General features: G+C 50.1%; 6 protein-coding genes across 12 annotated transcripts in view; 2 read left to right on the plus strand and 4 right to left on the minus strand.

Annotated features, from left to right (window-relative positions):
- LOC311633493 (kallikrein-7-like) overlaps positions 1-2623 on the minus strand; it is a 4549-nt gene extending 1926 nt beyond the window's left edge. Inside the window, exons 1-4 of the mRNA XM_084906254.1 lie at positions 2425-2623; positions 1706-1833; positions 1111-1264; positions 454-701 (exon numbers count right to left, since the gene is read on the minus strand). Coding sequence (XP_084762380.1) covers positions 454-701; positions 1111-1264; positions 1706-1778 — 475 coding nt within the window. The 5' untranslated portion in view covers positions 1779-1833; positions 2425-2623. The remainder of the gene's footprint in view (positions 1-453; positions 702-1110; positions 1265-1705; positions 1834-2424) is intronic.
- Positions 2624-4894: 2271 nt separating this feature from the next.
- Positions 4895-9566, minus strand: LOC311633489 (kallikrein-7-like). Of its 2 annotated transcripts, none has more exons than XM_084906243.1 (6): positions 9527-9566; positions 8922-9049; positions 8331-8484; positions 7630-7880; positions 6551-6687; positions 4895-5441 (listed from the first exon to the last, which is right to left on the minus strand). In XM_084906243.1, exons 2-6 carry the CDS (start codon positions 8992-8994, stop codon positions 5286-5288), a joined length of 771 nt encoding a protein of 256 aa, XP_084762369.1. In that variant the 5' UTR covers positions 8995-9049; positions 9527-9566; the 3' UTR covers positions 4895-5285. The 2 variants fall into 2 exon arrangements, with proteins under 2 accessions (XP_084762369.1, XP_084762370.1); XM_084906244.1 differs by lacking the exon at positions 9527-9566 and adding an exon at positions 9409-9522 and having other exon boundaries at positions 4928-5441.
- A 14340-nt stretch (positions 9567-23906) lies between these two features.
- LOC311610014 (kallikrein-7-like) lies at positions 23907-29808 on the plus strand. 6 transcript variants are annotated; one of them, XM_084860823.1, is made up of 8 exons: positions 23907-23973; positions 24042-24096; positions 24394-24521; positions 25043-25196; positions 25425-25675; positions 27245-27381; positions 28619-28684; positions 29579-29801. In XM_084860823.1, exons 2-8 carry the CDS (start codon positions 24083-24085, stop codon positions 29726-29728), a joined length of 900 nt encoding a protein of 299 aa, XP_084716949.1. In that variant the 5' UTR covers positions 23907-23973; positions 24042-24082; the 3' UTR covers positions 29729-29801. The 6 variants fall into 6 exon arrangements, with proteins under 6 accessions (XP_084716949.1, XP_084716950.1, XP_084716951.1 ...); XM_084860824.1 differs by lacking the exon at positions 28619-28684 and having other exon boundaries at positions 29579-29808; XM_084860825.1 differs by lacking the exon at positions 24042-24096 and having other exon boundaries at positions 23913-23973.
- A 1593-nt stretch (positions 29809-31401) lies between these two features.
- On the plus strand, positions 31402-37119 carry LOC311610287 (kallikrein-7-like). The gene is made up of 6 exons (XM_084861347.1): positions 31402-31644; positions 32302-32429; positions 32880-33033; positions 33680-33927; positions 34886-35025; positions 36898-37119. The coding sequence occupies exons 2-6, from the start codon at positions 32357-32359 to the stop codon at positions 37051-37053; spliced, it is 771 nt and encodes a 256-aa protein (XP_084717473.1). The 5' UTR covers positions 31402-31644; positions 32302-32356; the 3' UTR covers positions 37054-37119.
- A 12589-nt stretch (positions 37120-49708) lies between these two features.
- On the minus strand, positions 49709-52351 carry LOC311632948 (kallikrein-7-like). Its single transcript, XM_084905011.1, has 5 exons — positions 52230-52351; positions 51637-51790; positions 51144-51391; positions 50230-50369; positions 49709-49942 (listed from the first exon to the last, which is right to left on the minus strand). Exons 1-5 carry the CDS (start codon positions 52300-52302, stop codon positions 49787-49789), a joined length of 771 nt encoding a protein of 256 aa, XP_084761137.1. The 5' UTR covers positions 52303-52351; the 3' UTR covers positions 49709-49786.
- Positions 52319-57641, minus strand: LOC311633895 (kallikrein-7-like; the record flags this gene model as incomplete). The annotated part of the gene is made up of 5 exons (XM_084906901.1): positions 52319-52357; positions 55443-55582; positions 56425-56672; positions 56967-57018; positions 57569-57641. The coding sequence occupies 5 exons, from the start codon at positions 57639-57641 to the stop codon at positions 52319-52321; spliced, it is 552 nt and encodes a 183-aa protein (XP_084763027.1).
- Between the last annotated feature and the right edge of the window lie 10948 nt (positions 57642-68589).

Below are 68589 nucleotides of genomic sequence, written 5' to 3' on the forward strand. Positions count from 1 at the left end.
CCTGTGGACTGAAAGGTCCCAGGTTCAATTCTATTTAAGGGCATGTACCTTGGTTTCAGGCACATCCCCAGTAGGGTGTGTGCAGGAGGCAGCTGATCAATGTTTCTCTCTCATTGATGTTTCCAACTCTCTATCCCTCTCCCTTCCTCTCTAGAACAAATCAATAAAATATATTAAAAAGATAAAAAGAACTGACTGTTGTTCTTGGACCCCTGAGTCCAGAAGATGGAGGTTTGGGATTCAGGGATTAAGTGTTAAGGGAAAGAGGGTCTACACTAGAATCCCCAGTCTACTGGGAACAGGCCTGGTTACTTGGACTACAGGGTCTGGCTGAGGGAGAAGGGGCGAGTGGGTCAGGGATCTTGGGTTTGTTACCTGTGTTCTGTGTCCTAGATAAAAAAAAAAAAGGGAGCTGGAAACTGGGGTATGCCTGGCTCTCAGGGGCAGCCTTACCTACATGTGTGGTGGTGGTGCCCCAGCCTGAGACAGTACAACTGGTCCCAGCTGGTTTGCAGCTGGAGGGCACATCGATTGTCCTCACAGTGGACGAGAGCATGGCTGGGCTGCTCAGCTTCACAAGCATGATGTCATGGACTTGCCTGGCAAAGTCAAACTGGGGGTGGATGAAGGTCTGTGTGGCTCTGATCCTCTGGGCGTTTGGGTCAACCAGAAGGTCACTGCCCATTTGCACCATGTATTCACTTGGAGGGGAAAAAAAAAGCAGCTTTTAGACCCTGTGACTGGGTATGGCAGTGGTCAGCAAACTCATTAGTCAACAGAGTCAAATGTCAACAGGACACCGATGGAAATTTCTTTGAAAGCTAATTTAAAAAAACCCCAAAAAACTAAAGCTTCTTCTAATGCCACTTCTTCAAAATAGACTCCCCTGGGCCATGGTGTTTTGTGGAAGAGCCACACTCAAGGAGCCAAGGAGCCTCATGTGGCTCGCGAGCCACGGTTTGCCCACCCTTGGGGTAGGGGAAACACAGACCCAGAATGAGGGGGACAGAGACCTAGAGGCTGAAGGAGAGACACATAGAGACAAACGAAGACCTAGAGAGAGAGACACCCAGAGTGTGAAACAGTCCCCTTTGCCCCCCTGCCGCTTACCTCTCGTGGCAGTGGGCGACGGTGAGCACCCAGCTCCTGTGGATCAGCACCCCTGCACACTCGATCCCATGGTCCATGAACAGGGCCACCTGCCAAGGTTGGGCTCCTCTTGGGCATAGAACTCCACTAATGATCCTTTCCCCGTTGCCGTGGGCTGAATGGAGATATGGAGGAAGCATGGGCAGCAGGCATCAGGCGATGGATGCCCAGAGACAGTGCTGGGGAGAGACAGACAGACAGACAGACAGAGCGGCGTGCAGAAGGGCAGAGGCAAGCACGGAGCACAGAGCTGAGACAGCTGCAGATGGAGATGGAGAGCAACGGGGGGAGCCTGCTCAGAATCCCAGGGCAGGGCAGTTTCTGATGAGAGAGACATGGAGGGTGGGGAGCAGCCTGGAGGGCACCCAGAGCCCAGGAGTCAGGAGGGAACAGGATGGAAGGGGCCACAGCCCAGGGGTGGAGTCTCCATGGGAGGAGGCTGCTTCTGGGGAGGGTCCAGATTCAGGGGCTCCTTGGAGAAGAGGGGGCTCTGCAGATGAAAGTGGCAGACTGTGAGGTCCAGGGGCAAGGTCAGGACTTTCAGGCTGGTCCTCACCTGCTTCTGCAGCAGATCCCAGGGCTAAGGACAGCAGTAGGAGCAGCAGGGGCTGGAGCAGGGGACCTGCCATGTGTCCTGTCTGAGCCTCTCTGACTGCCACAGAGGAAGGGCCTCTTCTGCTGGGGCTGGAAAGACAGAGAGTTCAGGAAGCAGGAACATTGTAAATTACTTTGTTTGTCCATGACTATAAATAAGACATCAGCTTTGCAGTCTGGACCATTCTGTGGCCTCAGCCAGGCACAGAAGATGCATCTAGACACAGCTTATTCTCTTTGTCTGTCTTTTCTTCATCCTTCACCAGCCCTCAGTCAGGCTTGCCAAACCCTTGGCTGTGCTGACATGACTTAGGCTGAAACCAAATTCAGGTCGCCAGGAGGCTATTAATGATATAAGCTTCCTCCTCCCCCCGCCCCTGCCTGCACCTAGGCAAGAATCCCACATCCTAGCCATGCCTTGCCCTTGGGTTTAGCCCCAAGACCCATTCCTAAAAGCCCCCTCCCATCTCAACTCTATTCCCCATGCCCTCAGACTTACCTCCTGGACCTATGCCTGGTGACTCATTGGTAACTCCTGTTCTCTCTCACCTTAGAAATGGCACCTGACTGTGCTGCCAGCTGTGTTTGCCCCGGCGGGTCCCAAACACTGATCTCCAACCTTCTTGTTTAGCACCTTTGTGTTCTGACGGCCTATATTTTCTGATTCCTGGATTCACTTACCCCTTCTCCAAGGACAGCTCTCTACTTCTTGGAAAGCTGTCTTGGTTGGATTCCTTATCACGTCCCGTGTGGTTCAGGGATCCTGTTCAGTGTCTGGTTTCTGGAGGAGGCCGCACACAAATGAATAGAGACTGGAAAAGAGTTAATTTAGGAAAATGGGGGGCCAGGCGGGAGTCCACCTCTCTGGGGAGGACTGCCCACTGCTCTGGCCTTTGCTATCCCTTTTTATTGAGGCTATGGGAAACACCCATATCCTTTAGGCAGGAAATTCCAATAGTAGACAATCAGCAAGAATTCACAGATGATTAACAGGTGGAGGTTGTTTTAACTACCAAAGTGTCAACTAAACAATGAGTGATTAGCTCCGACCATTTGGAGCAGTTAAGGTTGGCCAGCCTCCCTGATTCCCTTTTCACATTTCACTACTAGTGACAATTAGGCTTCTATAGACGCTCTCACCCATTGGGATGGATGCATGACCCAGGCTAAGGTGTGGCCTCTGCCCTGGAAATGGTGATGGAATCGAGGGAGGGAGCTCTGTTCAAGCTGGAGGCTAGAAGAACATCTTTCTATGGAAGGTAGAATGAGATCCACCAGAGAAGGAGAGATATTCTGAGCCGCGAGATGAAACAGCTGACACATGTGGGAGAGAGACAGACACACACACACACACACACACAGAGTGACACACACACACAGAGTGACACACACACACACACACACACACACACACACACACACACAGAGTGTCTCAGGAGAAAGAAATAGATTGGACTAGCTTCTCTGGGATCCATGCCACCTCCTCTGACGCCATGCAGTGGTGGGGAAACTGCGGCTCTTTAGCCACATGCGGCTCTTTGGCCCCTTGAGTGTGGCTCTTCCACAAAATACCACAGCCTGGGCGAGTCTATGTTTAAGAAGTGGCGTTAGAAGAAGCTTCAGTTTAAAAAATGTGGCTCTCAAAAGAAATTCCAATCATTGTCCTGCTGGCATTTGGCTCTGTGGACTAATGAGTTTGCCAACCACTGCCCTAATGAACTGTGATAGGGCCATGCCTGACACTGGTGAGTTCTGTGTCTCTGTCCCCACTTTAACTGTGCCAAGGCTGGGTGTCAGAGAAGTGATAATTCTTCTTTTTTGATAGATCCTCCCTTCCTCCAACTGATGGACGGAGAATGAGTTAAACTCCACCTGCAGCCGGATGTTCCTGAGCCCTGAACCACCAATCAGCACCTGTCAAATACCCTAATCCCTGATTCCTAAGTCCCTAGGTCCCTAATCATGTTCTTTACAAGAAACCACCAATCAATGTGTGCTGAGTGCCCTAAGCCCTGTCCCCTCTTTTCCCTCCCCTTAAAAGGTGCTTGTACCCCTGCCCTTGCTCTCTTTTCACATCCCATTTGCTCTCTGATAAAGAAGGCATTTACCTCCTCTCTCCATTCTCTCTCTCTCTCTCTCTCTCTCTCTCTCTCTCTCTCTCTCTCTCTCTCTCTCTCTCTCATTTTACAAACGGGGAATGTTAAGGAGAAACACAGATCAATTGGGGCCAGGAAACAGGCTGAGGCTCAGCATCAGATGCTTTTTCCTTTCCCACCTTCCTCTCTGAAGTTCTCCTCTCCCAACCTTAGCTCTCCAGCGGTCCCCACCCATATTTTTCAGACCATAGAAGTGCGCAGGCACAGAGAGGGGAACAGAAGGCAGGAGGCACCCAGGACTCCATTCACAGGCAGTCTAGTACCTGCTCTTCCTTCAGTGCACATTTCCTTGTACACCGGGAGAATCATATGCCTAGACTACATTTTGTTTTTGTTTCTTTTTTCATTCAACACATTCCTGCATGACAACTTTGCGTAATCCTTATCCCGAACAGTTTCATGAGTGTCCTCACCTCCACCCGTTTATTGTTTAACACAAACAACCCAATCATTTGGGACATGGTCAGTGTTGTCTCTCTCTTGCTCTGACAAATAGTGTTGTGATGCAGTCCAACCTCGCCCACCCATGTTTCGGCTTTACTAGAACAACTAGATGGAAAGTGATGCAGAAATCTCTTTAAAAAAATATTTTATTGATTTTTTACAGAGAGGAAGGGAGAGAAATAGAGAGGTAGCAACACTGATGAAAGGGAAACATGGACCAGCTGCCTCTTGCACACTCCTTACTGGCAATGTGCCTGAAACCAAGGTACAAGCCCTTGACCTGAATCGAATCTGGGACCGTTGAGTCCAAAGGCCGATGCTCTATCCACTGAGCCAAACAGGTTCGGGCTGCAAAAATCTCTGGATGAACCTCCCTTTCACAAAACATGTAGCAACCCACAGTTCCAGTGATGGAAACTGTGGGTCTTACCACTTTATTATTTATTTATTTATTTATTTATTTATTTATTTATTTATTTATTTATTTTACCAGTCCCGGGGTTTTCAGGTTCTGTGTTCTGCTTATAGATTTTTGATAATTGTAGTGTTCAGTTAGAATATTGTTGACATTTTATTTATTTTTTAAAAATATATACTTTATTGATGTTTTACAGAGTGGAAGGGAGAGAGAGGGAGAGAGAGTTGGAAACATCGATGAGAGAGAAACATCCATCAGCTGCCTCCTGCACACCCCCCTACTGCGGATGTGCCCACAATCAAGGTACATGCCCTTGACCAGAATTAAACCTGGGACCTTTCAGTCTGTAGGCCTATGCTCTGTCCACTAAGCCGAACTGGTTGGGGCTATTGTTGACATTTTATTATGACTTTGATAGACAGTCAAGTCACACGTGTCTGTAAGTCATGGATGCCTTTATTTAATTTTTTTTTTAAAGTAACTGTTCTGGGGCATAGGGATGGAGAGATGGCAGTATAGAGGGATTAGGAATGCGTTTTCATGGTATCGCTAATCCATTGGTGGTACGCGCATATACGCGTGTAGAAGTTTGGGACGAAGGGCGGTCGACAAGGGACATTTCCAGTGGACACTAGGCCTTGCAGGGAACCTTCGCACATCAGTGGGCTCCCCGAGTCACCCTGGAGGGGAGAGAGCAGGTGAGCTTCCGCCTCAGAGCAGCCATCCCTGAGGTCTCTTAACCCTTGTGGTGATCCAGTCTCTGTCCTGCCAGAAGCAGCCTTCCACCCTGGCCAATGAGAAGAGACGCATGGTCTCTGAAGACCAATGGCAGAGCAGGAATGGATGCTATCATGGAGATGACCAATCAGGATTTCTGAAGACATGGGCTTGAGTCCTGGCCAATCAGAGGAAGGGGGCGGGGCTTGCAGGGTGTCAGAGCCCCATTTAGTTCCCATGGGAAGGGAAACAAAATGAAGTGAGGTGTTAAGAGGGATGAGGGGAGATAATTTTTCAGATACAAGAGGGAGTTACAGAGACGTGGAAGGGGAGACAAAGAGGAGAAGTAGGCTCCTTCTTTCCCCAGAGCCAGGACCAGGAACAAAGACATATAAGCAAGCCAGACACTAGCTCTGGGCACAACATCTCATTGAGTATTTTAATGCAATGCCTTAGAAATCAAATTTACTAGGGAAAAAAATTGATTCTTATAAGTATGTTTCCAGTAGGACATGATCTCACTCATCTAGGGGAAATGGTGAGCAACATAGATTGATGAACAAGAACAGACCCAGAGATAAGGAGCCAGAGATATGGGTCAGAGGGTTAGACCTCCAAGGGAGGGTGGGGAATAAAAGGGAGAGATCTACCAAAGAACTTGTGTGCACACATATGAGCCTAACCAGTGGTCAAGGACAATAGGGGGTTGGAGGCATGAGTGGGGGGAGGGGAGTGGGGGATTGGAATGGGAGGTTGAGGACAAATAGGTGATACCTTAATCAATAAAGAAATTAGTTTTAAAAAATGTTTGCTTGTAGTCAGAGTCTCACTGCCCTTGCCTTCATTTTAGCCCCCCTCTTTTTCCAACTCACATTAGGGTCTTTGAGCCCACCCCAAGGCCACTCTGGCCCCCGTGGGCTCCCACCCTGACCCAGGCAGAGAATGGAGGAGAGAGAGCCTGGTGAGGGGTGAGGGAAGGCTCAGCACCAGGGTCAGTCCCCCTTGTCCCCCTTCCCACCAGACACGGGATGGAGGGGAAGCAGGACCCAGGGCAGGGGAAGAGGGGACTCACTTTACAGACGGAGGACCTTCTGTCAGGAGGAGCAGCACAGAGCATGAACCTCCTCCGCATGTTCGGCAAAAGCTTCCTGCATTCCTTGTTGGAGAGGATGCTGGCTTGGGTGCACATGAGCTGCGTAGTGTTTCTCACTGTTGGGGAAGTTAGGGGATCGGTCAGAGGCTGGGGTGGCTGGACCCCTGGGTGCTAGTACAAGAGTGGGGGAGCGAGAGGTTCTGGATGACGAATAAAGAGAATCCAGGTGACTCCATGCTCTGGTCATGAACTAGGCCCCAGCGATGGAACTCCTGGATTGGAGCGAATAGGGCCTGGGGGGCCAAGCCTTAGGGGCCTGAGGGTGAAGGAGGCCGGGGCTCTTGTTTCTATAGATTTTAGAAGGAGGTGGCTGGGAGCCAGAGGTTGTGTGTGTGAGAGCCCGGAGGGTGCTGGGGGCCTGGATCTTTGGGTCTGAGGAAGTGCCTGTGTGCAGGGACTCTTGTGTCTGATGGAGGCAGGGGCTGGGTCCTGGACATTAAAAATCTGGAGATGCAACTGAGAAACAGCCATACTGGGTGAAGAGGTGACTGGGGCCCTGACCGGTTTGGCTCAGTGGATAGAGTGTCGGCCTGTGGACTCAGTGGTCCCAGGTTTGATTCCAGTCAAGGGCATTTACCTAGGTTGCAGGCACATCCTCAGTAGGGCTAGTGCAGGAGGCAGCTGATTGATTTTTCTCTCTCATTGATGTTTCTAACTCTTTATCCCTCTCCCTTCCTCTCTGTAACAAATCAATAAAATATATTAAACACAAAACAAAACAAAAGATAGAGGTAACTGGGGTTCTTGGACCCCTGGCTCCAGAAGATGGAGGTTTGGGATCAGGGATTATGGGTAAAGGGAAAGAGGGTCTATGGTAGAGTCCTCAGTCTGCTGGGAACAGGCCTTGTGACTTGGACTCCTGGGTCTGGCTCAGTTCTGGCTGAGGGAGGTGGGGCGTGTGGGTCTGGGATCTTGGGTTTGTTACGTGTGTCCTGTGTCTTAGGAAAAAAAAGGGAGCTGTGGGCTGGGGTATTCCTGGCTCATGGGGGCAGCCTTACCCACTTGTGTGGTGGTGGTGGTGCCCCAGCCCGAGACGGTACAGCTGGTCCCGGCTGTTTGGCACCTGGAGGGCAGGTCAATTGTCCTCACGGTGGACGAGAGTGTGGCCGGGCTGCTCAGCTTCACGAGCATGATGTCATGGATTTGCCAGATTTTGTCAAAGTGGGGGTGGACGAAGGTCTGTGTGGCCCTGATCCTCTGGGCTTTTGGATCAGCCAGAAGGTCACTGCCCATTTGCACGGTGTATTCACTTTGGGGGGGGGGAAAGAAAAAACAGCAGCATTGAGACCCTGTGACTGAGTTCAGCAGTAGTCATCAAACCCATTAGTCACCAGAGCCAAATGTCAACAGGACGATTGAAATTTCTTTGGAGAGCCACATTTTTTAAACTGAAGCTTCTTCTAATACCACTTCTTCGACATAGACTCGCCCGGTCCGTGGTGTTTTGTGGAAGAGCCACACTCAAGGGGCCAAAGAGCCACATGTGGCTTCTGAGCCACCGTTTGCCAACCATTGGGGTAGGGGAACACAGACCCAGAAAGAGGAGGACAGAGCACGGGAGTGGGGTTGACAGTAACCTAGAGGGTGAAGGAGAGACACATAGAGACAAACAAAGACCAAGAGAGAGAGAAAGAGAGAGAGAGAAAGGCAGGGACAGACAGAGAAACGGAGTTCCTGTGGTCCCCCCCCTGCCACGTACCTCTTGTGGCAGTGGGCGACGGTGAGCACCCAGCTTCTGTGGATCAGCACCCCTGCACACTGGATCCCATCGTCCGTGAACAGGGCCACCTGCCAGGGATGGGCACCTCTTGGACATACAGCTCCATTAATAATCCTTTCCTCATTGCCCTGGGCTGGATGGAGACAAGGAGAAAGCATGGGCAGCAGGCATCAAGGGATGGATGCCCAGAGACAGGCAGACAGAGCGGCGTGGAGAAGGACAGAGGCAGGCACGGAGCACAGGGCAGATACAGTTGCAGATGAAGATGGAGGGAGACTGGGGGGTCCTGCTCAGAAACCCAGGGCAGCCGCTGGTCTGGAGGCAATCCCAGCTTCTGATGAGAGAGACACGGAAGGCGGGGAGCAGCTTGGAGGGCACCCAGAGCCCGGGAGTCAGGAGGGAGCAGGAAGAAAGGGGCCACAGCCCAGGGGTGGAGTCTCCATTGGACGAGGCTGCTGCAGGGGAGGGTCCTGACTTGGGGGATCCTTGGAGAAGAGGGGGCTCTGGAGAGGGGAGGTGGGGGACTGTGAGGCTCGGGGTCAGGGTCAGGACTCCCAGGCCAGTCCTCACCTGCTTGTCCAGCAGATCCCAGGGCTAAGGACAGCAGTAGGAGCAGCAGGGACCGGAGCAGAGGACTTGCCATGTGTCCTGTCTGAGCCTCTGTGGCTGCCACGGAGGAAGGGCCTCTTCTGCTGGGGCTGGAAAGACGGAGAGTTCCGGAAGCAGGACTCCTGGCCTCTGGGTCTTTTCTCTTCGCTCAGACTCAGCAGCCCCCACCTTCCCTTCAGACCCAGGAGTTCCCACCTCTTCCCTCAGACCCATCAGCCCCAGTCTGCACCCTCCTCCTCCCTCAGACCCAGGAGCCCCAGTCTGCACTCACCATCTCCCTCAGACCCAGGAGTCCCAGTCTGCACCCACCTCCTCCCTCAGACCCAGAAGCCCATTTTCTCAAATCCATCTCAGTTCCCAGATTTCGTTTCACTCTGAACCCAGAAATCTGAACCCCCCAATTCCTTATCACAATTTCTTTGTAGGTTAAAGACCAAAGAGTCCAGACCTCCAGCCCCTCCTTATCAGACCCAGAAGTGCAGGCCTCCGACCCTCCCTCACGTAGGAGCTAGAGCTCTCTGTCCAGCCAGACACAACTGCCTCCCCACAGAGGCAACTTTCCTCACCTGGGATGGGCTCCAGAGTGGGCTGGAAGTCAGCCGTGTCCAGCCCTGTGCAGAGTGGCCCTCTTATAGCACACCTGCCCCACCCCAACCCCCACGGGACCTGGAATTCAGATGCAATTAGTGTCCCTGGAATTCTGGGTTACACTTCTCCCTGCACTTGCTCCTTGGAATCCCAGAGGCAGCTATAGCCATCGGCCTGCACTGCCTCCACCCTCACTCCCCAGGATGGGGTGGGACTGTGCCCAGGGGTCTGGCCCCAGCACATTCTAGCGCCTCTGTTCTCAGTGGCAGGTGCCACAGGAGGGACCAGTGCTGTGCTGAGGGGCAGGAGTGGGCATCAAGGACCTGCACAGCTCAGAGTGGATTTTGTTCTGGGTCCTCCTCTGGGACCATCTTTCTTTCTTTCTTTCTTTCTTTCTTTCTTTCTTTCTTTCTTTCTTTCCTCCTTTCCTCCTTTCCTCCTTTCCTCCTTTCCTCCTTTTCTCTTTCCTTCCTCCCTCCCTCCCTCTTTTCCTTTCTCTCTCTCTCTCTCTCTCTCTCTCTCTCTCTCTCTCTCTCTCTCTCTCTCTCTCTCATTTTTCGTTGTTGTTGTTGTTAATCCTCACCCAAGGATATTTTTCCATCAGTGAGGATCTTTTTAGAGAGAGGGGAAGTCAGAGAGAAACATCGATGTGAGAGAAAGACATCAATTGGTTGCCTCCTGAACGTGCCTTGACCAGGGCCTGGGCCAGGGAGGAGCTTGCAACCAAGGTACGTGCTCTTGACCAGAATCAAACCTGGGGCCCTTTAGTCCATAGGCCAATGCTCAATACACTGAGCCAAACCCGCTAGGTTGTCTAGGATCATTTTTTTTCTCACTCTCATTCCCTCTCAGGGGGTGGCCTAGACCCTACACCCCTAACTCTGAGAATCCTGTGGAAACGCCCAAGCTGATTTCCAGAAAGGTCTTTGAGCTTGAACCCACACTCAACTGTAACATAGAGGTATGAATTAATAAAAGTAGACTTTCCTAATGCCACCAACTACATGTTTACTATTATCACTTAGTCTGTGTCTCATATTATATACTAGAGGCCTGGTGCAGGAATTTGTGCACCAGGTGGGGTCCCTCAGCCTGGCTTGCAGGGATTGGGCTGAAACCAGCAGTCTGACATCCCCTGAGGGATCTCAGATTGCGAAAGGGTGCAGGCAAGGCCAAGGAACCCCACTGGTGCACCAGTTCATGCACTGGGCCTCTAGTAGTGCTAGTTAAGACCACTAAAAAGACTCCAAGTGAAGAGGACATTGAAACCAAATCTTGATGAATTTGGTGGGTGACTGCACATAGCTCTTGGAGCAGTGAATTCTAGCAGAGCTACCAGGAAGGTGAGAAGCGAAGGGGCAACCTGGAATGTTCTAGCAAAGAATACTATTTGTTTGTTTGTTTTTTACTAGAACTGGATGAGCAAAAGGGAGAGGGACAGGCCAGGAGGTCAGAGACATCACAGGGATTGGTGACCAACATAGGAGTTTGGCTTTACTTTGAGCAAGATGGGGACCATAGTGAGATTATTATCAGACAGCTAATTTCTCAGAGTGAAATGGACCCCCACTTCTAAACCAGCCCCCGAAATGTGATTCACTCATCACTTGAGCCCAAATCTCATCTCAGTACTGACACCTAACCCCATTCTACCTCGGTCCCACAAGTTGACCCGTCGTAGACATGGTTGTTGCCTACCCAGCATGCACTCCTCCTGCCATTCTGTGTCAGAACCGTGATTTAGTCGGGACAGCCTGCTGTGGTCACGTGACCACAAATGAGCTTGACTGCAGGGAGCATGGGGGCCCATGTCTGCGGTCCAGGGATTGTTAAGAAAAGGACACGCGGTGCGGTTCTGGCCAATAAGGAGTGAGTGGAAGACCACTGGGCCACTTCCAGGATCTACTTTCTTCTTTCCAAAAGGAGACACGAGGGGGAGTTCTTTATTCTTTTAGATACCGCACTTTCTGGATGTAAATTCCGGAAGTGAGGCAACCTTCCTGGACCCACGGAAGAAAGTGGCAGGTCGCCAAAGCCATAGCTCTGAAGGTGGAAAAACCAAGAGATAATCAGTGTCTTTGATGAAGTTATTGAACTGTCAAATTACTGCACCATAGAGCCCCTTCATTTTATGTCATTTTTCAGGCTTCCTTCCTTCCTTCCTTTCTCCTTTCTCCTTCCTTCCTTCCTTCCTTCCTTTTTTTCCCACAGTCAAACTCCTCCTTACTGAGACCTCAATGTTGAGTCCAAATTTCACCTTACATCCCAAATCCAATCAGAAACCATGAATATAAATCTAATCCTAACTAGAGTCTCCAGGTGAAATCCAAATTAACCAAAAAACCAACCCTAGTCCCAGGAATAGCTTATTCTCCAGACCTCCTCTCAGACCCAATCCTTTATATACACCTATGAAATCCATATACCAGACTGGGATCGGTGCTGAGGATACAGGGGTGCTCAAACCAGCACACACCGAGTCCCTTCCTTCAAAATACAAACTGTCAACTGTAAAAGGAAAAATAATCAAATCACCATATACAAATGTAAATTTACAACTTTAATGTGTGCTCTGGAGTAAATGGGCACAGGAAAGCCTTCTGGGGGATTTTGAACCAAGAAGCAACAAATAGTGAGAGAGGGAAGAACAATAAGCATAAACTAGAAAAAAAAATGTGCAGGACTCGCAGGGCACATTGTGTAGAGAAAACAGCAGGTGCAAAGGTCCTGAGGTGGAGGGCCAGTGTGGATGGAACTCAGGGAACAAAGGACTGTGTGGGTCCTGGTGTGTTGGACTTCATCTCATAGACAATGATGGATCCCTTGGACTCTGTTCAGAGGAGTGACCTAAAACATTTGTATTTTCAAAATATCGACCTGTCGGCTCTATGAAAAATATTCAGTCATGAGGAGGCCATTGCTATGTGACAAATGAGAGATGATGGTGACTAAGATAAGGCCATTGGGGAGATGGAGGTGGCAATAAGTGGACTGATTTCAGGTGTATTTAGAAGGGAAAATCAAGAGGCCATAGCGATTATTGCTTGTCTCATTTTTTGATTCTTATAAGTATATTTCCAGTAGGACATGATCTCACTCATCTAGGGAAAATGGTGAACAACATAGACTGATGAACAAGAACAGACCCAGAGATGAGGAGCCGTGGGACCTCAAAGGGAGGGTGGGGATAAAAGGGAGAAATCAACCAAAGGACTTGTGTGCACACATATGAACCTAACCAGTGGTCAAGGACAATAGGGGGGTGGGGGCATGAGTGGGGAGGGGTGGGAGATTGGAATGGGAGTTGAGGACAAATGTGATACCTTAATCAATAAAGAAACTAATTTTTTTTTTTTTTTTAAAGAGGCCACAGCAAGGGGTTGGATGGAAGTTGTGGTGAGGGAGATGGAGATGGTGGGGCTTCAAGATCTCTTGTGGGACACAGATGATGCCATTCAAGGAGAAGGCAGGGTCAGATCTGATCAAGAGCTCATGGGAGAGAGAGAAGAAAGACCGCCGCCCATGATTTCAACTGTAATTCCAAATCCTGTCTTTTCTCTGACACAGCTCTCAACTCCAAACTTTACACAAGCCCGGGTCTTCACTTGCAACCTCAGTGGTGCCTAATCCTAACCCTCAGGACTTCTTTACCCTTGACCAAGTCCAATGTACGCCTCAACGTGGCACCAGCTTAGTTCAAGCTACCTTGCTCACATCAAGCAAACTTGATTATGACTCCTGACTGGAACCTTGAATCCCTGAACAGAAATCAAGCTCAACCTTGACCCAGACACTAGGTGTCGCTATATCCTGAATTCCAAAAGCCTGACCTCCGGCACAACTCAGACATTAGTTTTGCATTCCCGTCATATCCCAGGATGTTCATAAACCATCTCCATTTTACATCTGACTCCAATCCTAGCACTCTGACCCAAATTCAAGATCTGTTTTCATTCCAAACCGAATTTCTACTTGCAATCTCAACATCATCTTCATGCCCAGCTCTTACCCCACAGCCCTTCAACCCTTTCACAGAAATGCTAACATAACGTCTACAAACTAACAGCAATGCTAACGTTGTCCCTATCCTGACTACATAAATCCAAGCTAAATTCCCAAATATACTTCTCCAGGCAAATGTGAGGATTAAATACAAGGATGAAAGAGAAATGGGTGGCAGGCAAGAATTATACAACGGAACCACCCATGTATGCCTGAAAGCTATAAAATCATATTGACCAATATGACCCCAATAGATTTTCTTTTTAGGAAAAAAAAAAAGCCGAAACCAGTGTGGGTCGGTGGATAGAGTGTTGGCCTGCGGACGGAAGAGTCCTAGGTTCGATTCTGGTCAAGGGCATGAACCTTGGTTGGGCACATCCCCAGTAGGGGGTGTGCAGGAGGCAGCTGATGGATGTTTCTCTCACATCGATGTTTCTAACTCTCTCTCCCTCTCCCTTCCTCTCTGTAAAAAAATCAATAAAATATATTTAAAATAAATGAGCAGCCAGCAAGTTTGGAGTTTCTATTAGCTGCCCCACCACATCATCCAGAGAATAGAGCAGCTTCGGTTTCTTGTTGAGCGTTCTGTGTGATGTGTCAGCCACTTTCTGGACCCTGTCACTATTCCTCACACACATGCAAGTGTCGATTGTCTTCAGCATTTGTGTAGATGAGAAAACGGAGGTTTTAAAAAGGGGAGGTAACCTTAGCGAAGTCATTTAGCTCAGGAGTCAGAGGGGCCAACCTCGAAACAGTGGGGACTGCTCATTGGATCTCAGCCCATTTTCTGTGAAAGAAATTTCCCCGGGAAACCCTCCCACATGCTCAGAGTCTACTTTGGTCTGAAGACAAATTCAGAACCATAGGAGTCTACTAATGATGCTGAAAGGGATGCCAGGGTGGAATAAAAATATGCTTTTTCTGAGGAACAGAATAAATTGGTGCATATAATAGAATTAGGGCCATAGAAAGGGAGTGGACTGATAAGTCTCAGGGGGAAAAGGGTGTGGGGGGTCAGGAAGAGACTGGACAAAAATCGTACACCTATGGATGAGGACAGTGGTGGGGGGGAGGTAAGGGCAGAGGGTGGGGTGGGAACTGGGTGGAGGGGAGCTATTGGGAGGGTAGGAGAAAAAATTGTAATAATCTGAACAACAAAGATTTATTCAATTAAAAAATATGATTTTTAGCCGAAACTGGTTTGGCTCAGTGGATAGAGCATCGGTCTGCAAACTGAAAGGTCCCAGGTTCGATTCCGGTCAAGGGCATGTACCTTGGTTGTGGGCTCATCCCCAGTAGGGGATGTGCAAGAAGCAGCTGATCAATGTTTCTCTCTCATCGATGTTTCTAACTCTCTATCCCTCTCCCTTCCTCTCTGTAAAAAATCAATAAAATATATTTTAAAATATATATGATTTTTATTTTTTCCCCTCCTGTTCTCTTCCCTTCTCTGTTCTTTCCCTCCCTTGGACTAACCAAATATGTAACTGATTAATCAATGAGTATGTTTAACCTTATGTTTACGCTCGGATTTTGCTGCAGCTCCCAGTTCACCGGGCAAGAACAAAGAGACTCTGAACCCAGCGCTGAACGTGTTCACGCCTGGTCACCAGGCATGCGGAGACGGGTCGGTGAGGCACAAAATCACCGGGATGACGTGCTCCCGGTCACTGCCTGGCCGGTTCCGGAACGCTGACCATCCTTTTCCAGGCACCAGCAAGGAAAACATTCATCACGACCCGAGACCCCCACAGGGACTCAAGTTCCGAGACCGCAAACCACCAGAACCCCCCTTGCCCTCCCTCCCTCCCTTAAGCTTTCTCCTAGCAAGCTTAAGGGGCAGGGGGATGTTAGGATTTTTACTCATCATCTTTCCATATGTCTGATATTAAACACACATTTATAACCCAATCCCTGTTTCTGCTTCTTAGCGGGTGGTGATAGGCAACCTAAGTCCCAGACTCAGTTGACCTCCGGTTTCTTATTTATTTATTTATTTATTTATTTATTTATTTATTTATTTACTGGAGGCCCAGTGCAGGAAATTCATGCATGTGTGTGTGTGTCCCTCAGCCCAGCCTGCACCTTCTCTAATCTGGGACCCCTCTCACAATCCAGGACTGCTGGCTCCCAACTGCTCGCCTGCCTGTCTTCCTGATTGCCCCTAACTGCTTCTGCCTGCTAGCCTGATCACCCCCTATATATTAAAAAATGTCTATATAGAGGAGCTGACTCCTCTATATAGGTTATTTTCTGGTTATTTTAATTTTAAATATATTTTTATTGATTTCAGAGAGGAAGGGAGAGGAAGAGATAGAAACATCAATGAGGAGAGAGAATCAATGACTGGCTGCCTCCTGCATGCCCCACACTGGGGATCAAGCCCGCAACCCCAGGGCATGTGCCATGACCAGGAGTCGATGCTCAACCACCGAGCCAAGCAGGCCAGGCAGTTTTATTTATAAAGAATGCCATTGAAGAGGGCCTGGGACTGAGGCAGGTCTGACCTAAGATGGTCTGAACTGTGAGAGTCAGACAGGCAGAGACCTGAATCCTGGCTTTGGGGCTCTCTCGTGAATCACACCGTCTCTCTGAGGGGAACCCCAATTTCTTCACTGTGAAACAAGATGAGGGGCTACCTAGACTCTAGAGTCCCAGAAAGAGTGTGTTAATGAGTGCCTGGACGTTTTTTTCCAAAATGAGAAGGAGCTGGATTCTTGACTATGATCCTGGGACAGAAACCACCAGGGTCTGGACTCCTGGGTCTGAGGGATGGGGGTCTGGGAGACTTGGCTTCTCTCTATGTTTGATGGGAGTAGGTGTCTTCATCGTCTTTTTGCAAGAAATCCATTGCTGCAGAATTCTACAGGAAGAGAAGGGTGAGTAAAGTAGGCAACCCACTGAGTGGCCAGATTATGATGATCTCTGAACACGTAATAATCTGGCCACTCAGAGTATATCCTATATAATAAAATGCTAATATGCAAATTGCCCCCTTGACCAGTAGTTCGACCAGCAGGCAGGCCGGCCAACTGCCCATGTTCCCTCCCCTGGCCAGGCTGGCCGAACCCCCAAGCACGAATTCATGCACTGGGCCTCTAATACTGAATGGGCAGATTATTGTGTTCAGAGATCATAATAATCTGGCCACTCAGTGTAGACAAGAAGAAATGTGAACAAGAATGGCACTACCACCCTAACTGGTGTTGCTCAGTGGATAGAGCATGGTCTGAGGACTGAAGGGTCTCAGATTCAATTCCGGTCAAGGGCATATACCTCGGTTTTGGGCACATCCCCAGTAGGCAGCTGATGGATGTATCTCTCTCTTATTGATGTTTCTAACTCTCTATCCATCTCCCTTGCTCTCTGTAAAAAAATCAATAAAATATATTTAAAAAAAGAAAAAGAAAAAAAGAATGGCACTACCTGGTAAGACAAACTAGAAGTAATTACACAGGATGCTTGGATCATTAGGTTTCCTAACTGAGTGTGTTATAGCGGGAAGCCACGTCCCGAGCCCTGCGCGGTCAGTTGACTTTACCTCGAGGGAGCCCTGTCCATTGTTTTTGTGCATCTGGAGTAATCGGGTATTTTCGGTCGATCACGTCTCCACACCTGCAGGAGCAAATACCTGGATACCGGGAGGAAATGGCTCAGACATCCCTCATCATTCCCTTTTACCCAAGATACGTTGGTAAACTCTTTATGTGAGAGATTAACTCGCTCGTGTCACCTGTAAAAGACACACGTGTCCCTCCAGGGTCCTCTCTACCCAAATCCTAGAAATTTTCTTGATTTACTTTTTTTTTTTTTTTTTTTTTTTTGTGGGGAAGGGCAAGAGGGAGAAAAAGTAGTGTTATTTTTAATCTCGTGTTCTGAATTCATATATGCACATTAAGCATGAAAAGCCATGCCAGCATGGTTTTCAGGTTCACAGGCTTGGAGGAAGATACACAAGACAATAATTAATGCTGAAATTATGGGGGAGGCCAGGGAAAACTCAACTGTAGCAGTCAAGTTCCACTGAGTCTCTTCCCCCAGCTGCTTTTATTTACTAGAATACACAATTGAATTTTAGGAATGAAAACAGGCATATCAAGGGTGATGTTTATAGGAAACAGTCATGTTTGGGAGAGTTGGCTTTGAGCCATTGTGCCAGGAGTAGGCAATAAAATGTAGATATTCATCATTCATTCATGATGAGAGGGAATCAATGACCGGCTGCCTCCTGCATGCCCCACACTGGGGATGAAGCCCGCAACCCCAGGGCATATACCATGATCAGGAGTCTACGCTCAACCAGGGAGCCAAGTGAATATCAAAGGGGAGTTAAAACTCAGCCTTCTGGTGGACTCCTCGAATTTATATTAATCACTGTTGATCTTGGTTTCCAGCAATTAAGTACGATATAAACTTGTCTTTAGGATATCATTATTTGAGTTGTGATTCAACACAAAAGGGACACCAGAAATGAAAACAGCATAATACTGAAGGTAGATGGTAACAGCACAGCTGCCCGCGCTTATGACCGAATTCCCGGAAGAGCAATGTTCCCTTCCCACGGGGCAGGGAATGGATCCGTGCGCCTCTGTGCTCCTTCAGAGACGCCCCAGCCCCAACACAACTCCATCCTCTTCTATTATTGGTCAGGATTTCTCGCAGGACACTCGGACATCCTGTTCTTGTGTCTTTACACAGAGAGACTAATTTCTAATATTGAAAATTAGCATGGCAGATGTAAAAAGAAAACGGAAAATGGCTTATCCAAGGTGAAGGAGAACTTGTGGAGTCAGGCAGAGGCTCATAGCACAAGGTGTGAAAGAAAGCTGGACGGACCCACGTACACAGGGACCTCACCTCTGCCTCAGTCAGGGAGCTCTTGGGTACAGGTGTCAGAGCCCCATTCAAGCTGGAGGAAGCACTGAAGGGATGGGTTCACCTAAGACAGTGGTTGGCAAACCGTGGCTCACGAGCCACATACACCTCTTGGGCTCCTTGAGTTTTCAGCAAAGGCCAGCTAAGGAGTACCCTAATTACATTGAATAACAATGTACAGACTATGTAGTTTAAGTTTTAAAAAATTGGCTCTCAAAAGCAATTTCAACCGTTGTACTATTGATTGATATTTGACTCTGTTGACTAATGAGTTTGCCGACCGCTGACCTAAGAGGCTAGGAAGGTCTTCAGAGGTAGGTCTGGGAACTTAGCTTGGCTTTATTTAGTCAGTATCGGATCAACGTGAGGATGCTGTTAGTTCGTAGACTTTACGTTAGAGTTTTGAGGAAGTAGCATATAGAGGCGATGAACCGTTGGGGGCGGGTAAGAGCTGGGCATGAAAATGATGTGGAGATATCAGGTGGAAATTGAGTTTGCAGTGAGAACAGGTCTGGAATCTGGGCTAGAGATTTAGGATTGGTGTCCAATGTAAATTGGAGATGATTCTACTGGAAGGATGTCCACTTGGACTTCCTGGAACGTGAGGGAGTGCCAGCGATCAGATTTGGAATTGACACAATGGTGACACCTAGTGTTTGGGTCAAGGTTGAGTCTGACTTATGTTCAGGGGTTCAGGGTTCAAGTTCAAAAGTCATACTCAAGTTGCTTGATGTGAGCGATGGAGCGTGCGTTGACTTTTGGAGTCAGGAGCTTGGTCAGGAAGAAGGTGCCATGTTGAGGTGTAAATTGGACTCAGTCAAGGATAAAGAATTACTGAGGGTTAGGGCTGAGTAACCTGCAGGTTAAGACTCTGGCTTGTGTAAAAAAATGGAGTTGAGAGTTGTTTCTAAGTAAAGACTAAACTTGGAATTATGGTTGAAACCAGGGACTGCAGTGTTTCTCACCCTCTCATGAGCTCTGGCCATGAAATGGCGCCATGTCCACCAAGCAGGAGACCTTGAAGCCCTAACATCTCCAACTTTCTCATCACTGTTGGAGTAGGAATTTTTGAGCATGTTTCCAGAGAGGCCATGGACTGTGCCCCAGATAGAGTTGTCCGTGCTGACACCAAGCCAGGCCTTGCACGTAGGCACTCTCTCATAGACCACTGTCAGCTCTCTGAAGAACAAGATGACCCTGTGAACAACATGGTTGTCAATGGCATGATTCTGACATTGATTGGAGAAAACTGTTTTGTCTTAGGTTGCTTGCCCTGCAAAATAGGATGTGGTTAATGTAGTTAATGTGCTTAAAAGCGGTCCCACACAAAGGGTTGGGGCTGCTCTCTGTATTTCCTGCATGGAGAAAGGCAGAGCAGTCGCTGGCCGGCTAATAAAGGCTCCCAAATTTTAATTTGGTCTGGATCCCAGTGGTCCTTCACTCGTGTTTGCTCCACAACAACCACAACGTCCATTCAAAACATCACAGTGGCCTGTTGACTTTCCTTCCTGAATGCATCTTGAATTCATCTACTTATGAATTCTTATTACCATCTCCCTCTCCCAAATGGTCCTATCTTAGTCCCCACCATCTCTCATTTGTAAAATAGCAATGGTCCCTTTCTGACTCCACATCCACTTCTTATCTTCCTTCATAGATTGACATTTTGAAAAGACCAATGTTATATGTGACTCCTCTGAACCAAGTCCTCGTTGTCCATCATCGCCCACCACACAAAGTCCAACTCACCAGGACCTACAAGGTCCTTCATTCCCTGGTTCCGTACAACCTCTGATCTCTGAGCTTCGTCCGTGCTCGCCCTCCATCTCAGACCTTTGCACCTGCTGTTTTCTCTACACGGTGCCCTGCAAATTCTTTACATTTTTTTCTAGTTTATGATTATTGTTCTATCCACACTATTTGTTACTTCCTGTTCAAAACCCCTAGAAGTGCTTTCACAATCCTTTGCACATTTACTTCAGAGCACACATTAAAGTTATACATTTACCTTTGCATATCAGTGAATTGATTATTTTTCCTTTTACTAACTTGGCTGTTAGTTCCTTGAAGGAAGGAATTCTTTGTGTCCAGGACTGAGAACCACTATATCCTCAGCACCCAGCCCCTCCTGGTATATGGCTGGTCTCTATATGTATTTTCTAAGTGTATAAATGATTGGGTCTGAAAGAGGTTGTAGGGAAAGGGTTGGAGGAAGAGCTACCATGGGAAGTAGGGTTAGGTTTGCTGGTTAATTTGAATTCCACATAGGGATTCTAATTTGAATTAAATTGACATTCATAGTTTGGGATTGGATCTGGCATCTAACCCGAGACTTGGAGTAAACATTGAGCCCCAAGTAAGAAAGAGTTTGGTTGTAGAAACAAACAAACAAACATAACCCCTCCATGTCAGCTCGCCCAGTGTGGCTCTGTGCCTGAGCATTGACCTAAGACCCAGGAGGTCACAGCTGGATTTCCAGTCAGGGCACATGCCTAGGTTATGGGCTCAATCCCCAGTGGGGGGCATGCAGGAAGGAGGCAGCTGATCAATGATTCTCTCTCATCACTGTTTTTATTTTTTTCTTCATCTCCCTCCTCTCTGAAATCAATAAAAAAATATTGTTAAAAAACAACAACAACAACCCTTCAAACCAGAGGGAAACCTGAAAATGATATGAGATGAAGGGGCTCCAGTGAGCATTCATTCACCAGCTCAGCAACCTCATCAAAGACCCTATCTCGCCCTGACTGGTTTGGCTCAGTGAATAGAGGGTCCCAGGTTCAATTCCAGTCAAGGGCATGTACCTTGGTTGAGGGCATATCCCCAGCAGGGGGTGTGCAGGAGGCAACTGATGAATGTTTCTCTCTCATTGATGTTTCTAACTCTCTCTCCCTCTCCCTTCCTCTCTGTAAAAAAAACAAAAAAACAACTATCTCCATCTCTCCGTTTGTCCATCTACAGGGCTATGGCTTTGTCTAATGGCCACTTCTCCCCATGGTTCCAGAAGGGCACCTCATGTCCAGAATTTACATCCATGAGGGACACTGTCTAAGGGAGGGAAGGAGAACTCTTCTCATGTCTCGCTTTGAAAAGAAGATAGCTGATCCCAGAAGTAACCCTGTGGTCTCCCCCTCACTCTTCTTTGGCCAGAACGGTGCCCCGCGTCCATCTCTACACAATCCCTGGACCGCAGACACGCGGTCCCGTGCTTGGTGCCGGCAAGCTCCTTTGGGGTCACGTGAGGACTGCAGGCTCTCCAAACGAAATCAACGGCAGAAGGAGTGAATGCTAAGGTAGGCAACAACGATGTCTATTATGGGGCCAATTATGGGCCAGAGGTAGAACTGGGTTAGAGGTCAGGATTGGGCTCAGGTGATGAAAATGAGCCATATTTGGGGGACTGATTTAGAAGTGTGTGTGTGTGTGTGTGTGTGTGTGTGTGTGTGTGTGTGTGGTCAATTCCACTATTAGAAGAAGTTGGGCATCTGGTAATGATCCGACAATGGTTCACATCTTGCTCAAAGTCAAACCAATCTCCTCCCTTAGTCCTCAATCCTTATGTCTTTGAGTCGCATGATGTCGCTGACTCCATTGCCTGCCCTTCTCCCTTTGGCTCTTTCCATTCCAGTCAAAACGGCTTCCTGCTAGGGCAGGGGTCAGCAAACCTCGGCTCCGGAGCCACAGGTGGCTCTTTGGCCCCTTGCGTGTGGCTCTTCCACAAAATACCACAGCCCCAGGAGAGTCTATGTTGAAGAAGTGGCGTTAGAAGGAGTTTACGTTGAAAAAAATGTGGCTCTCCAAAGAAATTTTAATCGTTGTCCTGTTGATATTTGGCTCAGTGGACTAATGAGTTTTCCGACCGCTGCGCTAGGGCATACTGGGGTGCCTCGTGCCATCTCACCTGCATGCTCACGCTGGCGGGGACTCACTCAGAGCACCCAGGTAGCCACACGATAGATCCACCACATCCTTCAAGATCTTGCTCAAATGCCCTCTTCACATGGAGTCTCTAATGGTCTCACCTAACGCTGTAGCTTCAGGAGAGAGAGACCCAATACTTCCCTATCCCTCCTCCTCTTACTCTCCTCCACAACACGAACTGCCACCTAACAAACTGATTATTTTATTTTTAATTTTTTTAAAATATATTTTATTGATTTTTTACAGAGAGGAAGGGAGGGAGATAGAGAGCCAGAAACGTCGATGAGAGAGAAACATTGACCAGCCGCCTCCTGCACATCCCCTACCCGGGGATGTGCCCACAGCCAACATACATGCCCTTGACCGGAATAGAACCTGGGACCTTTCAGTCTGCAGACCGACGCTCTACCACGGAGCCAAACCAGTTTCAGCCAAACTGATTACTTTAAATTCTTATTTTTTTTTTTTTTCTGCTGAAGATCCCCAACCACTGGTATGAGAAATTCTGTGGAAAACAGGTCTGCTCTTTTGTGCCCTGAGGGGCCAGAATAGTTGCTGGCTCAGAGTCAGGGCTCGCTGGGTCCTGACCTTGGGTGAATGCAAGGGGCGGAGATGACCGTGCCGAGAAATGGTATAATGACAATTATAATGTATAACTAAAATTATAACGACCGCTATTCAAATGTACGTCAACGTGAAAGAAATCACACGCATCCTACTCGCGCCACAGTGAGAAGTGTGACACAACGGTATCAATAAAGAGGAAATAATGCAAATGTGGCCGGAGGAAAATGTGCAGGGTGTTTGATTGAGTAAATAACATGTAACATTAGAGAACACTTACCACAGTCATTTTTTGTTTTGTTTGTTTCTGTTACAGAGACATAGTATGTGTAGAAATCTACATGTAATAGGAGACAGAGTCAGAGATAACAGCAAGCATTTCATGAGTGAAGTTGGGGGGCGAGGGGGACCTTCTCCTTTTTATTCATACCCTTATATAAGGGTTGGGTTTCTTGGTTCAGATGCAAAGACACGTCTAGGATTCAGCCTGGGAAACTTCCCACCGGCTGCTTAGAGTTAGGGTGTAAGGTCCAGGCCACCCCTGAGACAGGGGTGGGGTAGGTGAAAGGGCAAGAAAATTGACCACAGAAGTGACCCCAGGGCGAATTCCAATTGTGAGCAGTGCAGGTCCTTGATTCCAGCTCTTCTGTCCCCTCAGGGCCAGCTCCTGGGAGCTGCTATTAGGAATGGTGGAGCCAGAAGGTGCTGGGCCAACCCTAGACTAGACGATGACGTGCCTCTACCTGTCCTAATGGTGCAGTCTGTAGAGTGGGGGTCGGCAGTGCAGGCGGAGGTCGAGTGCCGGCCTATTGTTCTGGCTGCTTGAGGAGTTTCAGATAAGAGCAGATGCCGGTAGGGGCATCTCTGAGGTGAGCGCACCTGCGCACTAGGACCCTGTGGATGGGGGCAGGATGGGGGAGGGGACGGAATGGGAGTGGGGGTGGGGTGGGGGGGAACTGGTGTGTTATAAAAGAGCCACCCTGCACCGAAGTGGATGAAGTGGATGCGGTTGGCTCCCAGCACAGCCTGAGCCCAGCTTGGACAGACAGACTGCAGGTGGCAGGTGAGGAGGCACCGCCTGTGAGGCAGGGCAGGGGAGCCTGGGCTGGCAGCTGACTCCTGCTCCTACAGAGAGAGGAGTAGAAGCCTGAACTCCTGGTGGTCACAGGTCGATGAGGGACTGGAGGTTGGAATTTATTTATTTTTTAAAATCTTCCCACCTAAAAGGAATTGGAGATGCTGAATTATGGGTGTGGAGGGATGGAAAGCCAGAATCCCCGGGTTTCTGAAAGCAAGGGTGTGTGGGGCCTGGACATCTGAGTGCGAGGAATGGGACTTTTTTTTTTTTTTTTTTTGTCTGAGGGAGGACTTGGGCACAGGCTAGGACTCCTGGGTCTGAGGAGGGAAGGGGTTAAGGGCCAGGGGTGCTGACCCATGAGCAGTGGGCGTTCCCCATCCTGCTTCCTGAACTCTGTCTCTCCAGCCCCAGCAGAAGAGGCCCTTTCTCTGTGGCAGCCACAGAGGCTCAGACAGGACACATGGCAGGTCCCCTGCTCCAGCCCCTGCTGCTCCTACTGCTGTCCTTTGCCCTGGGATCTGCTGCAGAAGCAGGTGAGGACCAGCCTGGGAGTCCTGACCTTGCCCCCAGCCTCACAGTCCCCCACTTCCCTCTTCAGAGCCCCCACTTCTCCAAGGAGCCCCCAAGTCAGGACCCTCCCCTGAAGCAGCCTCCTCCCATGGAGACTCCACCCCTGGGCGGTGGCCCCTTCCTTCCTGCTCCCTCCTGACCCCTGGGCTCTGGGTGCCCTCCAGGCTGCTCCCCACCCTCTGTGTCTCTCTCATCAGAAGCTGGGGTTGCCTCCAGACCAGCTGCTGCCCTGGGTTTCTGAGCAGGCTCCCCCCGTCGCTCTCCATCTCCATCTCCATCTCCATCTCCATCTCCATCTCCATCTCCATCTCCATCTCCATCTCCATCTCCATCTCCATCTGCAGCTGTCTCTGCCCTGTGCTCAATGCCTGCCTCTGCCCTTCTCCATACAGCTCTATCTGTCTGTCTGTCTGTCTCCATCAATGTCTCTGGCCATCCATCCCCTGATGCCTGCCAGCCATGCTTTCTCCCTGTCTCCATCCAGCCCACGGCAACGGGGAAAGGATTATCAATGGAGCTGCATGTCCACGAGGCTCCCACCCCTGGGAGGTGGCCCTGATGCGGGGCAGGGACACGCAGTGTGCAGGCGTGCTGATCCACCCGCAGTGGGTGCTCACCGTGGGCCACTGCCGGCAACTGTAGGTGCCCGGGGGGCCTGGGGATCTCATTCCTGCTTCTCCCTCCGTCTGTGTCTCCTCCTCCTCCTGGGCCCCTGCCCCTCTCCCCGTGTCTCCCCACCCCCCCCACACACACGATCTGGGTCTCTGTCCCCCTTTCACGTTGGGTCTCTGTGTGTCCCTGTCTTCCTGGGGCTGCCCCCCTCCCCGTTCCCCTCTGGGTCACAGCCTGTCTCTCTCTGGTCCCAGTGCCTACAACGTGCAGGTGGGCAGCCATGTGTTGAACGACCCCAAAGCCCAGGTGATCCGAGCCACGGAGTCCTTCGTCCACCCCCAGTATAACGACGCCAAAAAGCTGAATGACATCATGCTGGTGAAGCTGAGCCGCCCGGCCACGCTGTCTCCGACCGTGAGGACCATGGCCATTTCTTCCGAATGCGTGAGACCTGGGACTACGTGCGAGGTTTCTGGCTGGGGCAGCATCACCGGCCCCCCTTTCGGTGAGACAACCTGCCCGGGTTCCCGCAGCTCTGGCCCCGGCGTTCTCCTCCCTCAGACACGGGAGGCCTCCTGTCCCTCCTCCCATAGACCGAGGCGTCTAGACCCCCAACCCTGTCCTCCGTCATGGCCAGGGACCTGGAATCCAGCCCCCCTCCCCTACCTGAGACTCAGTCCTCCAGGCCCCAAGCCCTCTCCTTCACAGAACTGAGCCCAGAGGCCCCGGTGTCCTCCTCCCTCAGATCCAGGCACCCCGGCTGCTGGCGCCTCCTCCCCTCGATCTGGAAGCCAAGCCCCCCAGGCTTCCACCCCATCCTCCCAGGAGCCCAGGATCTTAGTGACCTCCTCACTCTGACCACAGACTTCTGTCCCACAGTTGGGTCTCCAGAGGCCTAGGTGTGTCCGGGTTCTAGCCTGTTCTCCCTCAGGCAGGGGAGTACCGCCACCTGCAGACCCAAGTGTCCAGGCCCCAAGCTGCCTTCGCCATCTGACAGAAGAGCTGAGACCTCCAGCCACCTTCATTCCTCAGACCGAGGACCCCGACGCCCAGCACCCTTCTTCCTCAAAGCCAGGATCATTGACCCCCCCTTCTCCTCCTCCTCCTCCTCCTTCTCCCTTTCCTCCCCTTCTCCCCTTCCTCCCCTCCTACCCCTCCTTGCCTCCTCCCCCTCCTCTTCTCCTCCTCTTCCTCCCCTCCTCCCCCTCCTTTCCTCCTCCCTCTCCTCTCTTCCTCCCCCTCCCCATCCTCCTCCTTCTTTTTTTTCTTTCTTCTCCTCCTCCTTCTTCCTCCTCCTCCTTCTCCTCCTCCTCCTCTTCTTCCTTCTCCTCCTCCTTCTTCTTCTCTTCACTCCTCCTCCCTTCCTCCCCCTCCTCCCCTCCTCCCCTTCCTCCCCTCCTCCTCCCCCTCCTCTCCTTCCTCCCCTCCTTCTCCCCCTCCTCCCCTTCCTCCCCTTCTCCCCTTCCTCCACTCCCCTCTCCCTCTTTTCCTTCTCCCCCTCCTTTCCTCCCCCTCCTCTTCGCCTTCCCTTCCTCCCCTCCTCCCCCTCCTTTCCTCCTCCCCCTCCTCTCTTCCTCCCCCTCTCCCTCCTCCTCCTCCTTCTTATTTCTTCTTCTCCTCCTTCTTCTTCCTCCTCCTTTTTCTTCCTCCTCTTCCTCCTCCTCCCCTTCCTCCCCTCCTCCTCCCCTTCCTCCCCTCCTACCCCTCTTTTCCTCCCCCTCCTCTTCTCCTCCCCCTCCTCTTCTCCTCCCCCTTCTCTTCTCCTCCCCATCCTTTCCTCCTCCCCCTCCTTTCCTCCTCCCCCTCCTCCTCCTCCTCCTTCTTTTTCTCCTCCTTTTTCTTCCTCCTCCTCCTCCTCCTCTTCTTCCTCTTCCTCCTCCTCTTCTTCCTCCTTTTTCTCCTCCTCCTCCTTCTTCAAACTCAGGAGTTCAGACACAAGATCCTTCCTTCCTTGGACCTAGAGTCAGAAGACGAAGTCCTTTTCACGGCCATGGCATTGAGTCCCTCCGAACCTCCTCTCTCAGGGTCCCATTAGCAGGCCAGGCCTCTGACTGTGCCCTCTATCCTGCTCCAGAGACCTATCCGTCGGAGCTCATGTGCACAAACATCACCGTCATCCGCCTGGAGGACTGCAGGAGGCACTTCCTGTATCTGAGGAGACCCTACATGTTCTGTGCGGGCACCCACAACAGCAACACCAACGCCCACTTGGTGAGAGCCAGCCCTGCCCTGTCCTGGCCCTGCTCCCTCTCAGCACAGAGACCCGTCTTCCCATCATCCAGAATCTGGGGGGCTGACCCTCATGCTGGGTTCTCCCTCGCACCCCCGCATGCCCCACTTTCCTTCTTTAAAAAAAACAAAAACACTTTTTTTTCTTCTTTCTCTTTATTGCCCTAGCCAGCTTGGCTCAGTGAATAGAGCCTTGGCTTGCGAACTAAAAGGTCACAGGTTCTATTCTGGCCAAGGGCACATGCCTGGGTTGTGGGCTCCATCCCCCCCCAGTAGGGGGCGTGCAGGAGGCAGCCAATCAATGATTCTCTCTCATCATTGATGTTTCTATCTCTCTAGCCCTCTCCCTTCCTCTCTTAAATCAATAACAATATTAAAAAAAGAATTATAATATATACAGTATATATATACTGAGTGACCAGATTATGATGATCTCTGAATGCATAATAATCTGGCCACTCAGTATATATCCTATATAATAAAAGAGTAATATACAAATTGTCCCCTCAATCAGGAGTTTGACTAGCAGGCAGGCAGGCCAACCATCCATGTCCCCTCCCTCTGGCCAGGCTGGCTGGACCCCACCCATGTACAAATTCATGCACTGGGCCTCTAATATATACATATATATACTGAATATATACTCAGTGTGTGTGTGTGTGTGTGTGTGTGTGTGTGTGTCTGTGTGTATCCTCCTCTCTGCCTCAGAATCACCTTCCCTCATCTCTCTCTCTCTTTTTAAATATATTTTATTGTTGTTGTTTTTTACAGAGAGGAGGGAGAGGGATAGAGAGCTAGAAACATAGATGAGAGGGAAACATCGATCAGCTGCCTCCTGCACACCCCCTACTGGGGATGTGCCCACAACCAAGGTGCATGCCCCTGACCGGAATCAAACCTGGGACCCTTCAGTCTGCAGGCCGACGCTCTATCCACTGAGCCAAACCGGTTTGGGCCCCTTGCCTCTCTTTACATCTCATTTCATTTCTCTCCCTCTCTCTCTCTCAACCTCTCTCTCTCTGTGTCCTCCTTCTCCCTCTCCCTCTCTCAGTGTTCTGCCTCTGTCATCTTACTTTCTCCATCTTTGCCTCTTTCTGCGTCCACAACGTTTCTGCCTCTCTGTCCCCTTCCTCTCCCCTTTCTTCTCTCTAGGCTATTCTCTACCTCTCTCTGTTTCTCTCCCCATCCCCAATCCCTCTGCTCATGTCTGCACTCTCAGCTTTCAACAGCAGGGGGATGGAGCATGTTTGAAGAGCGGCGTGGCCCTGGGCAGGTGCCTCAGCTGGTCGGAGCATTTTCTAGCTCAGCAAAAGGTTGAGGGTCCCATCGCCAGCCAGAGAACGTGTGGGAGGCAAACGATCAATGTGTTTCTCTCATATCGATGTTTCTCTCTCAAATCAGTACAAACATATTCTAGGATGAGGATTGGAGACACACACACACACACACACACACACAGAGAGAGAGAGAGAGAGAGAGAGAGAGAGAGAGAGAGAGAGAAAGAGAGAGAAGGGGGGGGTGATGGTACAGGACTGTGTGTCCTAAAGAACAGTAAGGGCGTTTCCCCCATGTCCCACAGTGAGGGCCTGATTCATGAATGTGCAAGATGTTCTGGGACACAGAGCCCCGCCCCACACCCAGGACAATCCCACGCTTGCCCTAACACACTCCCCTTGCTGTCTTGAAACTCATGCATTTGAAAGTGGGGGTTAGCATCTTCATTTTGCACTGGACCCTGTGAATTAGGTCACTGCTCCTGCCCCTGATTTCCAGGACTAACCCTCCCCGCCCCCCTCCCCCACCCCCCACCCCCGCCCACACACACACACACACACACACACACACACACACACACACACACTCCTGGGTAAGGGAGTGTACAGGTTCCTGGAGATAAAGCTCCCCTCCCTGGCTGGCTTGGCAAAGAGTCACTGAGGATGGAAAACAGATGGAGCTCTGACTTCTAGGAAGCCCCGCCCACTCCCTGTGATGGGTCTCCTTGGCTGGGGCTCCATGCATGCCTGCTCTCCCATTGGTCTACAGAGACAAGGAGTCTCCTCCCATTGGTCAGGGTGAAAGTCTGTGGTAGAACCAAGACCCCATCACCAGGGGGTGTATGAGACTTCGGTTCTGGTTGCTCTGAAGCCAAAAAAACGAATCCTCTCTCTCTCCGGCCCAGGGGGACTCCGGGGGACCACTGGTGTGCAACGGCGCCCTGCGAGGCCTTGTGTCCCGGGGGCCTTCGACTCCATCCCTGAACCCGGTCGTCTTCACCGCAGTATGCGGATTCGTCGAATGGATAGAGAACACAATAAAAAGTCATTCCTAATTACTCCCTATGCCCATCTCTCGCTTACTAGGCCCTGAACAAGAAATTCACAGAAATAAAGCATCAATTATATAAAATCATACTGGACTTTAGCATTTTCCTTTCCTTTTCTTTTCTTTTTATTTAAAAAAATTGGATTTATTGGGGGTGGCATTGGTTCACAAAACCATACAGGCTTCAAGTATACAACATCAATAAAACATCACTTGGCCCTAGCCGGTTTGGCTCAGTGGATGGAGCGTTGGCCTGCGGACTCAAGGGTCCCAGGTTCGATTCTGGTCAAGGGCATGTATGTATCTTGGTTGCGGACACATCTCCAGTAGGGGGTGTATAGGAGGCAGAAACATCCATGAGAGAGAAACATCGACCAACTGCCTCCTGCACACCCCCCACTGGGGATGTGCCCGCAACCAGGGTACAGGCCCTTGACCTGGAATCTAACCTGGGACCCTTCAGTGGATAGAGGCCAATGCTCTATCCACTGAGCCAAACCGGTTTCGGCTCCTACAAGATTTTATCCAAATGTCCTCTTCCCCTGGGGTCTTTCCAACCACCTTTCCCAATATTATAGCTGCAGGGGTTGCTGAGATCAAAGGGAACAGACAATTCCCTAGTCCTCCTCTGGGTTTATCTCCCCCCATAGCACTTACTGCCACGTAAACCCCCACAAATGTGAAGTTCTTGTTTCTTTACTCAATGGCTCCACCTGCTGGAATGAGAGAGAGAGAGCCTCTTTGAAGGAATTGCTCTGTTTTGTTGAGGTGGTGGGTGTCTCCCGAGAGGCCAGAACACATTCTGGCCCAGAGCATATGCTTAGTGGGATGAACATGGTGAGCCAAGATGAAAATACAAAGAAATGCATTCCATCATCATGATAATGAAAGAAATTCAGATGTACTTCAATGTGAAACAGAGGGCATATGTCAGAATAACACTACAGGTTAGAACCTTATACAACACGTATAAAAGCAAGGAGAAATGATCTAAATGAACAAAGAAGAACAATTGTTTCAGATATTCTATAGATGTACGGAATAAAAAGGTTCCAATTAGATAATGTTCAGTACAGACCTTTTTGTTACACACACACATATATAGTATGTATAGAAACAAAAGTATACTGCCCTAACCAGTTTGGCTCAGTGGATAGAGCGTCGGCCTGTGGATTCAAGGGTCCCGGGTTCAATTCCAGTCAAGGGCATGTACCTTGGTTGCGGGCACATCCGCAGTAGGAGGTGTGCAGGAGGCAGCTGATGGATGTTTCTCTCTCATTGATGTTTCTAACTCTCTATCCCTCTCCCTTCCTCTCTGTAAAAAAATCAATAAAATATATTATTAAAAAATAGAAATGAAAGTATAATATGAGACACAGACTAAGTGAAAAACAGTACATATATAGTCAGTGGAGTTAGAAAAGCCTTCTCTTGAGATTCATACCCCAATATGAGGGTCAAAGACACGTCCGGGATTCAGCCTGACAAGTTCCCACAAGTGGCTCACAGAGAGGGGCAGAGGGCAAGAACATTGGCCACAGAGAGGACCCAGGGCACAGTCCATCCTGAGCCCTGCAGGGAGGTCCATGACTCCTGGTCTTGCCCCTCAGCGCCAGTACCTGGTCACACCCTTCATAGCTGCCCCTGGGATGATACAGCAGGAATCTGCTGGGGCCAAGCATCTGACCTGGCCTCAGGAATGAGGATGGAGGTAGAGTGCGGGCATATGGCCTGATCTGCCTCCGGGGTTCCAGATAAGAACAAATGCAGGTAAGATAACCCCAGAGCTGGGGTCACCTGAATTGCAGGACCATGAGAGTTGGAGCGGGGCTGGTGTGCTATAAGAGGGCCACTCTGCACAGGGCTGGACACAGCTGGATTCCAACCCAAGCTGAAGACCAAACCAGACCAGAGCCACTGCAGGTGAGAGAAATCCCATTTGGGGTGGGGCAGGTGTGTCTGCATGGACAGCCCACTCTTGCTCTTGAGGACAGAGCAGTAGAGGCCCGATTTTTAGGTTGTGAGAAGGAGGGACTGCAGGGCTGGAGTTTTGGGTCATTTACCTAAATGGAACTTGGGACATGGAATTATACATGGGGAAGAACAGAAAGGCTTTTGATTATAAATGGGGAGGGACAGAAAGCCTGGCCCCTAGGTGCCTCTGCATAGAAGGGTGTCTCTGGCCTGGACTTCTGGGTCTAAGGGGGAGGTGGGTGCAGACTGGGGCTCCTGGGCCTGAGGGGGGAGGTGGATGCAGACTGGGACTCCTGGGTCTGAGTGGGGAGGTGGGTGTAGACTGGGACTCCTGGATCTGAGGGGAGAGGTGGGTGCAGACTGGGGCTGCTGGGGCTGAGGGGGGAGGTGGATGCTGCTGGGTCTGAGGGGGGAGGTGGGTGCAGACTGGGACTCCTGGGTCTGAGGGAGGAGGTGGGTGCAGACTGGGGCTGTTGGGTCTGAGGGGGGAGGTGGGTGCCGATGGGACTCCTGGGTCTGAGGGGGGAGGTGGGGGCTCCTGGTCTGAGCAAAGAGAAGGGACCTGGAGACCAGGAGTCCTGCTTCCGGAACTCTCTGTCTTTCCAGCCCCAGCAGAAGAGGCCCTTCCTCTGTGGCAGCCACAGAGGCTCAGACAGGACACATGGCAGGTCCCCTGCTCCAGCCCCTGCTGCTCCTACTGCTGTCCTTCACCCTGGGATCTGCTGCAGAAGCAGGTGAGGACCAGCCTGGGAGTCTTAACCTTGCCCCTCGTGCCTAACAGTCCCCCACTTCCCTCTATATACCCCCCTCTCTCCAATGAGCCCCCGAGTCAGGACCCTCCCCTGCAGCAGCCTGGTCCCATGGAGACTCCACCCCTGGGCTGTGGCCCCTTTCTTCCTGCTCCCTCCTGACTCCTGGGCTCTGGGTGCCCTCCAGGCTGCTTCCTGCCCTCAGTGTCTCTCTCATCAGAAGCTGGGGTTGCCTCCAGACCAGCAGGTGCCCTGGGTTTCTGAGCAGGCTCCCCCCGTCTCTCTCCATCTCTGTCTGCAGCTGTCTCTGCCCTGTGCTCCATGCCTGCCTCTGCCCTTCTCCACGCCTGTGTGTCTCTCTTCATCACTGTCTCTGGGAATTCATCTCCTCTGGACTGATGCCTGCTACCCACGATTTTCCGTGTCTCCCTCCAGCCCAGGACACCGGAGAAAGGATTATTAACGGAGTTGTATGTACAAGAGGCACTCACCCCTGGCAGGTGGCCCTGTATCACAACAATGTGTTCCAGTGTGCAGGCGTGCTGATCCACCCGCGGTGGGTGCTCACCGTTGCCCACTGCCGCAGGAGGTACAGAACGGGGGAGCCACAGGGAGGTCGGTCTCTCTCTCTCTCTCCCTCTATTTTTTTCCCCTGTAACCATCTTCTGACACTGTGATCTCATCCCCCCCCCTTTTTTAAATTTACTGATTAAGGTATCATATATTTGTCCTCAACCCCCCATTCCAATCCCCCACCCTCCCCACTCATGCCCCCACATCCTTATTGTCCTTGACCACTGGTTAGGCTCATATGTGTGCACATACGTTCTTTGGTAGATCTCTCCCTTTTATCCCCACCCTCCCTTTGAGGTCCAACCGTCTGACCCATGGCGCCTCATCTCTGGGTCTGTTCTTGTTCATCAGTCTATGTTGTTCACCATTCCCCCTAGATGAGTGAGATCATGTCCTACTGAAAATATAAGAATCGAAAATGAGACAAACAATAATCGTTATGCTGAAAGGCATACGAATCCGTCTGTAGTGAGTTTCCTTCTTGGCCAACAGTTCTTTTGAGACCCAATTCTCTCTCTCTCTCTCTCTCTCTCTCTCTCTCTCTCTCTCTCTCTCTCTCTCTCTCTCTCTCTCGGCTTCTGTCCCCCTAACTCTGGGTCTGTGTTCCCCCATCTCAACACAGCGTCTCCCACTCAACGTTGCCTTTTTTCTTTCTCTCCAAGTGAGTTCATGGTGCAAATGGGCACTGATCTTCTGGTTAATCCAAATGCCCAGAAGATCAGGGCCACCGAGACCTATGTCCACCCCCGGTATGACCTAACGACGGATGTCCACAACATCATGCTCGTGAAGCTGAGCAGCCCCGCCAAGCTCTCGCCCACTGTGATGACCATCAACGTGCCCACCACCTGCAGACTGCCCAGGAAGAGCTGTACTGTCTCCGGCTGGGGCAGTATCACCATGGATGTCTGTAAGGCTGCCTCTGAGGCCCAGGAATAGCCCAGCCCACAGCTCCTTTCTCCCTAACATACAGGATACAGGCAACAGCCGAAAGAGGTTCGGCTCAGCAGATAGAGTGTCGGCCTGCGGACTGAAATGGTCCTGGGTTCGATTCCAGTCAAGGGCGTGCACCTTGGTTGCGGGCACATCCCCAGTAGGGGGTGTGGAGGAGGCAGCTGATCGATGATTCTCTCTCATCGATGTTTCTAACACTCTACCCCTCTCTCTTCCTCTCTGTAAAAAGTCAAATATATATAGGTATAATTTTTTTTAAAGGGTATAGATAACAAACCCAAGATCCCAGACCCACATATCCCTCCTCCCTCAGCCAGACCCAGGAGCCCTGGCCTTTAGACACCCCTCCCCCAGTCCCATAAACCTCGGATCCCAGGCCTCTGTCCCTCAAGACCAAGGTTAGAGCCCCAGCCACGTCCCCATGCAGACCCAAGTGCCCAGGCCCTTAGCCCCCTCCACCATCAGACTCACCATTATTGGCCTACAGCCAGCCAATCACAGGGAGGGGGGCGGGGCTTCCAGGAAGTCAGAGCCCCATTTATTTGTCAAGATCCTGGGAGAGGAAGCATTACCTCTCTCAATCTCTCTCTCTCTCTCTCTCTCTCTCTCTCTCTCTCTCTCTCTCTCTCCTCTTCCCTCTTTGGACCCCCACTATCTTTGCTCACATGTAACGCCTCCTCCCTTAAACAGAGGAAGTTCTAGCCTCAGCACCCCCTCACCCTCAAACCCAGGAGTTCAGACACAAGTCCCCTCCTTGCTCAGGACCAGCAGTCCCACAGGACCCTTCCCAGGTCCGTCGTATTGAGTCACTCCAGCCCGTCCTCTTCCAATAGCCAGGGCCCCCATTCCTTTACGTACATCAGCGCCCGTGGGCCCACTGGGCCCAGCCCCTGACTTCCCGCTCACTTCCCCAGCTGTAGGACACCCAATCGCTCTCATGTGCTCGAACGTCAACCTCGTCCCATACAAGGAATGCAGGAAGGACTACCCGACGGTGCTGAAGAAATACACCATCTGCGCGGCCCCCGTGGACAGAAAGTCTTTCGCCTGCAAAGTGAGTCCCCTCCTCCCCCACCTGCCTGCCCTGGGTCCTGCTTCCTCTCAGGCCTGTCTCCCCCCTCTATCCGGTGTCCGGAGGGCCTGACCCTGGGGCTGAGCCTTCTCTCACTCCTTACCAGGCCCACTTCCCTGGCTCTCTCTCCTCAGTTCTCTGCCTGGGTCAGGGTGGGAGCCCACGGGGGCCGGCGTGGCATTGGGGGAGGGCACAAAGCTGAAGGATAGAACCTGGGGGTGGGAAATGGGGCCGGGACGATGGGGGGAGGGCAGTGAGGTATGGGCCACAAGGACAAGCTTTCAGGGCACACAGAAAGCTCCGTGACCAGGGTAGATCCTATTCCCATGACATATGTAAAACATAATCCACGGTGAGCCAAACATCAGAATGTTCAACAAAGAGCAACCAGAATGGAATTCATTTCCCGTTTGCTTCGGGCTTCTATGTGGTTCAGAACAGCACAAGGATGAGCCAGTCTTTATCTAAAACTGGAATACCGCCCTAGCCGGTTTGGTTCAGTGGGTCGAACCTAGGCTGAAGGGTCCTGGGTTGGATTCCAGTCAAGGGCACATGCCCAGGTTGCAGGCTCCACCCCCAGGAGGGCTCAAGCCAATGTCTTCTGAGAACCTGGCTACAAGGACCAGCTTTCAGGGCACACGGAAAGCTCCGTGACCAGGATAGATCCTATTCCCATGACATATGTAAAACATAACCCACGGTGAGCCAAACATCAGGATTTTCAACAACAAAAAAATAGGAACCAGATGGGCTGGGTTTCCTATTTGCTTTGGGCTCCTCTATGGTTCAGAGGAGCACCGTATCGGCCCAGTCTTTATCGAACACTGGAACACTGGAAAAAAATACGTGGATTTTTTTCCCCCCGTATTAAATTCGATTTGTATTGTAAAACACGCTTTAAAATGCAGTCGCTGACATGTGCCCGAGGCTCGTGCCCTGCTTCTACGTCTGTGTATCAGGTTCTAATTCTGAATTCTCTTCTCTCTCTCCCCACCCCCACTTCCTCATCTCTCCAACCTCCTCCCTGTCCCTCAGAATCAGCCAGCCTCACCTCCCCTCGCACCTCATTTCATTTCCTGGTTTCCTCTGTGTGTTCCCTCTCCTTCTCTCTCTCTCTCTCTCTCTCTCTCTCTCTCTCTCTCTCTCTCTCTCTCTCTCTCCTTCTTTAGACCCCCACTATCTTTGCCCCCATGTGCACTCTCAGCTTTCAGGGGTGGTGAAGCGGTGTGTGTTAGGAAGAGAGGTGATGGGACAGCGCTGTGTGTTCTTTAAAATGGCGGGGGGAGAGGGGGGAGAGTTTCCCCCTTGACCTCCCGCTGAGGGCCAGATTCACAACTCTGCAAACTGGGCAGGGACACAGAGTCTCAAACTCGCGACAGCCCTGCACTTTCGTTCAACGCACTCACTTTTCTTAAACTTCATCTACTTGAACCTGGCGGTCGGTACCTTTATTTTGCACTACATCCTGTAAATTAGGGCATTGGTCCCATCCCCAGTTTCCAGGACTACCCTGTCCCCATCCCTGGGTAAGGAAATGCATGGGATTCCCTGGAGGTAATGCTTAGTCTCCCAGGGGCTTGACAAATAAATGGGGCTCTGACACCCTGGAAGCCCCGCCCCCTTCCCTGTGATTGGCTGGGGCTCAAGCCAATGCCTTCTGAAAACCTGGTTGGACCTCTCCAAGATAGCATTCATTCCTGCTCTGCCATTGGTCCGCACAGACAATGAGTCTCTTCCCATTGGCCAGGGTGGAAGGCTGTGTTCTGGCAGGATCAAAGCTTGATAAGCATGGGTCTGTGGGACCTCCTTGCTGGTTATTTTGAAATCAAAGCTAATCTGCTCTCTCCTCTGCAGGGGGACGCGGGGAGCCCGCTGATCTGCCAAGGAACCCTGCAAGGCCTGGTGTCCTCCGATTATTTCCCGTGTCGCCCACCCTTCGACCCCATCATCTACATCCACGTGTGCAAGTACAGCAAGTGGATTTTTGAAACCATGATAAACAGTTGCTAATCTCTCCGTCCCTATGCCCTGAACAGGAAATTCATAGAAATAAAGACGCCCATGACTTGCAGCCATATTTGACTTCATCATTTCTCAAAGTTACATTTAAAAAAATGTCAACGATATCCTAATCAAATAATAAAATTATCAAAAATCTATGCACTAATCAGAAAAACGTTAGTGCTGGTGAAGATGCAGGGAGACCCGCAGTGTTCTCCAGTAGAACTGTAAACTGCTACCATTTTTAGGACAGAAGGTGAATCCAGAGTCTCATTCATCACTTTTTGAAAGATGAGACAGAGGCTGGAGACCAGGAGACCAGGACACAGGCTTTATTGGCGGAGAAGTGCCCTGCTGGGCTGCCTTCCAAGGAGAGAGAGCACATGTGCCGGGGTGAACACGCCTTTTGAGGGGAGGAAAGAGAAGGGATGGGGCTTAGGGCACTCAGCACACGCTGATTGTGGTTTCATGTAAGGCACATAGTTAGGGACCTATGAATCAGGGACTTAGGGTATTTGGCAGGTGCTGATTGGTGGTTCAATGTACAGTCCATAGAAGATGCCTGGTTAGGTGCTTAAGAAAGTCCGGCTGCAAGTGGAATTTACATCACACTCTGTCCACCAGTTGGGGGAAGGGAGGATCTATCACGTTGGACCTGGTAATTCTGGTAAATCCAAAATGTGGGCAAGGTTTGAATGCATCAAAACACTATTGGTCATAGCAAAGCCGTGGGAATGTGTCCCAAATTATTCAATGGTTTATGTCAGCAACAAGAGGATGTGGGTCAGGAGACACATGCAGCTGCTCGGGGTAATAATTATGCAGAACTGTTGGTGTCACACAATAAGGTGCATGCTCTCTGATGTTCAATGAAAACAGGGGAGATACTAAGTAATTGTATACTTAGTTGGGTCGGCAACTAAGTAATTGCGTATTTTTTAAAGAAAATCAAAGAATTTTTTCATGGAACTAAATAACTTTATTCTGTAATGTATTGCCCATTTTGATCAATGACCTTTTGCCATCTTTCAGGCAGCATCATAATCCCACGTTCAAAAAACTTCTGGTTTTTATTAGCAAAAAACTGAATTAGGTACGATTTGACATCATCATCATTATTGAAATTTTTACCATTCAAGGAGTTTTGTAAAGATCGAAACAAAAAGTAATCAGATGGTGCAAGGTCAGGACTATATGGTGGATGTGGCAAAACATCCCAACCAAGCTCCATTAATTTTTGCCGAGTGACCAAAGATGTGTGTGGTCTTGCATTGTCATGATGGAATACAACACCTTTTCGATTTGTCAATTCGGGCCGCTTTTCTTCAACTGCATTGTTTAATTTCATTAGTTGTTCAATGTAGACATCAGAATTGATCGTTCGGTTGGGTGGTAAGAGTTCAAAGTAGACAATTCCTTTGTAATCCCACCAAACTGATAACAAAACCTTCTTTTGATGAATATCAGCTTTTGATGTTGTTTGAGTTGGTTCACCTGGCCTGCTCCACGATCTTTTCCGCTTGATATTGTTGTAAACAACCCATTTTTCATCGCCAGTTATCAGTCGTTTTAAAAATGGATCATTTTCATTACGTTTCTTTAGCAAATCGCAGCTGCTAATGCGTTGCGTTAACTGTGATTCTTTCAGTTCGTGAGGAACCCATGTATCGAGTTTTCGAACATAGCCAAGTTGTTTTAAGTGATTTTCAATGCATGTATGTGATACATGAAGCTTCTCTGCAATCTCACGTGTTGTACTGTGACAGTCCGAATTGATTATTGCTTTGATTAGGGCGTCATCAACTTCAACTGGACGACCAGAGCGTTTTTCATCTTTGAGTGAAAAATCACCAGAACGAAATTTGGCAAACCAATTTTGACACTGCCGTTCTTTTAAGGCTTCGTCACCATAAACAGCACATAACTTTTTATGAGCTTGCGATGAGTTTTTCCCTTTGCGGAAATAAAAAAGCAAAATATGACGAAAATGTTCCTTTTGATTTTCCATTTTTCAATGAACGCCAAACGAAAACTACAAAACAGATCAAAAAACTTTTACTGATTAACAGCTGAATAGCCAACTATCAAATAACAAAATGTGTTTTACATTTGTACTACGTCTGCAAACCTAAAAATTCAACTGAAGCCATATATGTGTGAAACCCGCAATTACTTAGTTGCCGACCCCCCCCCCACACACACAGACATACATACAGGCAATGAGCCTCACCTTGTCAAAGGAAATATTCACAGAACAATTATCTCATGGAACAAGGACCAGACTGCCTGTGGATGGAGTTGTGGGTGCCTTCTTCGTGTTTCCTGTTCTGTGCCTGTGCCCTTCTACAACCTGAAAAATCCGGGGGGGGGGGGGGCAGGGAACCTCTGAAGAGACAAGGCTGGGGAGAAGAGACCTTCGCAGAGGGAGGTGGGAAGGGGACAATGTAACTGACTGTGAACCCTAACTCTGCCTCCTGGCCCCTGTGATACAGTGGTGTGTTTCTGTCCATTTCCTAGCCCTCAGTTTTCCCCCACTCTGAGAGAGAGAGAGAGAGAGAGAGAGAGAGAGAGAGAGAGAGAGAGAGAGAGAGAGAGAGAGAGAGAGAGAGAGAAATGCCTACATCACCCGTGTACAAAAGGATATGAAAGTGGTTCTCAGCACAGGTGTCAAACTAGGAGGGGTGGGAGCAGGTTTTCAGAAAGGTCAGAGTTGCCCTCACCGGTTTGGCTCAGTGGATAGAGCATCGGCCTGCGGACTGAAGGGTCCCAGGTTCAATTCCGGTTAAGGGCATGTACATTGGTTGCGGGCACATCTCCAGGAAGAGGTGTGCAGGTGGCAGCTGATTGATGTTTCTCTCTCATTGATGTTTCTAGCTCTCTATCCCTCTTTCTTCCTCTCTATGGAAAATCAATATTTTTTTTTTTTTTTTAAAGAAAGGTCAGAGTTGGCATGCATATAGGACACAGGAGTCCATCCAGGTCCTGACACAAGTGAGCACCCACATCTGGAGTAAGAGAACAAGGGGGGCTGAAAACTGGGTTAGGTGGGCTCCTGTTCTACCAGAATTGGAGGGAGGGGCCTCTGGAAGAGGAAAGAGAGGGAGAAGTGGGGATTCCCTTGTGCCTCCGAGCCTGTCAAGGTCTCCAGATGCCTGGCCTCCTGGGCTTCCTGGGCAACCGCACTGCAGACCCTGCTGACTGAGGGGTGGTCTCCCCAAGGACTTACCCCTCCCACATAGAAATATCGGCATCCATGGACTGCCCTGTCCCCCATCCCTGGGTGAGGAAATCCTTTACCAGGTTATTCGGATAAAAGATAACCATCAGGAGGGATGGGGTGCTCTCCTCTCAGTACCAGAGTATTTGTCCCTGCAGCTCTGGAGAGAAGATCATCTGACATTTAAAGTTGTTCTTGCCCTCACCCAGTGTTCGGCAAACTCATGAGCCGACAGAGCCAAATACTAATAGTATAATGATTGAAATTTCTTTGGAGAGCCCCACATTTTTTAAACTTAAACTTCTTCTAATGCCACTTCTTCAACATAGACTCGCCCAGGCCGTGGTGTTTCGTGGAAGAGCCACACTCAAGGGGCCAAAGAGATGCACGTGGCTCACGAATGGCAGTTTGCCAACCACGGCTCTAACCGGTTTGGCTCTCCACATACCTGTCTTCGTTTGAGTCTCCTTTAACCCCCAACTAAGCACCCACATATTGAAGAAATTCTGAAGACACCAGTAATCTGCAGAGAGGAAACCAAGAGCCCTCCTCTCACAAAGTCTAGGAGTCCAGGCTCCCTAATCCCTCCTCCCTCAGACCCAGGAGTTCAGGTCCCCAGCCCCTCCTCCCTCAGACCCATGAGTCCAAGTGCCCAGCCCCTCCTCCCTCAGACCCAGGAGTCCAGGCTCCGGGCCCCTCCTCCCTCAGACCCAGGAGTCCCTGCCCCCAGCCCCTCCCCCCTCAGACACAGAAGTCTAAGTCCCCAGGCCTCTCTTTCAGACCTGGGCGGTTTGGTACCCAGACCACTTTTTTTTTTCTTCTACTTCTCAGGCCCAGTAGTTCAAAACCCAAGATCACTCATATCTCAGACGCAGGGTCCTGGAACCCAATAACCTTCTCTCCCAAACCCCACATTCTGAACTTTCATCCTCTTTTTCTCAGGCACAAAACTGTGGACCCTCCAGGCCCTTCCTAATGCAAACCCAAGAGTCAAAGCCCACAGGCCTTTCCTCACTCAACCCAGGACAATGGTCCCCAGTCACTCCACTCTCAGACAAGAAGTTCTGGCCCCGATCCCACATATCCCTCAGACCCAAGAGTTCAAGCCTCCAGACCCCTCTTCCCTCAGACACGAGAGTCCAGGCCCCTGGACTCATCTGTTCTCTTCGTTAGTAACAATGTAGAAAATATCTGGGTTTGGGGGCACCCCGGTGCCTCACCAGCATGGCCAAGGGTGAACCCGAGTTGAGGAGGTGAAGGATTGAGAAAAGCTAGGTCTCGGTGGGATGTTCTCTCCTCTGATGGATTGCTTCATGACGGAGAGCTAGCGACAGAGACACAGACTACAAGCCATGTCTTTATTTTATAGCCAGATGCCACGAGTCAAAGGAAGGGCGTGGCCAACATGTTTACAACATTTTCATGGGTTTTGATTATACTCAATTACATGCACCGGATCAAGCTTTGTTTACTTGCAGCTTATATCACTCAGGCTAGTGGGGCCACGTGTTCGGACCATAGGTTCAAGCTTACAACGACAGCTGCTGGCTATCATTGTGGGTCACAGTGGGATGTTGTCCTCTCTGATGGAGAGCTAGCGACAACACCACAAACTACAAGACCTGTCTTTATTTTACAGCCACATGCCATGAGGCAAAGGAAGGGTGTGTTCAAGATGTTTACAACATTCTCCTGGGTTTCGATCCTACTCAATTACATGCACCTGATCAAGCTTTGTTCACTTGCAGCCTATCTCATTCAAGCACGTGGGACCCCCGTGTTCAGACCATAGGTTCTAGCTTACAACTCCAGCTGCTGGCTCTCATTGTGCTGGGAGGCCTCTGCCCCCCAAGCTGGGACTTGCACGTGGCCACGAGAGGACTGTGTCCTCTTATCAGTCTAACGCTGTAGCCACTCTCCACACACCTGCCCTCCCGAACCTCCATCCACATCCACTCTCTCCAGCGTGCCACCCAAATCAATATTCAATCGCAAAGATATATAAATATATATAAAACAAAATAACACAGCATGGCAGTTGCACTAACTCTGGCCGGAGATGCCTGGCCACACCTCTCTGCTCCTTTGCAGGAGTGTGCAGGTGGAATTCTCTGCAAGGAGATAGTCCTCTGGTTGGAATTAAAAAAAAATAAGGTGGGGAACTACCTAGGATTGGATACAACGTGCAACGGAGACATGCGTGTTTCTCTTACAGGCGAAGCAGGATGGGTGACATCTCACATAAATTGTTTGCCAGGTTATTCGGGTAAAAGATAAAACCAGGAGGGATGGGGTCCTCTCCCCTCAGTACCAGGGTATTTGACGCTCCGGAGAGATGGTCATCTGACATTTAAAGTTGTACTTGCCCTAACCACTTTGGCTCAGTGGATAGAGCGTCGGCCTGCAGACTCAAGGGTCACAGGTTTGATTCAGGTTAAGGGCAGGCACATTCTCAGTGGGGGTTGTGCAGGAGGCAGCTGATGGATATTTCTCTCTCAATGATGTTTCTAGCTCTCTCCCTTCCTCTCTGTAAAAAATTAATAAAATATATTAAAGTTGTTCTTATTCCAGATGCACAAAACCAATGAGCAGGTCTCACTCGAGGTAAGATTTACTGACTGATCATATAGGCGTTCCTCTTCTCCTTTCCTTCTCCTCCTCCTCCTCCTCCTCCTCCTCCTCCTCCTCCTCCTCCTCCTCCTCCTCTTCTTCTTCTTCTTCTTCTTCTTCTTCTTCTTCTTCTTCTTCTTCTTCTTCTTCTCTCTCTCTCTCTCTCTCTCTCTCTCTCTCTCTCTCGATGGGTAATACCAAGGGCTGGGAAATATGTTTTCCTTTTTCACCTCCCTCTGTGAAGGTCTTGCCCCACCCTTGACTCCTCAGAGGTCCCCACCCATATTTTTCAGGATGTAGAGGTGCATGGGCACAGGAAGGAAAAGGGAAGGAAGGAGGCACCCCTGACTCTGTCCAAGGCAGTTGGGTGCATGCTCTTCCTTCTGGGAATATTTCATTGGACACGGTGAGGATCCCACACATATACTGTTTTTGCTTCTCCCCCCTCCCCCATTTAACATCAGAGAGCATACACATTCTGATACCACACCAACAGTTCTGCATAATTATCCTGAACAGCTTCATGCGTCTCCTGACCCACATCCGTTCATTGCTGACATAAACTACTGAATAATTTGGGACACGTTCATCCTTTCCACTGCTTTGCTATGACCAATAGTGTTGTGATGCATTCAAACCTTGCCCACAGTTCGGATTTACCAGAATTACTAGGTCAAACGTGATGAATGAGACTCTGGATTCACCTTGCCTCGTCTCCTGTCATAAAAATGGTAGCAGTTTACAGTTCTACTGGAGAACACTGTGGGTCTCCCTGCATCTTTACCAGCACCGATGTTTCTTTCTTTCTTTCTTTCTTTCTTTCTTTTTTTTTTTTTTTTTTTTTTTTTTTTTTTTTTTTTTTTTTTTGTGTGTGTGTGTGTGTGTGTGTGTGTGTTTTATGTTTAGCTCATAGGTGTTTTGGAAATTTTAATTTTTTTACTAGAATGTTGTTGATGTTTTCATTTGACTTTGAAAGAAATGATAAAGTCAAGTGTGGCTGCAAGTCATGGATGTCTTTATTTCTGGGAAGTTCCTGTTCAGGGCATAGGGATGGCGGATGGAAGCGTGGAGAGATTAGGAATTGGTTTTCATAGTTCTAATTATCCATTTGCGGTACATGCATAGGCGGGTGTATATCACTGGCTCAAAGGGTGGTTTACAAGGGTAGTATCCGCTGGACACCAGGCCTTGCAGGGAACCTTCGCAAATCAGTGGGCCCCCGGAGTCACCCTGCAGGGGAGAGAGCAGATTAGATTTGATGTCAAAATAACCAGCAAGGAGGTCCCACGGACCCCATGCTTATCAAGCCTTGATCCTGCCAGAACAAAGCCTTCCACCCTGGCCAATGGGAAGAGACTCATTGTCTCTGCGGACCAATGGCAGAGCAGGAATGAATACTATCCAGGAGAGGACCACCCAGGTTCTCGGAAGACATTGGCTTGAGCCCTCCTGGGGATGGAGCCTGCAACCTGGGCATGTGCCCTTGACTGGAATCCAACCCAGGACCCTTCAGCCTACGTTCCATCCACTGAGCCAAACCGGCTAGGGCAGTATTCCAGTTTTAGATAAAGACTGGCTCATTCCCATGCTGTTCTGAACCACAAAGAAGCCCGAAGCAAATGGGAAATCCAGTCCATTCTGGTTGCTCTTTGTTGAACATTTTGATGTTTTGCTTATCATAGATTATGTTTTACATATGTCATTGAATATGATCTATCCTGGTCACCGAGCTTTCCGTGTGCCCTGAAAACTTGTGCTTTTAGACCAGTGTTTCCCAAACTTCTCTCATGATGAGAATCACCTGGTGGAGTTGTTAAAATACAGATTCCTGAATCCCAACTAAGAAGTGCTAAACTAGAATTTTTTTGGAACATATTGGTAAAATTGTATACTTAACTAGTGCTCTAAGCAATTTAGTTTAGCACTTCTTAGTTGGGATTCAGGAATCTGTAGTTTAACAACTCCACCAGGTGATTCTCATCATGAGAGAAGTTTGGGAAACACTGTTTTTTAGACCATGCCTCATTTCTCTCCCCAATCATCCCAGCCTCATTTCCCACCCTCAGACTCTATCCTTCAGCTCTGTGCCCTCCCCCAAGGCCACGCAGGCCCCCGTGGGCTCCCACCCTGACCCCAGCAGAGAACTGAGGAGAGAGAGCCAGGGAAGTGGGCCTGGTAAGGGGTGAGGGAAGACTCAGTACCAGGGTCAGGCCCTGGGGCACTGGATGGATGGGGAGAGACAGGCGTGGGCTGAGAAGAAGCAAGACCCAGGGCAGGCGGAGGAGGAGGGGACTCACTTCGCAGGAGGTGGTGTGCCCATCGGGGTCAGTAGCACAGATCATGTACTTTTTCAACACGGCGGGGAAGAACACCCTGCATTGCTTGTAGGAGATGATGTTGGCATTGGCGCACATGAGCTTTAATGGTTGGGTTGCTCCTAGAGAAGTTACGAAGTGGGGGGCAGGAGTCAGAGGCTTGGTCCCGTGCACCTGTGGGTGCTGATGTAAAAAAAATGGGGACCCTGGACATGGAAGGGGGAAGAACAGGGTGACCCAATACGAGGGTTATGAAAAGGGCCCTATTTCTTGGACTCCCGGGTCATTGGAAGAAAGGGACTTGTGCTTGAACTCCTGGGTTTGAACGTACTGTGCAGAGTGGCCCCCTTATAGCACACCTGCCCCTCTCCAACTCAGGGGCCTGGAGTTCAGGCGAACCCAGCTCTGGGGTTACCTTACCTGCATTTGCTTTTATCTGGAACCCTGGAGGCAGCTCATATGCCCGCACTCTACCACCACCCTCATTCCTGAGGCCAGGTCAGCGGGTTGGCCCCAGCTGGTTCTAGTGGCAGCTCTACTGATGGAAGGAAGAGGAGCTGGCATGGAGGGACACCTCCTGGGCAGAGGGGGCTGGGGACCAGGTCTCCTTTGTCTGTGGGAGAAGGCATCTGAAGGCCAAGACTCCTGAATCTGTGGGATGGAGGTCTGGCATCCAAGAATTATGGGAGCTGGGGGTGGTATGTCTAAAGGTCAGGCTTCCTGACCCTGCAGGGCCTGGTGGTCTGGCTTCCTGAGATCGCAAGTATTGGGGGATCTGGAACCTTGTGCCTGTCCCCTGTATCTGTGGCCCGAGGAAGAAGGGAGCTGGGATCTTGGTGACTGGGGTCCCAGAGGCAGCCTCACCTACATCAATGGAGGTGATGCCCCAGCCCGAGACAGTACAGCTTGTCCCAGGGTCTTTGCAGCTGGACGGTATGTTGATTGTCTTCACATTGGGCGAGAGCTGGACCGGGCTGCTCAGCTTCAGGAGCATGAGGTCATGATCTTGGGTGCGGTTGTTATACCGGTGGTAGATGAAGGACTCTGTAGCCCACATCTTGCAGGCAGCGCCACCAACCATAAGGTCACTGCCCATTTGCACAAAATAATAACTTAAAAAAGCAACATTCAGAGGGAGACACTGATTGAGAGAGGGGTACAAAGACCCGAGTAGGGACAGAGAGAAACAAGAATCCACAGAGAATCATGAAGTCGAGGAGAGAGAGAGAGAGAGAGAGAGAGAGAGAGGGAAACAAGATCCCACAGAGAGTCATGGAGTCGAGGTTGCTCCCCCGTCCTGTACCTCTTGTGGCAATGGGCGATGGTGAGCACCCACTGCTGGTGGATCAGCACGCCTGCACACTGGAATGTATAGTTGTGATACAGGGCCACCAGCCAGGGATGGGAACCTCTTGGACATGCAACTCCTTTAATAATCCTTTCCCCAGTGTCCTGGGCTGGATGGAGACATAGGGGAAAGCATGGGCAGCAGGCATCAGTCTAAAGTAGATGAATTCCCAGAGACAGTGATGGAGAAAGAAAGACAGAGTGTCATGGAGAAGGGCAGAGGCAGGCATGGAGCACAGGGCAGAGACGGCTACAGACAGAGATGGAGAGAGATGGGGGGGAGCCAGCACAGAAACCCAGGGAAGCAGCTGGTCTGGAGGCAACTCCAGTTTCTGATGAGAGAGACACGGAGGGCGGGAAGCAGCCCGGAGGGCACTCAGAGCCCAGGGGTCAGGAGGGAGCAGGAAGAAAAGGGCCACAGCCCAGGGGTTGAGTCTCCATGGAATGAGGCTGCTGCAGGGGAGGGTCCTGACTCAGTGGCTCCTTGGAAAGAGAGGACCCTGGAGAGGGGACGTGGGGAACTGTGAGGCCAGGGGCAAGTTTGGGACTCCCAGGCTGGTCCTCACCTGTTTGTTCAGGAGAACCCAGGGCTAAGGACAGCAGTAGGAGCAACAGGAGCTGGAGCAGGGGACCTGCCATGTGTCCTGTCTGAGCCTCTGTAGCTGCCACAGAGAAAGGCCTCTTCTGCTGGGGGTGGAAAGACAGAGAGTTCCGGAAGCAGGATTCCTGGTCTCCAGGTCCCTTCTCTTCACTCAGACCCAGTAGTCCCCAGTCTGCACCCACCTCCTCCTTCAGACCCAGAAGTCCAGGCCAGAGACACCCTTCGATGCAGAGGCACCTAGGGGTCGAGCTTTCTGTCCCTCCCCATTTACAATCAAAAGCCTTTCTATTCTTCCCCATTCATAATTCCATGTCCCAAGTTCCTTTTAGGTAAAAGACCCAAAATTCAAGCCCTCCAGCCCCTCCTCTCACAACCCGAAAATTGAGTATCTACTGCTCTGCCCTCAAAAGCAAGAGTGGGCTGTCCATGCAGACACACCTGCCCCATACTACAATAAATGAGATTTCCTCTCACCTGCAATGGGTCCGGTCTGGTCCTCAGCCTGGGTTGTAATTTACTGTGCCCAGCCCTGTGAAGAGTGGCCCTCTTATAGCACACCCGCCCCATGCCAATTATGAGGATCCTGGAGTTCAGGCGAACCCAGCTCTTGGGTTACGTTGCCTGCATTTGCTCTTATCTGGAACCCGGGAGGCATCTCAGGCCATATGCCCACACTCTACTGCCAACTCATTCCTGAGGCCAGGTCAGTGGGTTGGCCCCAGCACGTTCCAGCTCCACCACCCTTGGTGGCAGCTACGAAGGGCATGACCAGGTACTGGCGCTGAGGGGCAGGACCAGGAGGCAAGGACCTCCCTGCAGGGCTCAGGATGGGCTGTGCCCTGGGTCCTCCCCTGTGGCCAATTTTCTTGCCCTCTGCCCTTCTTGGGGAAGGCCTGGGACTTACACCAGAACTCTGAGCCACTTGTGGGAACTTGTCAGGTTGAACCCTGGACATGTCTTTGAGCCTGAACCCAACCCTACTATTGGGGTATGAATCTCAAGAGAAGCCTTTCCTAAATCCAGCTACTTAATATGTACTGTTTTTCACTTATTATACTTTGATTTCTATACATAGTATGTATATCTAACTAAAATATCTGAACACTATCTAATGGGACATCTTATTTTCTCTATAGAACGTCTTGAACAGCCCTAGTTGGTTTGGTTCAGTGGATAGAGCGTTTGCCTGCAGACCAAAGGGTCCTGAGTTTGATTCCAGTCAGGGGCATGTACCTTGGTTGCAGGCTTCTCCCAGGCTCTGCCCTCATCAGCTCCTGCAATAGGCAACCAATCGATGTTTCACTCTCACATCCTTGTTTCTCTCTGTCTTTCCCTCTCTCTTTCACTCTCCCTAAAAACCCATGGAAAATCATCCTCAGATGAGAATTAACCAAAAGACAAAAAAAAATTTTTTTATTTTAAAAATAAATTTTAAAAGACTTGGACAATTGTTTCTCTTAGAATTCTTACTCCTCTTTTATTCTGTTGTATAATGTTGTATATTATAGCTTTATTCTGACTTAAGTGACTCTTCCACATTTGAATCGCTTTCATTATAATGAGGGTGGCATGAATTTCTTGGATTTTAATCCACAAAACTGTGGACCCTCCAGTCCCTTCCTAATGCAAACTCAAGAGTTAAAGCCCACAGGCCTCTCCTCACTCAACCCAGGACACTGGTCCCCAAGTCACTCCGCTCTCAGACAAGAAGTTCTGGCCCCGATCCCACACATCCCTCAGACCCAAGAGTTCAAGCCTCCAGGCCCCTCTTCCCTCAGACATGAGAGTCCAGTCCCCTGGACTCATCTGTTCTCTTCATTAGTAACAATGTAGAAAAATATCTGGGTTTGGGGGCACCCCGGTGCCTCGCCAGCATGGCCAAGGGTGAACCTGAGTGGAAGCAGTGAAGGATTGAGAAAAGACAGACAAGAGAATGAAAGCTGGGTCATGGTAGGATGTTGTCCTCTCTGGTGGAGAACTAGCGACAACACCACAAACTACAAGACCTGTCTTTATTTTACAGCCAGATGCCATGAGGCAAAGGAAGGGTGTGTTCAAGATGTTTACAACATTCTCCTGGGTTTCGATCCTACTCAATTACATGCACCTGATCAAGCTTTGTTCACTTGCAGCCTATCTCACTCAAGCACGTGGCGCCACGTGTTCGGACCATAGCTTCTAGCTTACAACTCCAGCTGCTGGCTCTCACTGTGCTGGGAGGCCTCTGCCCTCCAAGCTGAGACTTGCATGTGGCCAGGAGAGGACTGTGCCCTCTCATCAGTCTGAGGCTTGGATCTGTCCAAACACTGTAGCCGCTCTCCACACACCTGCCCTCCTGAACCTCCATCCACATCCCCTTTCTCCAGCATGCCACCCCTAATCAATATTCAATCCCAAAAATTAAACAAACAAACAAACAAACAAAACATGGCAGTTGCACTAACTCTGGCTGGAGATGCCTGGCCATGCCTCTCTGCTCCTTTGCAGGAGTGGCAGGTGGAATTTTAATTTTGTATTAGAATGTTGTTGACCTTTTTCATATGCCTTTCAAAATAAATGACAAAGTCAAGTGTAGCTGCAAGTCATGGATGTCTTTATTTCTGGGAAGTTCCTGCTCAGGGCATAGGAATGGCAGATGGAAGCATGGAGAGATTAGGAATTGGTTTTCATGGTATTATATATCCATTTGTTGTACATGCATACACGGGTGTATATCACTGGCTCAAAGGGCAGTATACAAGGGTAGTATGCGTGGGACACCAGGCCTTGCAGGGAACCTTCACAAATCAGCGGGCTCCCGGAGTCACCCTGCAGGAGAGAGAGCAGATTAGCTTTGATTTCAAAATAACCAGCAATAAGGTCCCATGAATCCCATGCTTATCAAGCCTTGATACAGCCTTCCACCTTGGCCAATGGGAAGAGACTCATTGTCTCTGAGGACAAATGGAAGAGCAGGAATGAATGCTATCTTGGAAAGGACCAACCAGGTTTTCAGAAGACATTGGCTTGAGTCCCAGCCAATCACAGGAGGGGAGGCGGGGCTTCCAGGGTGTCAGAGCCAGGGTGTCAGGCGGGGGAGGAGAGAGGGAACTCACTCTGCAGGGGTAGGCGAGCCCAATGGGCGGAGCAGCACAGATCATATACTTTTTCAACAAGACCGGGTACACCTTCCTGCAGTCCTTGTAGGAGATGATGTTGACATTGGCGCACATGAGCATTAATGGGAATGTTGGTGCTGGAGGAGTTAGAGAGCAGGGGAGGAGTCAGAGGCTTGGTCCCGAGGACCCATGGGTGCTGATGTAAAAAAAAAAAAAAAAAAAAAAAAAAATGGTGACCCTGGACATGGAAGGAGGAGGAGCCGGGTGACCCAATACGAGGGTTATGCAAAGAGCCCTATTTCTTGGACTCCCGGGTCATTGGAAGGAAGGGACTTGTGCCTGAACTCCTGTTTTGAACGTACTGTGCAGAGTGGCTCCCTTATAGCACACCTGACCCTTTCCAACTCTGAGGATCCTGGAGTTTAGATGAACCCAGCTCCGAGGTTACCTTACCTGCATTTGCTCTTATCTGGAACCCCGGAGGCAACTCAAGCCATATGCCTGCACTCTACCTCCACCCTCATTCCTGAGGCCAGGATAGCGGGTTGGCCTCAACCGGTTCTAGTGGCAGCTCTACCGATGGAAGGAAGAGGAGCTGGCATGGAGGGACACCTCCTGGGGGGGTGGTGTGGGGACCAGGTCTCCTTTGTCTGAGCGAGAAGGCATCTGAAGGCCAAGACCTCTGGGTCTGTGGGATGGAGGCCTGGGATCCAAGGATTATGGGCCTGGGGGAGGTATTTCTAAAGGTAAGGCTTCCTGGGTCTGTCCCTGCAGGGCCTGGTGGTTTGGCTTCCCGGGTCTGAGGTCCCAGGTGTTGGGGGACCTGGAACCTCGGGTCTGTTCCTGTATCTGTGGCCTGAGGAGGAAGGGAGCTGGGACCTTGGTGACTGGGGTCCCAGAGGCAGCCTCACCTACAGCCATGGTGATGATGCCCCAGCCCGAGACAGTACAGCTCGTCCCAGGGAATTTGCAGCTGGTTGGTAGTTTGATTTTCCTCACATTGGGCGAGAGCTTGGCTGGGCTGCTCAGTTTCACGAGCATGAGGTCATGATTATAGGTGCGATTGTCATACTGGGGGTGGACGAAGGACACTGTGGCCCCGATCTTCTGGGCTCTTCTACTAACCAGAAGGTCACTGCCCATTTTCACAGTGTACTCACTTGGGAAATAAAAGCAACATTGAGTGGGAGACACTGTGATTGAGATGAGGGAACATAGACCCAGAGTGAGGGGGAGAAAAGCCAAGATAGAGAGAGAGAGGAGGGACAGGGGAGAGAGAGAAGAGAAGAGAAGAAAGAGAGAAGAAGAGGGGAGCGGAGGGAAGGGGAGGCGTGGGTAGGGGAGGGATGAAGAGAGACAGAAAGACAGAGAGAAGGACCTCCCTGTGGCTCCCCCGTCCTGTACCTCTTGCGGCAGTGGGCAACAGTGAGCACCCACCGCTGGTTGATCAGCACGCCTGCACACAAGAATGTATTGTTGTGAAACAGGGCCACCTGCCAGGGATGCTTGCCTCTTGGACATTCAACTCCATTAATAATCCTTTCCCCGTTGCCCTGGGCTGGAAGGGAAACATGGAGAAAGCATGGGTAGCAGGCATCATGAGTCCATAGTAGACAAATTCTCAGACAGTGATGGAGAGAGACAAACAGAGAGTCGTGGAGAAGGGCAGAGGCAGAGACAGCTACAGACGAAGATGGAGGGAGACTGGGGAGTCCTGCTCAGAAACCCAGGGCAGCTGCTGGTCAGGAGGCAACCTCAGCTTCTGATGAGAGAGACACAGAGGGCAGGAAGCAGCCTGGAGGGCACCCAGAGCCCAGGAGTCAGGAGGAAGCAAGAAGGGAAGGCCACAGTCCAGGGGTGGAATCTCCATGGGAGAAGACTGCTGCAGGGGAGGGTCCTGACTCCGTGGCTCCTTGGAGAAGAGGGGGCCCTGGAGAGGGGAGGTGGGGGACTGTGAAGCCCAAGGTCAATGTCGGGACTCCCAGGCTGGTCCTCACCTGCTTGTCCATCAGATCCCAGGGGGAAGGACAGCAGTAGGAGCAGCAGGGGCTGCAACAGGGGACCTGCCATGTGTCCTGTCTGAGTTTCAGTGGCTGCCACAGAGGAAGGGCCTCTTCTGCTGGGGCTGGAAAGACAGGGAGTTCAGGAAGCAGGGCTCCTGGTCTCCGGGTCCCTTCTCTTCGCTCAGACCCAGGAGCCCCCACCTCACCCCTCTGACCCAGAAGCCCCCAGTCTACCCCCACCTTCTCCTCAGACCCAGGAGCCCCAGTCTGCACCCACCTCCTCCCTCAGACCCAGGAGCCCCAGTCTGCACCCACCTCCTCCCTCAGACTCAGAAGTCCAGGCCAGAGACACCCTTCTATGCAGAGGCACCTAGGGATTGGGCTTTCTGTCCCTCCCCATGTATAATTGAAAGCCTTTCTGTTCTTCCCCATTTGTAATTCCATGTCCTAAGTTCCTTTTAGATAAAAGACCCAAAACTCCAGGCCTCCAGCCCCTCCTCTCACAACCCGAAAATTGAGTATCTACTGCTCTGCCCTCAAGAGCAAGAGTGGGCTGTCCATGCAGACACACCTGCCCCATACTAAATGGGATTTCCTCTCACCTGCAATGGGTCTGGTCTGGTCCTCAGCCTAGGTTGTAATTTACTGTGTCCAGCCCTGTGCAGAGTGGCCCTCTTATAGCACACCCGCCCCATGCCAATTATGAGGATCCTGGAGTTCAGGCGAACCCAGCTCTTGGGTTACGTTGCCTGCATTTGCTCTTATCTGGAACCCGGGAGGCAGCTCAGGCCATATGCCCACACTCTACTGCCAACTCATTCCTGAGGCCAGGTCAGCAGGTTGGCCCCAGCACGTTCCAGCTCCACCACCCTTGGTGGCAGCTACGAAGGGCGTGACCAGGTACTGGCGCTGAGGGGCAGGACCAGGAGGCAAGGACCTCCCTGCAGGGCTCAGGATGGGCTGTGCCCTGGGTCCTCCCCTGTGGCAAATTTTCTTGCCCTCTGCCCTTCTTGGGGAAGGCCTGGGACTTACACCAGAACTCTGAGCCACTTGTGGGAACTTGTCAGGTTGAACCCTGGACATGTCTTTGAGCCTGAACCCAACCCTACTATTGGGGTATGAATCTCAAGAGAAGCCTTTCCTAAATCCAGCTACTTAATATGTACTGTTTTTCACTTATTATACTTTGATTTCTATACATAGTATGTATATCTAACTAAAATATCTGAACACTATCTAATGGGACATCTTATTTTCTCTATAGAACATCTTGAACAGCCCTAGTTGGTTTGGCTCAGTGGATAGAGCGTTTGCCTGCAGAACAAAGGGTCCTGAGTTTGATTACAGTCAGGGGCATGTACCTTGGTTGCAGGCTCCTCCCAGGCTCTGCTCCCCCATTGGCTCCTGCAAGAGGCAACCAATCGATGTGTCTCTCTCACATCCTTGTTTCTGTCTGTCCCTAAAAATCCATGGAAAATCATCCTTGGATGAGAATTAACCAAAAGACAATTTTTTAAAAATTTTACAAATAAATTTTAAAAGTCTTAGAAAATAGTTTCTCTTAGAATGCTTACTCCTTCCTTTATTGCATTGTGTAATGTTCTACACTGTAGCTTTATTCTGACTTATGTGACTCTTCCACATTGAAGCACCTTTGAATCGCTTTCATTATAAGGAGGGTGGCATGAATTTCTTGGATTTTAATCCACAAAACTGTGGACCCTCCAGTCCCTTCCTAATGCAAACTCAAGAGTTAAAGCCCACAGGCCTCTCCTCACTCAACCCAGGACACTGGTCCCCAAGTCACTCCGCTCTCGGACAAGAAGTTCTGGCCCCGATCCCACACATCCCTCAGACCCAAGAGTTCAAGCCTCCAGGCCCCTCTTCCCTCAGACATGAGAGTCCAGTCTCCTGGACTCATCTGTTCTCTTCATTAGTAACAATGTAGAAAATTATCTTGCTTTTGGGACACCCCGGTGCCTCGCCAGCATGGCCAAGGGTGATCCTGAGTGGAAGCAGTGAAGGACTGAGAAAAGACAGACAAGAGAATAAAAGCTGGGTCACGGTAGGATGTTGTTCTCTCTGATGGAGAGCTAGCGACAACACCACAAACTACAAGACCTGTCTTTATTTTACAGCCAGATGCCATGAGGCAAAGGAAGGGTGTGTTCAAGATGTTTACAACATTCTCCTGGGTTTCGATCCTACTCAATTACATGCACCTGATCAAGCTTTGTTCACTTGCAGCCTATCTCACTCAAGCACGTGGCGCCACGTGTTCGGACCATAGCTTCTAGCTTACAACTCCAGCTGCTGGCTCTCACTGTGCTGGGAGGCCTCTGCCCTCCAAGCTGAGACTTGCATGTGGCCAGGAGAGGACTGTGCCCTCTCATCAGTCTGAGGCTTGGACCTGTCCAAACACTGTAGCCGCTCTCCACACACCTGCCCTCCTGAACCTCTATCTACATCCCCTCTCTCCAGCATGCCACCCCTAATCAATATTCAATCCCAAAAATTAAAAAAAAAAAAATAACCCAACATGGCAGTTGCACTAACTGTGGCTGGAGATGCCTGGCCACGCCTCTCTGTTCCTTTGCAGGAGTGGCAGGTGGAATTTTAATTTTGTATTAAAATGTTGTTGACCTTTTTCATATGCCTTTCAAAATAAATGACAAAGTCAAGTGTGGCTGCAAGTCATGGATGTCTTTATTTCTGGGAAGTTCCTGCTCAGGGCATAGGGATGGCAGATGGAAGCACGGAGAGATTAGGAATTGGTTTTCATGGTATTATATATCCATTTGTTGTACATGCATATGCGGGTGTATATCACTGGCTTAAAGGGCTGTGTACAAGGGTAGTATCCGTGGGACACCAGGCCTTGCAGGGAACCTTCACAAATCAGCGGGTTCCCGGAGTCACCCTGTAAGAGAGAGAGCAGATTAGCTTTGATTTCAATATAACCAGCAATGAGGTCCCATGAATCCCATGCTTATCAAGGCTTGATTCAGCCTTCCAGCCTGGCCAGTGGGAAGAGACTCATTGTCTGTGCGGACCAATGGTAGAGCAGGAATGAATACTCTCTTGGAGAGGACCAACCACATTTTCAGTAGACATTGGCTTGAGTCCCAGCCAATCACAGGACGGGAGGCGGGGCTTCCAGTGTGTCAGAGCCAGGGTGTCAGGCGGGGGAGGAGAGAGGGAACTCACTCTGCAGGGGTAGGCGAGCCCAATGGGCGGAGCAGCACAGATCGTGTACTTTTTCAAGAAGACCGGGTACACCTTCCTGCAGTCCTTGTAGGAGATGATGTTGACATTGGCGCACATGAGCATTAATGGGAATGTTGGTGCTGGAGGAGTTAGAGAGCAGGGGAGGAGTCAGAGGCTTGGTCCCATGGACCTGTGGGTGCTATAAAAAAATGGGGACCCTGGACATAGAAGGAGGAAGAACCGGGTGACCCAATAGGATGGTTATGCAAAGGGCCCTATTTCTTGGACTCCCGGGTCGTTGGAAGGAAGGGACTTGTGCCTGAACTCCTGGGTTTGAACGTAATGTGCAGAGTGGCCCCCTGATAGAACGCCTGCCCCACTCCAACTCAGGGGCCTGGAGTTCAGGCGAACCCAGCTCTGGGGTTACCTTGCCTGCATTTACATTTATCTGGAACCCTGGAGGCAGCTCAAGCTATATGCCCGCACTCTACCTCCACCTTTACTCCTGAAGCCAGGTCAGCAGGTTGGCCCCAGCAGGTTCTAGCTCCACCTTCCCTAGTGGCAGCTCTACCAGTGGAAGGAAGAGGAGCTGGCATGGGGGGACACCTCCTGGGTAGAGGGAGCTGGGGACCAGGTCTCCTTTGTCTGAGGGAGAATGCGTCTGAAGGCCAAGACTCCTGGGTCTGAGCGTGGAAGAGGCTGAGGGCCTGGGTACTTGGCTGTGCCTGAGGTGGTGACTGGGGTTCTAAATTCCTGGATCTGTGGGATGAAGGCCTGGGATCCAAGGATTATGGGACTGGGGGAGGTATGTTTAAAGGTCAGGCTTCCTGGGTCTGACTGTAGAGGGCCTGGTGGTCTGGCTTCCTGGGTGTGAGATCGCAGGTGAAGGGGGTCTGGAACCTCGGGTCTGTCCCCTGTATCTGTGGCCCAAGGAAGAAAGGAGCTGGGACCTTGGTGACTGGGGTCCCAGAGGCAGCCTCACCTACATCCATGGTGGTGATGCCCCAGCCAGAAACAGTACAGCTTGTCCCAGGGAATTTGCAGCTGGTTGGTAGTCTGATTGTCTTCACATTGGGTGAGAGCTTGGCCGGGCTGCTCAGCTTCACGAGCATGAGGTCATGATCATAGGTGCGATTGTCATACTGGGGATGGACGAAGGACTCTGTGGCCCTGATCTGCTGGACTGTTCCACTATCCAGAAGGTCACTGCCCATTTGCACAAGGTACTCACTTGGGGAATAAAAGCAACATTGAGTGGGAGACACTGTGATTGAGATGGGGGAACATAGACCCAGAGTTAGGGGGAGAAAAGCCAAGATAGAGAGAGAAAAAGAGACAGAGAGAGAGAGAAGAGAAGAGACGAGAGGAGAGAGAGAGAGAGAGAGAGAGAGAGAGAGAGAGAGAGAGAGAGAGAGAGAGAGAAGGGAGAAGAAGATGGGAGGAGAGGGGAGGAGAGGGGAGGAAAGAGGAGAGACAGAAGAGAGACAGAGAGAAGGACCTCCTTGTGGCTCCCCCGTCCCATACCTCTTGCGGCAGTGGGCGACGGTGAGCACCCACCGCTGGTTGATCAGCACGCCTGCACACAAGAATGTATTGTGAAACAGGACCACCTGCCAGGGATGCTTGCCTCTTGGACATTCAACTCCATTAATAATCCTTTCCCCGTTGCCCTGGGCTGGAAGAAAAACATGGAGAAAGCATGGGTAGCAGGCATCATGGTAGGACTGAGTCCATAGTAGACAAATTCTCAGACAGTGATGGAGAGAGACAGACAAACAGAGAGTCGTGGAGAAGGGCAGATGCAGAGACAGCTGCAGACGAAGATGGAGGGAGACTGGGGGAGCCTGCTCAGAAACCCAGGGCAGCAGCTGGTCTGGAGGCAACCCCAGCTTCTGATGAGAGAGACACAGAGGGCAGGAAGCAGCCTGGAGGGCACCCAGAGCCCAGGAGTCAGGAGGAAGCAAGAAGGGAAGGCCACAGCCCAGGGGTGGAGTCTCCATGGGACCAGGCTGCTGCAGGGGAGGGTCCTGACTCGGGGGCTCCTTGGAGAGAGGGGGATCTGGAGAGGGAAATGGGAAGCTGTGAGGCCCCGGGGACAAGGTTAAGACTCCCAGGCTGGTCCTCACCTGCTTGTCCATCAGATCCCAGGGCGAAGGACAGCAGTAGGAGCAGCAGGGGCTGGAGCAGGGCACCTGCCATGTGTCCTGTCTGAGTTTCAGTGGCTGCCACAGAGGAAGGGCCTCTTCTGCTGGGGCTGGAAAGACAGAGAGTTCTGGAAGCAGGGCTTCTGGTCTCCGGGTCCCTTCTCTTCGCTCAGACCCAGGAGCCCCCACCTCCCCCCTCAGACCCAGAAGCCCCCAGTCTGCCCCCACCTTCTCCTCAGACCCAGGAGCCCCAGTCTGCATCCACCTCCTCCCTCAAATCCAGGAGCCCCAGTCTGCACCCACCTCCTCCCTCAGACTCAGAAGTCCAGGCCAGTGACACCCTTCCATGCAAAGGCACCTAGGGGTCGGGCTTTCTGTCCCTCCCCATTTATAATTGAAAGCCTTTCTGTTCTTCCCCATGTATAATTCCATGTCCCAAGTTCCATTTAGGTAAAAGACCCAAAATTCAAGCCCTTCAGCCTGAAAATCGGGCTCCTCTCACAACCTGAAAATCGGGCCTCTACTGCTCTGCCCTCAAGAGCAAGAGTGGGCTGTCCATGCAGACACACCTGCCCCATCCTAAATGGGATTTCCTCTCACCTGCAATGGGTCTGGTCTGGTCCTCAGCCTGGGTTGTAATTCACTGTGTCCAGCCCTGTGCAGAGTGGCCCTCTTATAGCACACCAGCCCCACTCCAACTCTCATGGTCCTGGAGTTCAGGCGAACCCAGTTCTGGGGTTATCTTACCTGCATTTGCTCTTATCTGGAACCAGGGAGGCAGCTCAGGCCATATGCCCGCACTCTACCTCCATCCTCATTCCTGAGGCCAGGTCAGCAGGTTGGCCCCAGCACGTTCTAGCTCCACCACCCTTGGTGGCAGCTACGAAGGGCATGACCAGGTACTGGCGCTGAGGGGCAGGACCAGGAGCCAAGGACCTCCATGCAGGGCTCAGGATGGGCTGTGCCCTGGGTCCTCTCCTGTGGCCAATTTTCCTGCCCTCTGCCCCTCTCGGGCGTGGCCTGGAACTTACACCGTAACTCTGAGCTGCTTGTGGGACCTTGTCAGGCTGAATCCCAGACGTGTCTTTGATTCTGGACTCTACCCTACTATTGTGGTATGAATCTAAAGAGAAGGCTTTCCTAACTCCACCTACTGGAATTAAATCAGGGACCCTTCAGTCCTCTGGTTGACACTCTATCCACTAAGCCAAACCAGTTAGGGCTCTGCATAATTATCCTGAACAGCTTCATGAGCCTCCTGACTTACATGTTTGTTGCTGACATAAAACATTGAACAATTTGGGACATGTTCAGAGTTTCCACTGCTTTGCTATGACCAATAGTGTTGTGATGCATTCAAACCTTGCCCACAGTTCGGATTTACCAGAATTACTAGGTCAAACGTGATGAATGAGACTCTGGATTCACCTTGCCTCACCTCCTGTCATAAAAATGGTAGCAGTTTACAGTTCTACTGGAGAACACTGTGGGTCTCCCTGCATCTTTACCAGCACCGATGCTTTGTGTGTGTGTGTGTGTGTGTGTGTGTGTGTGTGTGTTTTATGTTTAGCTCATAGGTATTTTGGAAATTTTAATTTTTTTATTAGAATGTTGTTGATGTTTTCATGTGACTTTGAAAGAAATGATAAAGTCAAGTGTGGCTGCAAGTCATGGATGTCTTTATTTCTGGGAAGTTCCTATTCAGGCATAGGGATGGTGGATGAAAGCATGGAAAGATTAGGAATTGGTTTTCATGGTATTAATTATCCATTTGTTGTACATGCATACGCGGGTGTATATCACTGGCTCAAAGGGCGGTCTGCAAGGGAAATATCCGCTGGACACCAGGCCTTGCAGGGAATCTTGGCACATCAGCGGGCCCCTGGAGTCACCCTGCAGGGGAGAGAGCAAAGAGGAGCGGCTCATCCTTTCTTCAGAATTAGAACCAGACTCACAGATACAAAGACAGGACAGTAGCCTCAGGCACATGCCAGTGATTGCAACAAACATTTTAAGGCATATTTTAAAAATCAAATTTAATATGAAAAACATCCATGAGGAATCTCATTTTCCAGTGTTTTTTTTTTTTTTTGGTTTTTTGTTTTGTGTGTGTGTGTGTGTGTGTGTGTGTGTATGTGTGTGTACGTAATTTTTTCTTTATTTCAGAAAAGGAAGGGAGAGGGAGAGAGAGATAGAAACGTCAATGAGAGAGAATCATTGATCAGCTGCCTCCTGCATGCCCCCTTCTTGGGGATGGAGCCTGCATCCTGGGCATGCGCCCTTTACTGGAATCCAACCTAAGAACCTTCAGACCCAAGGCCTGCACTCGATCCACTGAGCCAAACCACTAGGGCGGTATTCCAGTTACAGATAAAGACTGGGTCATTCCCGTGCTGTTCTGAACCACAAAGAAGCCCAAAGCAAATGGGAAATCCAGTCCCTGACCCAGGCAGAGAACTGAGGAGAGAGAGCCAGGAAAGTGTGAGGAGGGAAGGCTCAGCATCAGGGTCAGGCCCTGGGGCACTGGATGGAGGGGGGCGGGGAGTGGAGACAGGCCTGGGCTGAGAGGAAGCAGGACCCAGGGCAGGCAGGGGAGGAGGGGACCCACTCTGCAGGTGGAGGAGTGTCTGTCGGGGGCAACAGCACAGATCATGTACTTTTTCAACAAGGCCCGGTAGACCTTCCTGCATTGCTTGTAGGAGACGAGGTTGACATTCGAGCACATGAGCTCTGATGGATTTGTTGCATCTGGAGAAGTTAGGAAGCGGGGGAGGAGGCAGAGGCTTGGTCCCCAGGACCTGTGGGTGCTGATGTGAAAAGATGGGGAACCTGGGCATGGAAGGAGGAGGGGCCGAGGGCCCCAATACGATGGTTATGAAAAGGGCCCTATTTCTTGGACTCCCGGAGCGTTGGAAGGAAGGGAGCTGGGACCTTCCTTGGTGACTGGGGTCACAGAGGCAGCCTAACTTTCATCCATGATGGTAATGCCCCAGCCAGAGACAGTACAGCTTGTCCCAGAGACTTTGCATCTGGACGGTATATTGATTGTCTTCACATTGCGTGAGAGCTTGACCGGGCTGCTCAACTTCACGAGCATGAGGTCATGATCATCGGTGCGCTTGTTGTACCGGGGGTGGACGAAGGACTCTGTAGCTCTGATCTTCCGGGCACGCCCACCAACCAGAAGGTCACTGCCCATTTGCACAATATACTCGCTTAAAAAACAAAACAAAAAAAAAGCAACATTCAAAAGGGGACACTGTGATTAAGAGAGGGGTACAAAGACCCAGAGTTAGGGGGACAGAAGCCCAGAGAGAGAGAGAGAGAGAGAGAGATTGAGAGAGAGACCTCCTTGTGGCTCCCCCGTTCTGTACCTCCTGTGGCAGTGGGTGACGGTGAGCACCTACCGCCGCTGGATCAGCACGCCTGCACACTGGAACACGTTGTGATAAAGGGCCACCTGCCAGGGGTGGGTGCCTCTTGTACATACAACTCCATTAATAATCCTTTCCCCGGTTATTGGAGTCTCTTTCACGGCCCGTGTAGAAAGAGTTCCAATTCAGGGTTCAGGTTCTGGAGAAGGGCCGCACACAAATGAAAAGAGACTTGAAGAAATTCAATTTGGCGGTTTGGGGGGCCAGGCGGCAGTCCAACTCTAGTGGGAGAACTACGACTGCTCTGGCCCTGCCATCCCCTTTTATTGAGGCTTAACAGCTGCTTCAACTTAACATAATCTCAACTAAAGGTTAAAGCAATTGAGGTTGTTGACCAGCCTTCCTGGCTTCCTGTCAACATCTCTTTCCCAGCTGAAACTGATTTGGTTTCCAGCACCGGTGTCCTGGGCTGGAGGGAGACACGGAGAATCATGGGCAGCAGGCTCCAATCCAGAGTAGATGAATTCCCAGGGACAGTGATGGAAAGAGACACACAGACAGAGAGGTGTGGAGAAGGGCAGAGGCAGGCATGGAGCACAGGGCAGAGACAGCTGCAGACAGAGATGGAGAGAGACGGGGGGGAGCCTGCTCAGAAACCCAGGGCAGCCGCTGGTCTGGAGGCAACCCCAGCTTCTGATGAGAGAGACACGGAGGACAGGAAGCAGCCTGGAGGGCACCCAGAGCCCAGGGGTCAGGAGGGAGCAGGAAGAAAGGGGCCACAGCCCGGGGGTGGAGTCTCCATTGGACGAGGCTGCTGCAGGGGAGGGTCCTGACTAGGGGGCTCCTTGGAGAAGAGGGGGCTCTGGAGAAGGGAGGTGGGGGACTCTGAGGCTTAGGGTCAAGGTCAGGACTCCCAGGCTGGTCCTCATCTGCTTGTCCATCAGATCCCAGGGCGTAGGACAGCAGTAGGAGCAGCAGCGGCTGGAGCATGTGTTCTGTCTGAGTTTCTGTGGCTGCCACAGAGGAAGGGCCTCTTCTGCTGAGACAGAGAGTTCCAGAAGCTGGACTCCTGGTCTCTGGGTCTTTTCTCTTCACTCAGACTCAGCAACCCCCACCTTCCCCTCAGACCCAGCAGCCCCAGTCTGCACCCACCTCCTCCCTCAGACTCAGAAGTCCAGGCCAGAGACACCCTTCCATGCAGATGCATCTAGGGATCGGGGTTTTTTCCCCTCCCCATTCATAATTCTATGTCCCAAATTCCTTTTAGGTTAAAAAAAACCCAAAAACCCAAACTCCAGCTCTCCAGCCCCTCCTTCTCACAACCAGATTTTGGCCCTCTACTGCTCGGCTCTCAAGAGCTAGAGTGGGCTGTCCATGCAGACACACCTGCCCCAACCCATATGGGATTTCCTCTCCCCTGCAATGGGTCTGGTCTGATCTGGTGTCTTCAGCTTGGGTTGGAATTCAGCCGTGTCCAGCCCTGTGCAGAGTGGCCCTCTTTATGACACATCTGCCCCACCCCAACTCTCATGGTCCTGGAGTTCAGGCGAACCCAGCTCTGGGGTTATCTTACCTGCATTTGCTCTTATCTGGAACCCCAGAGGCAGCTGAGGCCATATGCCCGCACTCTACCTCCATCCTCATTCCTGAGGCCAGGTCAGCGGGCTGGCCCCAGCACGTTCCAGCTCCACCATCCCTGGTAGCAGCTACAAAGGGCGTGACCAGGCACTGGCCCTGAGGGGCAGGACCAGGAGTCAAGAACCTCCCTGCAGGGCTCAGGATGGATTGTGCCCTGGATCCTCCCTGGGGCCAATTTTCCTGCTCTCTGCCCCTCTTGGGGGTGGCCAGGAATTTACACCGTAACTCTGAGCTGCTTGTGGGAACTTGTCAGGCTGAATCTCAGACATGTCTTTGAGCCTGAACCTGATCCTTATATTGGGGTATGAATCTCAAGAGAAGGCTTTCCTTACTTAAAGCACCAAACAGACTATCAAATTACAGCGGGAAGGTTAGGGAGAGGTGGGGGAGGTAAGAGATCAGCAAAAGGACTTGTATGCTTGCCAATAAGTATAACCAAAGGTTGCAAAACTCTGGGGGAGGGGGGGCAGGGCATGTATGGGGGGCAATGGACAGATTTGGACACATATAATACCTTAAAAAAAAAAAAGAATACGTAGGATTCTCTTGTCCTGGTGAAACAAACAAACAAACAAACAAAATATATATATATATATATATATATATATATATATATATATATATATATATATATAGAGAGAGAGAGAGAGAGAGAGAGAGAGAGAGAGAGAGAGAGAGAGAAGGCTTTCCTAACTCCACCTGCTAAATATGTACTGTTTTTCACTTATTATACTTTGATTTCTATACATAGTATGTATATCTAACAAAAATGTCTGAACATTATCTAATGGGACATTTTATTTACTTTATAAAATGTCTTGACAGCCCTAACCAGTTTGGCTCAGTGGATAGAGGGTTGGCCTGCAGAACAAAGTGTCCCGAGTTCGATTCCGGTCAAGGGTGTGTACCTTTGTTGCAGGCTCCTCCTCAGCCCTGCCCATGATTGGTGCGTGCAAGAGGCAACCAATCAATGTGTCCCTCTCACATCAATGTTTGTCTCTGTCTTTCCCTCTCTCTTTGACTCTCCCTAACAATCCATGGAAAAGCATCCTCGAATGAGAATTAACCAAAAGACAAAAAAAAAAAAATTTTTTTAATTTAAAAAATAAGCTTTAAAAGTCTTGGACAATTGTTTCTCTTGGAATGCTTACTCCTCTTTTTATTCTGTTGTATAACGTTCTACACTATAGATTTATTCTGACTTATGTGACTCTTCCACATTGAAGTACCTTTGAATCGCTTTCATTATAATGAGGGTGGGATGAATTTCTTTATTTTTCATCTTTGCTCATTGTATTCATTCATGAAGTATGTATGGAGCATTTACTCTGAGCCAGAATTTGTTCTGGCCTCTGAGGTCACAGCATCCACAAAACAGCAAAATTCCATCACAAAGCCCCTCATTCCAGTGGGTGGACACCTTGAGTAAAGAGACATGAACTTCACATGGGTGGCTTTTTATGTGGCAGGAAGTGCTATGGGGAAAAAATAAGACCAGAAGAGGACTAGTTCCCTTTGATCTCAGCAACCCCTAAATGGCCATTAAAATATTGGGAAAGGTGGTTGGAAAGACCCCAGGGGAAGAGGACATGTGGATAAAATCTTGTAGGAGGTGGTAGATGGATTCATGTAGCTATTGGGATGAGTGAGTCCCAGGCAGAGTGACGGGAAGGTGAGAAGAGGAGGGGACCTGAAGTGTTCTAGCAAGGAAGCCTTTTTTATTGGAGCTGAATGAATCAGAGGGAGAAGGGTGGGTGATGGGTTCAGAGGCCTTCCAAGATTTGGACAGCACAGGGATTGAGGACCGAGATAGGACTTTGGCATTTGCATCGAGTAACAAAGGAACCATTGTTAGATGACTACTAGACAGCTGATTCCTAATAGGGAAATTGACCCTCACTTCTAACTCAGACACCAAAATAGGTTTCATGCCTTCGTGTGAATCCACTTGTTTTCTCCATTCACATCTTTAATCCAATTCTACCTTTGTCCCACAAGTTGACCCATCATGGGCATTGTGGTTGCCTACCCAACATGCATTCCTTCTGCCATTCGTCAGAACCTTGATTTAGTTTGGACAACCTGCTATGCTCATTGTGACTGAGCTTTACTGCACCAAGCATGGGGGCCCATTTCTGCTGCCCAGGGATTGGTTTATACATAAACATGTGATACCCTGTTGGCCAATGAAGGGTGAGGGGAAGACCACTAGGTTACTTCAGCGAACTGCTCTCTTCTTCCCAAAGGGAGATAGGACAAGAATTCTCCTTGACTCTCTTAGACTGTGTCCCTTCTGGGCATAAATTCTGGAAGTGAGGCAGCCCTCCTGGAACTGGGGAGGGGAGAAAGCCATAGCTCTGAGATGGACAAACGGAGAGAAAGTGATAGTGTCTCTGATGAGGTTGCTGAGCTGGTGAATTAATCCTCAGATCATCTGCAGGATTCCTTTCTGGTTTAAATTTTCTGTGTTGTTGTTGCTTCCACTGCCGAAGTCTTTTTCGTAAGACATCAGCGTCATGTTCAGATTTCATTGCAAGTCTAGAACTTGATCCCAATCCATCAATTCAAATCTAATTCCGAGCTGAATCTCCATATGGAATCAAAATTAACCAGCAAACCTTACCCTGTCTCCAGGGGTAGCTCTTCTTACCATCCCCGATATTTCATGATAGCACTTAACTCTATATCATGTTTATTTTATATGCATTTGTTCGTTGTCTATTTCTCCCCCCTAGCATGGGACTGCGTAGAAATAGGGACTCATACAGTACAGCATCTGGACTCTGTCAGATCCTCATAAGTAAATGTTGAATTAATGGCTGAAAGTGAATATACCTTTCATTTTTAAGCCAGTGAACTATAGAATTGAGGGGGAAAACATTTATCTGGTATCTTTCTAAGCCAGAACTTATATGCTCACATTTCATTAAGTCTTCACAACAGTTTTTTTTGTTTGTTTTTTTGTTTTTGTTTTTGAGGGGGGGGGGTAGAGGGGACTGGATACAGTGAACTTTATTTTTTATTTATTTTAAAAAATATATTTTTTATTGTTTTCAGAGAGGAAAGGAGAGGGAGATAGATAGAAACATCAATGATGAGAGCAATCATTGATTGGCTGCCTCCTGCACACCCCCCACTGGGGATCGAGCCTGCAACCCAGACATGTGCTGTTGACTGGAATCAAACCTGGGACCATTCAGTCCACAGGTAGAGGCTCTATCCACTGAGCAAAACCAGCTAGGGCCAGTGAACTCCCTAGGCCGCACCCCTACTTCTACAGGGTGTCAGGGCTGTACCTTGTGGAGATCAGGAGATTTTCAACATGTTGGGAATCGATTTGGGGCAAGGACTCCTAAGTAGCTGAATGCCTCTCCTCATCTCATAGTGCTGCTGGTCCAGGGGGACACTCACTCTTTGGAGGCCACATGGACCACACGATCCATCTCTCCATCTCTGTGGCCAAGTTCATGTTCACACCAGGAAGTGAGCTTGGTGAATGGTCCTTGAGGACAATGTCAGCCTCAGCACTGATGTCGGAAAAGTGGGTGTCACTGGCAAGGTCACAGCGTACAACCTGGTCCTCAGTATAGCCCATGATGCCCTGGGTGGCTTTTCACAGCCTCTCTGGGTTTTCCGAGAAATAGGAGTCAGACAGGCAGGGACCCGAATCCTGCCTGTGCTGCTTCCATTGCCTCTCTGAGATGAACCCCAAGTTCTCCTCCACTCTGAAGAAGAATATGAGGGGCTACCTGGACTCCAAAGTCTCAAAGGGAGGACCTTCACGGTGGTCTAGACTTTGGGGTCCAGAGTTAGGAGGGAGCTGTGCCCTTGACTGTGGGTCCTAAGCAGGACAAGTATGGACTTTCGGGTCTGAGAGAGGATCATCTGGGAGACTTGGCTTCTATACTTTGCTCAAGGAGGGGTCTTCACCTCCTCTGTGCAGTGAACCAGCAGCTGCAGAATTTCTGCAATATGGGGAAGGGTAGAGCGTGGGGCTAGGAGAGACTCAAGAGGGAGATATGATTAGAAGAAATACGAGCAAGACTATATTACTACCTGACACATCTGACAAACTCACTCACTGAAACTAACCACACGGGCATGCTCTGATGATAAAATATTCCCAACGGGTGGGTGATTGCAGGAAGTCACGTCCTCAGGGTCTATATGTCACGTTAACCTTTACCTTGAGCAAAACCTGTTCACCGAGTTTGTGCATCTGGGAAAAAGAACAGCTTTCAATACCAGCATACTCTCTCCAAAAATTCCAGAGATAATACACCCTGATACTGGGAGGAGATGACCCCAACATGCCTCATCGTTATCTTTTACCTCGGTAAAATATGTATGTGAGAGGTTAACTATCTTGCATTGCCTGTAAAAGAGTCACGTACTCTCCCCATGGCCCTTTGTATCCAAGCCTACAGATTTCCACACTTTTTTTTTTTTTTTAAATTCAGCAAAGAGGGTTACCACAAGTCATTGGCAACGAATTTCACTTCCAGACTTGTATCAAGGAGCTGAGAAGGCAGGACCAGGTGGCTCCAGCCAGAGTTGGTGCAAAACCACCATGTTTTGTTGCTTTTTAAATGGTTAGATTGATTTTTTTTTAAAGCATCTGTCTTTTTTGTTCTTTTTTTAAAAACATATATTTTATTGATTTTTTTTACAGAGAGGAATAGAGAGTTAGAAACATTCATAAGAGAGAATAGTCGATCAGTTGCCTCTTGTACATTCCCTACTGGGGATGTGCCCGCAATCAAGGTACATGCCCTTGACAGGAATAGAACCTGGGACCTTTCAGTCCGAAGGCCGATGCTCTATCCACTGAGCCAAACCGGTTTCGGCAAAAGCGTCTGTCTTTAATTACTATCTGCTTTTAGGAAATAAATGGTAAACTCTATGCACTGTGGATCTGAATTCTGCCATCATAATGATGTTCCAGTTTCCAAGCTGCTGAATATATTCTTTGGCGTGGCGGACTGCTATACATAGTACTTCATCTGTATATTGTATTGTGTGTTTACCACCCCAAGCCAAGTCTCCTTCTATCACCACTTATCCTCCCTTTTATCCTCTTCTACCTTCCCCACCGCCCTCCTCTCTAGTAGTCACCATACTGTTGTCTCTATCCTTGAGTCCTTTTTTTTTTTCTTTGCTTAATTCCTTCACCCTTCTCAACCAGCCCCCAATCTCCTCCCCTCTGACAACTGTCAGTCTGTTCTCTGTATCCATGAGTCTGCCTCCACTCTGTTCATTTATCTTGCTCATTAGATTCCACATATAAGTACTTGTCTTTCTTTCACCGGCTTATTTCACTTCGTGTAATACTCTCTGGGTCCATTCATGCTGCAGAAAGGGGTAAGACTTCTTTCTTTCTTAGGGCTGAGCAGTATTTTGTTGTGTAAGTGTTAACACAGCTTTTTTTATCCACTCATTTATGGATGGACACTTGGGTTGCTTTCAAATCTGGGCTATTCTTCATGTTGAGATGACCCTTGGGAAGCTGTAGGGAACAGCTCTAGGGTTAAGCCTCAGACTGACCCTGTGGCAGAACTACAAACAAGTCCCATCTTGAAGGGCACAGCCCTCTTAGCATAATTAAGCTTGACTTTATGGCTGCCCCCTAGATCCTTCCTGGGTTGCGAATGGGCTGTGGGAGGTGCAGCAAGTGCTGCCAAAACAAGTGAAACTCACAGGAACATAGTAACTATGGTGACCACTACCTTGTTTTTCTCTGACTATAAAATAAAGGCTCAGCTTGCTGGCTGGATCCTCCTCTGTGGCCTCACCCAGGCACAGGAGACCCTCCAGGCCCCAGCTATACTCTCTTTGTCTATCTTTTCTTTAATGCTTCACTGCCCCTCCTCAGGCTCACCGAACTCTTGGCTGTGCTGGCACGGCACAGGTAGCCCCCCAGATATGCATTCCTGGCACCAGGGATTTATTGTCAAGCATGAAAACTTTCCTTTGGATTTCTGGCATGAAGTG

This window comes from Pipistrellus hanaki, assembly GCF_964339955.1.
Source record: "Pipistrellus hanaki genome assembly, chromosome: 15".
In the NCBI taxonomy this organism is placed as follows: Eukaryota; Metazoa; Chordata; class Mammalia; order Chiroptera; family Vespertilionidae; genus Pipistrellus; species Pipistrellus hanaki.

Coding starts and splice junctions, on each gene's coding strand:
- LOC311632948 (XM_084905011.1), bottom strand. CDS start 52,302: ATGGCAGGTCCCCTGTTGCAGCCCCTGCTGCTCCTACTGCTGTCCTTC. Junction 51,791..52,229: donor GGGATCTGATGGACAAGCAG/GTGAGGACCAGC, acceptor TTTCCCTTCCAG/CCCAGGGCAACGGGGAAAGG. Junction 51,392..51,636: donor GTTGCCCACTGCCGCAAGAG/GTACAGGACGGG, acceptor TTATTTCCCAAG/TGAGTACACTGTGAAAATGG.
- LOC311610014 (XM_084860823.1), top strand. Junction 25,676..27,244: donor CATCACCGGCCCCCCTTTCG/GTGAGACAACCT, acceptor ATCCTGCTCCAG/AGACCTATCCGTCGGAGCTC. Junction 28,685..29,578: donor CTGGGCAGGTGCCTCAGCTG/GTCGGAGCATTT, acceptor TCTCCGGCCCAG/GGGGACTCCGGGGGACCACT.
- LOC311610287 (XM_084861347.1), top strand. CDS start 32,357: ATGGCAGGTCCCCTGCTCCAGCCCCTGCTGCTCCTACTGCTGTCCTTC. Junction 33,034..33,679: donor GTTGCCCACTGCCGCAGGAG/GTACAGAACGGG, acceptor TTTCTCTCCAAG/TGAGTTCATGGTGCAAATGG. Junction 33,928..34,885: donor CAGTATCACCATGGATGTCT/GTAAGGCTGCCT, acceptor TCACTTCCCCAG/CTGTAGGACACCCAATCGCT.
- LOC311633489 (XM_084906243.1), bottom strand. CDS start 8,994: ATGGCAAGTCCTCTGCTCCGGTCCCTGCTGCTCCTACTGCTGTCCTTA. Junction 7,881..8,330: donor GTCGCCCACTGCCACAAGAG/GTACGTGGCAGG, acceptor CCCCCCCCAAAG/TGAATACACCGTGCAAATGG. Junction 5,442..6,550: donor GAAGGTCCTCCGTCTGTAAA/GTGAGTCCCCTC, acceptor TCTCCCCTCCAG/GGTGACTCGGGGAGCCCACT.